This window comes from Lactuca sativa, chromosome 5 (assembly GCF_002870075.4).
Source record: "Lactuca sativa cultivar Salinas chromosome 5, Lsat_Salinas_v11, whole genome shotgun sequence".
NCBI lineage: Eukaryota > Viridiplantae > Streptophyta > Magnoliopsida > Asterales > Asteraceae > Lactuca > Lactuca sativa.
In genome coordinates this window covers 272,476,835-272,548,923 of record NC_056627.2, presented here as the reverse complement: position 1 = coordinate 272,548,923, position 72,089 = coordinate 272,476,835, and the positions used below count along the sequence as shown (strand labels likewise).

The window sequence follows — 72,089 nt, the reverse complement described above, 5'->3', positions numbered from 1 at the left end:
TAATGATCTTAAAATATTTTAAAAAAATTAAATATTACAAAAGTATTTTTGGATAAATATGATATTTTAAAAGATTAAAAAAGACAAATATGATATTTAAATATTAGGTTGGGTAAATATGATATTTTAATGCTTAATAAGGATATATACGAAATTCTTCCTTTTAAATATCAGGATACACCTTTTAGCAAAATAATAACCTTTTTCTCATGGAATTGTGATTAGGTGTGTGATTTGTAAGAATTGATTGTACATCATTATGTCTAATGCATTTTTTTATAGTTTTTTCTTTGGGTTAAGCTGTGAATTTGACGTTTTAATCTCTCATTTGTCGTCTGCTTTTGTTAATATTAGTTTAAACTATTGTTAAGTTGTGAATGTTGAATCTTCTTGCATTAAATTATGAGTTTATTGTAATCTGATAAAATAATATCAGAACTTTATAACATTCTTTATTTTCTCCGATTCTTCGGTGAATAATATTATATATCTTTAAGGTATATGTTTTTTTCTTGGCGTGCGTGGTGTGTACACAAATACTCAAAATAAAGAGATTATAATTAAAAAGTCGATACCTATTTGTCTTGTCTGGAAAATAGATGTACTATATCACTACTTTTACATAGTAAAGTGTAATTCATCAACTAGCTTTGGCTATAGAAATCAAAAATAAAAATTATTTTTGACTTTTTATTCTCTTCTCCTTCAATAGTTTCCAAACATAATTTCATTTAGGTGGTAATTTATTTAGTTGATAAGTATATTTGTAATCAAAGAATTTTAAATTGTCTCAATTATTTATTTGTTATTTAATTTAGTTCAATAACAATGCATTTAAAGATGTTTTCAAAATATAAAAACCTTCATAGATAATTACAAAAAATTTACTAATTTATTTTAATTATGTTTGATCTTTCGTTGTGAAACTAATATTATATTTTTCTTGTATTATATTATCGACTACCCGACATGATATTATAGCTGTGAATGCATATTTTTTATGTATTAAAATTTAAATTTTATGTATTAAGTTATTATTTTTGGGTTTTAAATTGTGAATTGACTGCATTAATATGTGAATTTTCTGTTTAAACTATGAATTTTTTATATTAAGTTGTGAATTTTTTTTTTGTATTAAACTATGAATTGATTTAATTAAGATGTGAATTAACTACATTAAGATGTGAATTTTCTGTTTAAACTATGAATTGCTTATATTAAGTTGTAAAGTTTTTGTTTTAAACTGTGAGTTAACTATATTAAGTTGTGAATTGGTTGATATTAACCTGTACTTTATATATATATATATATATATATATATATATATATATATATATATATATATATATATATATATATATATATATATATATATATATATATATTTTACTATATCAAGATGTGAATTTTTTGTTTAAACTGTGAATTGCGTATATTAAGTTATGATTTTTTTGTATTACACTATGAATTAAGTATATTAAGTTATGAATTGATTGGTATTAAGCTGTGATTTTTTTTTTTATAAATTTTTTGTTTGCTTCTAGAATATAAGATTAAAGAAATATTATACACAAATATGATTTTGTCTAATTTTAAATAAAGTATGTAAAATTTAAATGGTGAATATTTATGTAAATACATTTGAAAAAACACTACCATATATATATCTGAAAAATATAAATGTAAGTTTCAAGTTGAGAATATGGCTGTGAACATATAATTTTTGTGCATTAAATTGTGAATTTGTAATATTAACCTGTGAATTTTGTATACCGAATTATGAATTGAATATTAAGATGTGAATTTTTTTTATGAACTTTGTGTTAAAATATAAATGATTTATGATTAAATTTTGTGAATATATTTATTTTTTGTGTTGTATAAATATATAAGAATGTATTAGTTTTTATAACTATTTTGTATTAAACTCTGAATAAGTGAATTAATTAGTTTATTAAATTATGAATATAGTATTTAAGCTATTAATCAATGATTTTATATACAGATCTGATTCGGAAGAAATGATGGTTGCGACGGTAACATATGTGGTTAGTGGTAGCGTGTGGTAGCAATTGTTGATGGTGGTGGTAGAGTTTGGGTTTGATTTATATAAATATGTGAGTTAGTGTATAATAAATTGTATTAAGTTATATTGTGAATTTTATGTAATAAACTAAAAAATAAATTGCACTAAGTTGTATATTTTATATAAAATTTTTGTTAAAAGTATGAATGAGTGTATAAATGAAAATAATAAATTGTGTATCAGTGAATTAATATTGTAACATCCCAAACTTCAGAAATATGATTTAAGGGCTTAAAGTGTAAATTCAGGAAGCTACTCGACAAGTAGGTGCGATTACTCGTCGAGTCGGACCAGGTTCTGGTCGCGAGTTAAGTGACCAACTCGCCGAGTCAGCGGCTGGACTCGACGAGTTGGTGCTGGGAAGAGAAAATCCTAATCTTAGGGTTTGCACCCTATTTAAAGGACCTTAAGTCCTCACCTCAGCCTCTTTGTTACCCCTTTAGATTCAGAATACCCTAAAATCGTATGTGAGCCTTTGGAGTGAGCTTGGAATCTTTGGAAGGAGATTCTAGCAAAGGAGGCTTGTAGATCAAGTGTATAACATCAAGGGACTCGTATATATCCAGAATCTACTTCAGTTTGGGCACATTATTGAGGTAACAAGTTGTTACCTTGATCCTTTCCTTTCTAGATCAACTTATGGATGGATTTGGGGCCACTTTAGTATGTTTAAGATCCATTTCGGGTCATGGGTCTAGATCTGAGGTTGCAACTTCAGATCTAGACTTGCCTTGGTTCAGGAAATCATAAAGCATCAGCCCTTAGTTTGGTTGTGAAGCATTCTTTCCTTAAACCCTAGCCCTAGCTTGTTTTGGGCCAATAGCACCTTGTACTCACGTAAAGTAGACAGCTTAACGTGAAAGTCATGCCCTAGGAGGATGGATCTGTATTATGGAGCCTCTGCATAGCTCAAAAAGTGACTGTATGGATGAAGGACTGAAGAGACTCGGCGAGTCTCATGGGTTTACTTAGCGAGTCATATGATGATGGGCTTGGACTCGACGAGTTGATTTACAACTCGGCAAGTCTGATGAAGATTGTCGTGGACTCGGCGAGTCTGTTCTTGGACTCGGTGAGTCAAGCGCAGAAACCCCCTCCCCCAACCTATTCTGGTTAAGATTCAGATTAGTGAGTTGAGTGGTGACTCAATGAGTTGGATAGGATAAGACTCAGAGATTGGTGGACTCAACGAGTCATGGGGTGACTCGGCGAGTCGAGTCGTGATATGAGAGTTTTCTGAGTTTAAGAGCTCGGCGAGTCAATGGGCTGACTTGACGAGTAGAGTCAATCAGGAAGGTTGACTTTGAATTTGACCCTTTTCACCTTCAAGGGTATTATGGTAATTTGGATATTTATGTCAATGGATCATTGATGGCTATAGGTGTTGGAGTCTAGGGCAGTGCTTCAGGATTGTACTTTCGTCGTTCAGTTCGGCAGTTTCAAGGTGAGTTATCCTCACTATACCCAAGGGTCTAAGTGTAACGCCTGTGTTTCCGGGCTTGCCATTTTTAGCAATGTAATAGTCTAGGTTAACCTTTGTAACCCGTTTTGAAATAATAAGAGTGTATTATTTGAGTATTATGTGTTTTGTGCTTAATTGCTTAATTATGTGATTTGATTAATTAAGAATAAAAATAAGCGTCAAAATTTAAGTGTAAAATAAACTTAGTATCTTTGGATAATGTTGTAGTAGTTGAAACGAGGTTTCCGAATATATATAGAACGCCCAAATCTGACTTCGTATGAGGAAGTTATGATTTATCGAAGTTTCGACTTTGCGGTATGCAACCTGAAATACTTGATTTGAGATCGAGCGGTTTTTAGCCGAAGCATTCTAAACGAGGATCGAAGGTCTCGTTGTTGGTATCGAAGCGATAAAAAGTTAGGCGAGAACGGACGTCAAACGAAGAAGTTATGAATTTATAACGAAGTTTTTCTGTCGCGGCCTATTAAAAATAAATAATAAAAATAAAGTCAAAATTAGCCGACGAAGTCTAAACGAAAGTTGTAGAGCGTAGTCTCACCTTCGCGTGGATATAAAGAACGTCAAAAATGGAGTTCGTATGAAGAAGATATGAATTTTCGAAGTTTATTAATTAATTTGTATTTATTTTTAATTGAAAGATCCGGCATTATCCGAAGGGGAGTCAGCAATCCGATCCGAGGTACGCCCCGCGTACTCCAAAGATGTCGACACTCGCAGCTAGTGCCTTCGGATGACGAACGCAGTGACGATTTCGGACCTGTACGCCCCGCGTACAGGCGTACGCCCCGCGTACTCCGAGGCTCCAGCCTTCTATAAATAGGATGCGAGGGCAGCCGGTTCTATTGTTCATTTTCTCTCTTCTCTCTCCCGTTTTGCATCGATTTGCGTGCCAGAAATACCCCGAAGCCCCGGTATCATTCTCGAGCCCCGAGGCAAGTCCCGAGATCCCGAAGATCCCGAGAAGTGCGGTTCCCGAGTCGAAGCTCTGCCCGCGAGAAGTTCGATTTTTGTGAAGATCTTCCAGATCTGCTGAGGATTACTACTTCTGCAAGTCGTAGTGCTGTCCGATCGTCTTCTGATCAAGTGAGTGTATACTACCTTTCATAAACACGATAATAATACAAGTGTGGTTCGAGTGTATTAAGTATATTGTTGTTTATATGTGTGAGTGTGTAGTTACTTTCTTCTAACGCATGATTAAGGAGTATTTTATACGAAATACGTGTTATGTGTAGAATTTGTTGTTATGTGTGTGAATGTATGTTCACCCTCTTCCATCTCATAGATCTGAATTGCTTTCTGTGAAATACATGTTACATGGGTATGCCTCATCTGTTATGTGGAATATATATTGAATGAAAATGCTATACAGGTTTTAAACTATGTATGAAAAATATATATTTTATCTACTAATATGTTGGGTAGAACATGGGTAGATAGTTGGTGTGTAATAAACAGATGAGAGGCCTCGATGTTGTTGTTGTTGTTGATCTAGTTATTCAGCGGAGTATGGATAACGACCACGGACTCTTTCTAGAGAGTCCAGTGGAACGCTAGCAGGTTCATAACCTGTAGGTGTTGTGAACAATGTGTTCACCGATGTACTCTATCCCCCTCATGGTTGCCTTTAGGATATCTATTGTTGAGGAAACCCCTTAGCAGTGATGTCTGTCCCGATGAAAATCCTAGATTAGGTCCCTTGAGATAGATGTTATTTTAGGGACGTAAAGTGAGGATAACGGGAATGGGTAATCGGGATAGTGATTTGGTTGGTGAAATTAAATATAATTTATTTATTGTGGGTTGAAAACCCTATATGCTCACCAGGCTCCCAAGCCTGACCCACTCAGTTTTATTTGTATTACAGGTAGTGGCGCGAGGGCATAAGATAGTTGAATCATCAAGTTGTTTTGTTTACAAGTCTGTATATGTATATATTTGTTGAATGACTTGTAATGTTATCGTTTATGCTTTATGGTCTGTATCGGAACATGACATCCTGAGTTTTGATTATATAATGAAAATGCATCTCTTGATGAAATGCTTTGGTAAATATTATTTTATCGTGTTTTGTTTTGGGAACAAATTCCGCAACTCTTTCAAATCAAAAGGATTTACTCTGAAATTATTTAAAAGCATAAATGAAAATCGGTCTTTTCTAGCCGTGATTTTGGGGATGTCACACTAAGGCACCAAGGCCGGCCCTTTGATTGTTATTTGAGATAGTTACTTATGTGATATTCTTGTTGGTATTTTGGTAGAAAGGATAATTATGTGTTAGTATTGATTGTTTAGATCGGAATCCTGGCAGATTGGATGTGGCTATGCTTAGCGACCTATAGTAGGTCTGACTGTATAAATGCTGGTAGGAGATTACCTGTTATATGTGCACATGTTTGAGCAGTAGTAGAGGGTATTCCATCTCTGTAGGATAATAGGGCCCTAGTATGTTGTTTTTGTAGACTGTGATGTGATTATCTGATAGGTGCACATGTTTGTTTGTGTGTGGCCATTCCAACCCGATGGTTGTGGTCCAAGAGTATTCCATCCCAGTAGGATGATTGGACTCATAGTAGGTAGGCCATTCCAACCTGATGATTATGGGCCAGGAGTATTCCATCCTAGTAGGATGATTGGACTCATAGTAGATTGGCATTTCAACCCGATGGTTGAGGGCCTAGGGTATTCCATCCTGAGGGATGATTGGACCCATAGTAGTTGTTGTTGTATGTGTAGGTGCCCGGGCATTCCAACCCTATGGTTGTGGGCCAAGAGTATTCCATCCTGGTAGGATGATTGGACTCATAGAATGTTGGCATTCCATCTCGAAGGTTGAGGGCCAGGGGTATTCCAACCGGATGGTTGATTGGGGCTATAGTATGTTGTTCATTGTTGTATGTGTACAATTATGTGTGTATTGGTATTTTGATGGAACCCACTAAGCTTTCGAGCTTGCAGCTTCAGTTTACTGTTTCAGGTACATTAGGAGATCGTGGCAAGGCAAAGGCGTGATCGTACCGCTCCTCATAATTCATGATTTTGTGATTTGGTTCTAGGGATACTCTGATTTTTAAACTATTTTGAAAAGAAGTTGTAATAACTTAATGGTTTTTGACCGGATTAAAATGTTTTAAATTGGCGAAAATTTTATGGGTGTTACAAGTTGGTATCTGTAACGCCCGTGTTTCGAGGTTAAGCATTGATGCGTTTATGTAATAGTCTAGGTCAACCACTTAACCTATTTTAAAGTAATAAAGATGAATTATTTGAATATTATGTGAATTATGTGCTTTTATGTGATTATATACTTATTTATAAAGATATAATAAAATAAGAGTCAAAAATAAAATGTTAGATAAGCCCGATATCGATGAAGAAAGTTGTAGTGGTCGAAACAAGGATTGTGGGGATATAAAGAACGCCGAAATCCGAGTTAGAACGAAGAAGTTATGACCCGTCGAAGTTTCGCGACGGAACCGACACGGCGCCGGGAAGCGTAAATAGTGAATTCACGATAGAGAGACTTTTAGCCTTAGCGATCTAAATGAAAGTCGTAGAATATGTTAAACCGAGAGCGTCCACAAAAAGAACGCCCAAATCTGACTTCGTATGAGGAAGTTATGATTTTTCGAAATTTCGACTTAGCGGTGTACAGCCCGAAGTTCGAATTTTAGATCAATCGATTTTCTGCCAACACAACCTAAATGAGAATTAAATATCTCATTAATAGGAGCAAAACGATAAAAAGATAGATGAAAACGGATTATGTATGTAGAAGTTGTGAAGTCTACACGGTCGTTTAACAGTGTAATCTTCTCATACTGTTAAATTTAAAATCGGTCGAGAATTAGCCGATGGAGTCAAAAGGAAAGTTGTAGAGATTATCCTTACCTACGCGTGGATATAAAGAACGTCAAAAACGGAGCTCGTATGCGAAATTTATGGGTTTAGAAGTCAGTAGGGTGCTGCAGCGAAGTGGGTGACGTGGCACAATCTGATGATGAAACATGGCACCAACTCGACGAGTTGGACCAGCAACTTGACGAGTTGGGGGTCAGAAACTCAACGAGTTGGGCCAGAAACTCGACGAGTTCACCCCTTTTTCAGCCTATAAATACCCCCCGAGAGTTCCTTCATTTTTCATACCAAAACCCACTTATTCTTCTCTCTACTCAATCTCTAAACCTCCCAAAACACCCCAAGAAGCCTAGGAAACCTTTCTATCTCTAGAAGGAAGGCTCGTAGGGCCCGGAGTCTCCGAGAAAAAGAGTTTTTCGGTTCGAACTCTGCCCGTGTAGAGCCCGGTTTTCAAGCAAACCTCCCGGTTTCGTCAATGGAGATTATTTTAAGAAGCGAAGTGTTGTCCGAATCACTCCTTATCAGGTGAGTGCATAGTCACTTTCATCTTACCCAAAGATATAAAGTATCCAATATAAATTATGTGCTATGTGTCTAAATATATGTTGTCTGGTTACCTGAGATGTTTGTTGGATGAAAGATCTGAACCTCTTTCTTTTTAGATCTGAACTTCTTCCTTTAGATCTAAACATTTTCTTCCGGATCTGAACTTTCTCCTTCAGATCTAGATTTTCCTTCGGATCTAAACTTTTTTTCCTTTTAGATCTAAGACTTTTCTTCAGGTTTGAATGGTATATGTATTTTTGTCAGATCTAACCCTTTTCTTTCAGATATGAACTTTTTCCTTTAGATCTGGACTTTCTCACTGTAGATCTAAACTTTTCATATCTAAACCTGATAAATCGGTCTTTTCTGGCCATAAAAATGGGGATGTCACAGTTGGTATCAGAGAATTAGTCTAAGCGAACTAGGAATTTGTAGGATTTCTAGACTTAAACTTAGAATGCTAAGTGATGATTGTGAGATGAGTGTCTACCATATTTTAGACACAAGCGCTAGATTATTTTAGGAAAGATGCCTAAATTGCTTTATGTGCTAAATGAATTATGCTGCTTTATGATGCTATCGGATCTATGGTCTGTTGCCGGTTGGATATGGAAATTTTATGTGTACAGGTTTCTTAACGTTTGATTACGAAATTAGAACTGGAATGTAACTTTTCGGAGTGATAATGAGATTTATACGTCTATCATAAATAAATCTTTTCTATCTGAATTCTTGTCACTGCACACCGAACGTCTGATTTTGGTGTATCGATCGACATGGTGAGCACTCGAAGCGGACTCAGAAATGGTAACCCGCAACCTGAGCCACAAGTGACTGAGAAAGCACCAGAAGTAGCAGTTGCACCTGAACCAATCACGATGGTAGGAGTACAAGCAATGGTGCGGATGATGTTGGATCAACAGATGGAAGAAACAAGGCGTTTACTTCAACAAAGTAAGGACGAACTTATTGTGCTGGTACGCCAGGCACCAACTCTTGAGGCAACCATCTGGGTTGCTAAGTCGGTCGAAGAAATGATCAACGATAGGACTGCCAACAAGGTTGAAGTTGGAAAGAAGAGGAAATTTGAGGGGACTTCAAGGTCCAACAAGAGCAATGTGTTCTCAAAGTATGGAAAAGGGGGAGGTAAAGGCAAACGGTGCGAGAAGTGCAAAAATAAACACTCTGGAAGGGAGGTGACTTGCTTCAAATGTGGAAGGACTGAGCATTACGCCATTGAGTGTACATTTAGTAAGAGGGTGTGCTACGATTGTAGGGAAGAAGGACATATTTCTATGGACTGCTCGAGGAAAAAATGAATTCGTAAGAGCAAATGCGCCTCCAAAGCCGAAGGCAAGAGCATCTTATACAATCCCCGACGAAGAAGGTGACAACGCAAGGAATCACGAGTGAGGATTTTCCATCCGAAGATCAAGATATGTAGTAGCCATGAGGGTAGTATCATATGATGTAACCTATTAGAGGCATAGTCTAGGGTGAACTTGAACACCAATGTAATCGTTTCTAGGAATAATATAATACCTTCGTTTTGCTATCTGAGGTGTTAAGCTGTTGTGTGAATTTTCTTGTATGGTGACTTGGAAAACTGCGAGGCAATACTTGGTACAAGTATGAGTAGGTGTGAATGCTAGTAGGAGCCTATGCTACCGGAAGCACAAGACTCGCACTTGGATCAGGGAAGGTCACAAGGTTACCAAGAAGCTAGTAATTGACTCTGTTTTGTTCATATCTTTCGTTACCATCGTTTCGGTAATGACTAAGAAGATCATTGTTAATCCGACCCTAGTGGCCATATCAAATCGAGTTCGAATAAGATCAGTATGTTACATTGTTCAAAGAAACAAGATCAATGTAGCATCCGACTTAAGCCAGAAGATTGAAGTGAAAGATAATCGAAGCGATCAATAGAAGTATTGTAAAAATTGTTAAGCTAAGAAGCTTGTAGCTAGAAGCGCTACATGCTAGAATGTGATTATATCACATTAAAACATGAAGGAATGTATATTCTGTAATGGAATTTGACTCTAAATGACCGGAGTCTACGTGTTGCATCATATGATAAGAGGTCATTAGAACATGACCCATCAGTCTACTATGGTAATCAAAGGAAAGAACTTATCCTAAGTTTGTTAAAAATAAGGAGGAGTCTCCAATAAGGATCGAGATTGTGACTTGAAGGTCACAATTGAAAGTTCAGCATGGGATAGGGAGTGGGTGCAAGATCGAGCACCGCCTGCAGACAAGAATTCCAAAAGTTAGATACTCATTCAAAGGAAGCATAATAGTTACGACTGTTACGTAGGATGAAGAGATAACATATGGAGTCATTATACAAGTCATGTCTTGTTGGTGTTTCCGAGAACGGAATTGAAGACTTTGTAGTTTGTAGCGACGCATCTGGAGCTAGTTTGTGTTCTGACCCAAAGGGATAAGGTGATAGCGTATGCATCGAGACAATTGAAAGAATACGAAAAGAAATACCCCACTCATGATCTGGAGTTGGTGGCGGTAGTATTTGCACTAAAGATATGGAGGCATTATCTTTACTACACGAAGTGCAAGCTTTTCACTGATCATAAGAGTCTTCAGTATCTCTTTGATCAAAAAAAGTTGAATATGAGGCAATGACGCTGGCTAGAGTTGCTAAAGGATTACGATTGCGAGATACTTTACCACCCTGGTAAAGCAAATATTGTAGCTGATGTTGTAGGCCGAAAAGTGAGCCTTGAAAGGAAAAGGCCAAGGGCATTAAGGATTGAAGTTGTCTCAACGATTATGGAGAGCATCAAGAAAGCTCAGGAAGAAGATTCAGAGAAAAATGTCGAAAAGCAGGAACGTTTGGGCAAAACGTTAGTGTTCGATACAAACAGTCAAGGATTAAAGGTATTCCAAGATAGGATTTGGGTACCTAAAACGGGAGGAGTAAGAGATCTTCAGATGGAAGAAGCCAACAAGACCATGTACTCGACTCATCATGGAAACACTAAAATGCATAGGGGTCTGAAACCCTACTACTGGTAGCCGACGATGAAGCTCGATGTTGCAAAGTATGTGGCAGATAGTGTAACATGTGCGAGAGTTAAGGCACAACATCAGAAACCATATGGGATTTTAGAACCTTTACCTGTACCCATGGGTAAATGGGAAGACATCACCATGGATGTTGTGACTAAGCTACGCAGAACGAAGGATGGTCACGACATGGTTTGGGTGGTCGTTGATCGATTCACTAAGAGTGCACACTTCATAGCAGCTAACGAAAGATGGTCGATGGATAAGCTCGCCAATGCTTACGTGAAGGAGGTGGTAAGACTTCACGGTGTTCCTTAATGATTGTATCAGATCGTGATAGTCGATTCATGTCAAGATTCTGGAGGAGTCTACAAGAGGAATTGGGTATGAAATTGTGTTTAAGTACAGCTTATCATCCACAGACTGATGGTCAGAGCGAAAGAATGATTCAAATGTTGAAGGATATGCTAAGTGTGTGTACCCTAGAGTTCCAAGGTAACTGTGATGAGCACTTACCTCTGGTAGAGTTTTCCTACAACAATAGTTACCATTCGAGCATCAAGATGGTACCTTATCAAGCCTTATATGGACAAAAGTGGTGTACGCCATCTTGTTGGGTTGAAGCCGGAGAAAAGTAGTTTATGGGCCTCGAGATAGTCCATCAGACAGTTGAGAAGTTAAAGGTGATCAGGGAAAAGGATGTTAGCAGCTCAGGATCGTCAGAAGAGCTATGTTGATAAGAAGAGACGACCGATGACGTTCGAAGTTGGGGATTCAGTTTTGCTCAAAGTCTCATCTTGGAAGGAACTTATAAGATTTGGGAAACGAGGAAAGTTAAGTCCAAGGTTTATTGGACCGTTCAAAGTTCTTCAAAGGATTAGGAACCAAGCTTACAAGCTCGAATTACCCGAAGAACTAGATGGTATTCCTAACACATTCCATGTGTGTTATTTGAGGAAGTTCACGGGAGAAGTTCCCAACATAATTCCAATTTCAGAGTTAAGGATGGATGAGATTAAAAGGATAATCGAAGAGCCTGAGGCGATTGTTGAGGTAAGATGAGGAAGTTGCGACGCAAGATGGTCAACTTAGTGCTTGTGCGATGGAAACATTCGAATGGGCCAAATCTCACTTGGGAAACGGAGAGTGATATGATGAGTCGCTATCCGTATCTGTTTGCTGATGCATGATTCCGGGACGGAATCATCCTAAGGGGGAGAGAATTGTAACGCCCGTGTTTCGAGGCTAAGCATTGATGCGTTGATGTAATAGTCTAGGTCAACCACTGTAACCTATTTTAAAGTAATAAAGATGAATTATTTGAATATTATGTGAATTATGTGCTTTTATGTGATTATATACTAAGTTATAAAGATATAATAAAATAAGCATCAAAAATAAAATGTTAGATAAGCCTGATATCGATGAAGAAAGTTGTAGTGATCGAAACAAGGATTGTGGGGATATAAAGAACACCGAAATCCGAGTTATAACGAAGAAGTTATGACCTATCGAAGTTTCGCGACGGAACCGACACGGCGTCGGGAAGCGTAAATAGTGAATTTACAATAGAGAGACTTTTAGCCTTAGCAATATAAACGAAAGTCGTAGAATATGTTAAACCAAGAGCGTCCATAAAAAGAACGCCCAAATCTGACTTCGTATGAGGAAGTTATGATTTTTCGAAGTTTCGACTTAGCGGTGTACAGCCCGAAGTTCGAATTTTAGATCAATCGATTTTTGACCAACACAAACTAAATGAGAATTAAATATCTCATTAATAGTAGCTCAACGATAAAAAGACAGATGAAAACGGATTCTGTATGTAGAAGTTGTGAAGTCTACACGGTCGTTTAACAGTGTAATCTTCTCATACTGTTAAATTTAAAACCGGTCAAGAATTAGCCGATTGGGTCAAAAGAAAAGTTGTAGATCTTGTCCTTACCTACGCGTGGATATAAAGAACGTCGAAAACGGAGCTCGTATGCGAAAGTTATGGGTTTAGAAGTCGGCAGGGTGCTGCAGCGAAGTGGGTGACGTGACACAATCTAATGACAAAACATGGCACCAACTTGACGAGTTGGACCAGCAACTCGACGAGTTGGGGGTCAGAAACTCGACGAGTTCAGCCCTTTTTCAGCCTATAAATAGCCCCCGAGAGTTCCTTCATTTTTCATACCAAAACCCACTTATTCTTCTCTCTACTCATTCTCTAAACCTCCCAAAATACCCCAAGAAGCCTAGGAAACCTTTCTAATCTAGAAGGAAGGCTCGGAGAGCCCGGAGTCTCCGAGAAAAAGAGTTTTTCGGTTCGAACTCTGCCCGTGTAGAGCCCGGTTTTCAAGCAAACTTCCATGTTTCGTCAATGGAGATTATTTTAAGAAGCGAAGTGTTGTCCGAATCACTCCTTATCAGGTGAGTGCATAATCACTTTCATCTTACACAAAGATATGAAGTATCCAATATAAATTATGTGCTATGTGTCTAAATATATGCTGTCTGGTTACCTGAGATGTTTGTTGGATGAAAGATCTGAACCTCTTTCTTTTTTAGATCTGAACTTCTTCCTTTAGATCTAAACATTTTCTTCCAGATCTGAACTTTCTCCTTCAGATCTAGATTTTCCTTCGGATCTAAACTTTTTTTCCTTTTAGATCTAAGAGTTTTCTATAGGCCTGAATGGTATATGTATTTTTGTCAGATCTAACCCTTTTCTTTCAGATCTGAACTTTTTCCTTCAGATCTGGACTTTCTCATTGCAGATCTAAACTTTTCATATCTAAACCTGATATATGGATGATTTATACTTGAGATCTGTGGATGATTTATACTTGAGATCTGTGCTGGATGAAAGATCTAAACTTCTGTCTTTCCAGATCTGACCTTTTCTTTAGATCTAGACTGTATATGTATTTTATGCTTTGAAAGTATGATGAAAGATTTAGACTTTGTTTTTCAGATCTAGACCTTTTTCTTTAGATCTAAACCGTATATGTATTTTCTTTACAGATCTAAACTATTTCTTCAGATTTGAACTGTATATGTATTTTATATCTACAAATATGTTGGGTAAAACATGGGTAGATGAAATAGTTGGTGTGTGATGAAAGATGAGTCAGAGGATAAGATAAAAGGTAATATAGATTATGAGATGAGGGTGAGAGGTGAAAAATGAGAGAAACCTTTATCCAAACGATGGCCCCGTCATCTAGCAGAGTACGGATGACAACCATGGACTATTCTAGACAGTCTGTGGAACACTAGCAGGCTCGCTACCTGTAGGTGTTGTGAACAATACGTTCACCCGGTGTACTCTAAAAAACCCATTGACATGTATTGCAGGTGGACTCCCGCAAATAATACTGTCGATAAATGAGAGCTATGGACTTAGCACCCGTTGGATGAACCCTGGCAGCTATGGATTTAGTGTCTGTTGTATAAACCTTGGCGACGATGGACTTTGTGCCTATTCCTTAGGAAAACCCTTTGGAATGAGTGATAGATGATTCTTAGGGTAGATCCCTAAAGAAGATAATGGGGATGGTTAATTGGGTTAATTGTTTGATGATAAAACATAAATAAATTTACTCTTGTGGGTTGAAAACCCTATGTACTCACCAGGTTTCCCAACCTGACCCACTCAGTTTATTTGCATCGCAGGTGTCGATATAAAGCTACACTTCACTGAGGGATTAAAGAGATGTAGATCACTAGTGTAAATGAATGTAAGTTCTGTTTATGCTTATGTTTCTGTATTGACGTTGACATCCCAAGGTTTTAAAAGGAATAAAACACATTTCTTTGGAAATGCTTTGATAACATATTTATCATGTTTTTCTGGGAACAAAATTCCGCAACACTTTTCTTAAGAAGTGACTCTGATTTTTATTAAAATGCATAAACTAAATCGGTCTTTTCTGGCCGTAAAAATGGGGATGTCACAGTATCAGAGCCTTGGTTTGAGTGAATTGGAGGAACATTCGTGTGAATCCAGTATCAAATCAAGGAAAGATTTTCAAATGGTTTTCAAATGCACTTCAAAATAAGTAAAGGAGGATGAAGAGGGTACGATCAGCCAGAGCCAGTAAGTTGACCCCAAAATACCATACAAGTTATTTGAATATGTGATATGTTAGAACAACATACTAGTACTAGGCTAGGGATCTTCAAGAATTGCATGATAGAATTCCCCGATTACATGATGCCTGCTAGCCTAGGGCTTCCTTTGTATGAAATTGACATCATTACTATAGATATTTAGTGTATGCATCGTGGTTGTGCATAATTAAGATCTTATAGCTTAAGAATGTTTGATTTGACCTTAGGGTAGGATTTAATATTCGAAAGTCTATAGGGTCCCGTATTATGTATGGCTAGCATATGTTAAGTGTTGTAGGGTTGGTGGAAGTTTCATGGTTGGGTGAGTTGTGTGAGGCTGGGAGACCGGTCGCGTGCTATGTAGCATTCCTCTAGGAGTGAGGATTGAGCGCTCGTTATGTTTGTATGTGTTGTTAGGGTGTTGTGATGATACTTGAGACAAATATGGGTAGGTGTGGAAGGTAGTATGGGCCCGTACTATTGAAAGCACATGACCCATACGCGTATCAAGGAAGTCACAACCTCTAGGGTTTTGGTTGGGGAGATAGTTTCCAGGCTTTTATGAGGAATGTATGATGTCCTTCTTGATGAATTTCAATATGGTGGTTACGAGGCGCATTGGAGTAGGATTCGGTTCAGGATCAGAAGCAGGAGAGGGTGGTTAGGATGGATCAACACCACCCGAGGTCATTGGTCAGATGAGGACAAATGAGTTGGATGCTAGGATTCGTGAGATCATGCATGATGAGGTTGTTGCTATGTTCTGGGCTTAGTTACCAGAAATGTTTGGGTCCATCAAGACTGCCATGGTTGTGTAATTCGATGAGCGCTATGCAGCTCTTGTAGAGACAGTTGCCGCAGCAGCCGTAGTGTCTGTAGCAGCGGCAGGGGGAGGAGCCGGTCGGGGCTTTCTGTAACGTCCTAAAATTCATGACTAAAAATTTCTTTTCATAAAACATTACTTAAAGCAAAGTCATCAATACAAAACTTAATCAGAGTATTAATTTCCAAAACACATGTTCGTTATCAGAGTAAACATTCCCAGGCTGTCTAATCTATGGTGTGTGCCATACGATCACCCCGAGCTCTTCCCTCCGCTACCGGATGTACCTGAAACCAAAATTGAAAACCATAAGCACGAAGCTTAGTGAGTTCCCCACCCTACCACATACCATGCATAACCACATACTGCACATACTGGGCCACGCCCGCTATCCTAGGCCTCGCCCCCTGCCTCGGGCCTCGCCCGCTACAACGGCCCCGCCGCTCCAGGCCCCGCCTGGCTTCGAGCCCCGCTCGGATACAGATCTGTTTCACTTAGGCCTCGCCTGTCACAGGGCCTCTCCCGCTAACATATACTAGCACATAAACATATCACATCACATAAGCTAAACACATACTAACGAATCTTGTCCTAAGGCCTCGCCTGCCTTTGGGCCTCGCCCTTGTCCTGCTACTGATGAGTCATGGAACCCCGTCCATACTCCTGCTGATAGTGAGGTACGGGCCCAGCCCACCCTCACTCCTTCCCTAACTTGGGCCTCGCCCCTGATCTGCTGCTAATGAGATATGGAACACCATCCACACTCTGCTATTAGTGAGTTACGGGACCTCGCCCACACCCACCTCCCTACCAGGCACATACAAGTATCACACAGACAACAAGTATAAACTATCACATAAACCATTCCTTGGGCACCCGCTCGCTATCATTGGACCTCGTCCTGAATATCATACTAGCATACTGTGCCTAGGGCTAACCCCCAGGTCTTCTACTCATAACTACATGGGTCGGCATTGTGGCCGTAGACCCATTCACACAAAAGGGAAACTCACCTGCACTTGCTGATAACCCATCTAGCTGCTGCCCGACAACTCACCGAACTCCTGCTCCCCTAGCTCCTCGAGCTACCAATATCAATGCAACACTTAGTCTAACTATCCCCCCGGAAGTCAACTAAGTTAACTCTGGTCAATGATAAAGTCCTGGTCAAAGTCAACCTTCCTAGTCAACCCTACTCGCCGAGTCTGCCTACTGACTCACTGAGTTCGTATGCTCAGAGTCCTTCCATTCGCGACTCGACTCGCCGAGTCTACCGATTTCCGAGTCCTGACCTGTCCCACTCACCGAGTCTCCACTCGACTCACTGATTCGAGTCTCAAATCGAAAGGTTTGGGGTTTCGCATCCTGACTCGCCGAGTCCAAGAACAGACTCGCCGAGTACAAGGTAATCTTCATCTGACTCGACGACCTGTTCATCCCACTCGTCGAGTTGCTCCTAATCTTCATGCTACTCATCTAGTCCACTCAAAGGACTCGCCGAGTCCATTTAGATCCTCAAACATGCAGAGGGCTTTTGAGTCATGCATGGACTCCAAACTGTAGATCTACCCTTCCCAAGCCTATTCCTCACGTAAAGTTGCAAACTTTACGTGTAAAGAAGGAGATTTAGGCTAAACACGCCATAAACTAGGGTTTAAGGCAAGGAGGCTCTACAATCAACTCAAGGACAATTACTTTATGCTTCACAAGGCCAAAATATGCTTAGATCCGAAGTAGCAACTTCAGATCTGGCTTCCAACTCAAATGGATAACTAATCATGGCTAAAAAGCCCCAAAACTCCCAACTAGAATAGATCTACATGAAGGAAACGACTTAGTACCTTCAATAACTCAGAAAGGTTCCATAAACTCCATATCTAAGGCCAATCCTTGAAGCTTCAATGATTCCCCTCTTCCTTCTTCCTTCAAATCACCCAAAAATGGCTTAGAAACTTGAATGAGCAACAATGGGGCTTAGGGTTCGGTGTTCTGGGTGAAAGAGGCAGTAAAGGAACCCTAGGGGAGAGAATGAGACGTTTAAATAGGCTCCAAGTCCCGAATTTAGGGTTTTCCTCGTTCAGACCAGAATCGCCGAGTCTCCTTGGCCGACTCGCCGAGTCGGTCACTTACTCCTTGACCCGGATCCCGCTCGGACTCGCCGAGTTCCTCCTTGGACTCGACGAGTCGTCTTTAAAACTTAGGGTTTCCTTTCCTTTCTTTGCCTTCCTGACTTTGGGTGTTACACTTTCAGTATCGAGACTTCGATAACACGAAGCCCCCTACCTTTGACGGAGTTTAGGATCCGATTGTTGCGATGAGATAGTTGTCGGACGTGGAGGGATGTTTCTTCACGTGTTCATGCCCTGCTGATCAAAGGGTGAGGTGTGCTTTGAAACTGCTAAGGCTCAAGGCAAAGGATTGGTGGAGGTTGACTACAGGATCATATTCTGACGTGCAGAGGGATACGGTTACTTGGGATCAGTTCCGAGACATGTTCAGTACCCGTTATGTTTTGCGGGTTGAGAGGGAGAGGTTGGCTCAGGAGTTTTTGGAGCTGAAACAGGATTCAGAGTCGGTGACGAATATCACCAAGATGTTTGCAGAGAGGGCGATGTTTTGCCCTGAGTTTGCTTCGGAGCAGGCTCAGATGACCCGGTACCTGAGATGCTCAAGACGGATATCAGGCAATTTGTATCCACGCAGAGTTGTAATAACTTAATGGTTTTTGAATGGATTAAAATGTTTTAAATTGGCGTAAATTTTATGGGTGTTAGAAATATGTTTATTAAACTATGAATATGATATTTTAAACTATGAATATATCTTATACACAATATCTGTTTTTTAAAAATCAAATTTTCTATTAAAATTGTGTATATTTTGCTGCAAAAATAAAATGGAATGTATTAAAAAATATTTCCAAAGAAATTAAAAACTATAATGTTTGTTCAATTAAATTGTGAATATGATCAGAAAATGCCATTGAATTTGATTTTAGCCTAACGGCGGTCCAATGACGGCTCGGCTGCGCTCTAACGATGATCTCACGGCTGTCCAATAACAAGTGGCAACTAGTTGTAAAATAGAGAATGAAAACGTTTGTTTATTATAATATTAATGTTTGAGTTGTCTAAAATGTTATTAATGAAAACATTTTAAAAAATGGTTCTCATGGTTCTTAATTTTTTTCGGTTCTCATTCAAACCACTCGCTATATATATATATATATATATATATATATATATATATATATATATATATATATATATATATATATATATATATATATATATATATATATATATATATACACACACAACCTTTATTTTTTGGCCATTGGCCTACCAACGACAAAGGTGAGTTTTCTGGTCACTGTTACTGTTGGAAATTTAACAAAAATTATGATTTTTTTAAAACTTCGGACATATATATATATATATATATATATATATATATATATATATATATATATATATATATATATATATATATATATATATATATATATATATATATATATTATTAGTGGGTTATGTTTTTCTCCGTGGGAGCTTCGAGACGGTTTATAATGTATCCAAAATATGGGTGAATGAGGTATCGATACTAAAAATTGGGTATTTGAAATAAAATTTGGCAAAAAAAATGGATGCATTTTTGCGTCTAGAGCAGTGGCGGTGGAAGAAATTTTGATATCAGGTACAAACATTATCAATATATATTCTATGTAGTTATCATATCACGAACATTAAAAAACATGTTACAATATCTTAAGTTGGGAGTACAATAACATAGAACATGTTTACAAATAATTTTTTTTATATACATAAAATAATTTTTTGTGGATGTTGTAGTAGTTTCAACGCCCCATCTAGCTCCGCCACTAGTCCACAGGAGATTAGGGTATTTAATATAACAGTGGGTGCCAAAGAGGGGATTTTTAGTAAAACTTAGATTTTTGAAGGGTTATTTAGCGGTAAAATTTGTGGGGTCACCTTCTAGTGGCGTTCATGCACCCCACTTAGACCATTCCAACTCATTTTTATTTTTTTCCCCATAAATAGAGTAAAAAATAGAATAGATAGTGTTTAATCTCCAACCTACTCTATTTTCAACTCATTTTTTACCCCAACCAGTATATTCCTAAAGTATTTTATTTTTATAACTTATATATATTATCAAATACACCCCTCTACTAATTAGATTTTAACAAATACTCTATATATTATATTTTTTCATTACAGAAATATTATAAATCATATTATCATAAATAAAATGTTTATATATAATAAATTTAAATTAAATATTAGTTTATTATAAATAATTATTAAATAAATAATATTAAATTTATAATAAATATATCAAGATCACAATCATATTTGATTACTATATTTTATAAACTATGTTACCGTATTTCAAGTCTTTAGTATATTTTTAATTTTCTTATATGAATTCGATAAATAAATATTAAACTCTATATTTATGATTAGTTAATATAAATTTGTATATAATATGATATTGCAAATATTAAATATTACATTTAAATTATAATTAATAGACAAAAATAAACTAAAAATGTATAAAATAAAAATGAGTCTGACTAAAATTAGCAACCGAAACTTCAACTCCATTTTTGGAGATATGAATAGTATAACCCCAAATATGGGGTTATACTATTCATATCTCCAAAAATAGAGATGAAATGTGGTAGGGTTGGAGGAGAATGGGAAAAAAATAGAATTTGGGGGTGGGTTGGAGATGCCCTTAAAAGTGGCTAGATCCGCTACCGGATGTGAAAATATGGAGGTGGAAGTTCAAATCGGGTGGCTTTGGATGTGGCCGAGGAAGAGGTTGTGGATCTCGAAAAAGTCGAGATAGTAATAAACATGTCCAACGAGATGTCATTTTACATATTACGGGTGTTAAGAACAATAAAAAATGGTTGAGAGAAAACTTTGGATGTGACTGTGGTGGAGGTCAAGATGGTTTGAAAAAAAAGGTGATGAAACGTTGTTGTGAGTGAGGAGTGTAAATAAACGATTAAGAGGTGATTGTTTGGTTCATTGTTTATTTAGCAGGCCAATTTATCACGGGTTGATCTTTTTTAGTTTGTTTCATTTAGCGTTTGGTTAAAGAATTACAAGTCAAGGGTTTTAGGGGACGTTTGTTTCGCATGGTTCCAAAGGAATTAAAGGGAATTGGAAACTAAATTCAAAGGGAAAGCGTGTTCGGCTTATGGAATGAATGGAATTCGATTTCCATAATACCAATTTCATTCCTTATTTGAAAGATTTCCAATTCTTCCGTCTTTATTCAAGATTCTAAATTCAATTCCTTATTTGTCTTCCTATTATCTATGCGATGCGAGAAATAAAAAAAAATCATCTCTTTCGTTTTCATATCTTTTCCAGTATTACGTTCTCCCTGATTATATATTTCCTCATTGGCAATTTCCAAACAATTTACATATTTCGATTGCTGCTGTTGTGACATCGTATTTTCTGTGGTTCAACTGTTCTTCGTAGTTGTTGTATCATCTCCATTTACAGGTAAGCCTCATAAATCCTTTTATTTTTCTGCAACCAACTATGTTATACTATTGATTTATACAAATTCCGTATCTTCTTTCATCTTTGCTTGATCACTGCTGTTTTACTTCATCTATAGTTTATTTGGTTAAAGTATCGAGTATTATCTATACATACATATAGACTTGTAAATTTTTTTGGATTAGATTTACTGTTGGGATGTGAAATCATTTTTTTATAAGTATGCACACCAAGTGTTTGTGCTTTTGCCTTTGTGAAATAAATAACTACTTTGTCTTTACAAAGTGTATGTGCAACATGCATATCCTTCTGATTTGCCCATTCAGTCCACTCCTGTAAATGGTTCTGAAGCTATATAATTGTTTCATCTTTTTTTAGCATGTGAGATGCATTTGTCATATGGGTTGGCTGAAAACTAGGATGGGAAGAAACAGTAGCATCATTTTCTTTTGGTGGGATTGAAAGAGATTAGTCATGTACAAATCTCAACATATAATCTTTTGGTAGTAGCAATCTTCCTACATTACCAAAAACTAATAATACCCATAATAACCCTCTTACGTTGTTAGCACCATCTGAAATTGAGTGATCTCTTTCAAACCCACCAAAAGAGAATGATGTTCATATTTCTTTCAATCCTAGTTTTTCAGGTACCTTATGTGACTAATGAATCTCACATGTTAAAAAGATGAAAAACTATGAAACTGGTTCAATTTGTACAAGAGCTTTAGAACTAATGTAAATTCACAAAATGGTGTTGATAGATTTGTTAGTTTTTTACTTTCATGTATTTTTAATTAGATAAACTGTTGGTTGACTCATTTCTTTAACCTATGACCAAATAACAAAAAGAAAAAAGTTGTTGTACACGACAACAGAAAAAGCAAATAGATGATGAAAATATGAGAGACTTTTGTTTGTATTCAAAACTACTACCCTATATTTTATTCATATCACTTAAAGGCTATATGTAGCCTTCCATACATAATCACACGTGGGAAGAAAAATAAATGAATAAAATACTACTGATAAAACTATGATAAATTGCATCATATGTCTTACTAAATATGTTAAATACAAATTTACTCCCTTCAAAATATTTTACCCATGAAATCTTCTATGGAATTATTTTTCTAGTCGTATGATCATGTGTGGTATTAATGGACAACATCTTTTTTTGTATAATGTGACAATTTATTAACGATTAAAGTAATAATATTATGTCTTTCAAGTGAATTATATATATATATATATATATATATATATATATATATATATATATATATATATATATATATATATATATATATATATTTTGGGAGATGAACAGGAAATGGCACGACTTAGTCTAACTAGAATCAAACATAGAAAAATATAAGCAAAATAGTCGTTACATTTTGGAATGAAGTTATGACAATTGTTACATGGTTTTTATCACGGTGTGCAAGTTACTACAAATATATAGAAGTGGTAAACCACGTATCAAAAACATATCGTCGAATGTGGATCGGCAAGCAATATTGCATAAATACGCTTACAAAAGCGACACTACATGCATATCACACGTTAGGATGACTTGCAGATGTTTCACAAAGTTGTGTGAAATGCTTCACACATTAGGTGGGTTAAGAACAACTAGACATATGGATATTGATGAGCAAGTGGCCATATTTCTTCACATTATTGCACATAATGTGAAGAATCGGGTCATGATAGGTCGTTTCCAGCGTTCTGGAGAAACAATTAGCAAAATTGTTACTCGAGTTTGCAATGCGGTGATAAGGTTGCATCCACATTTGCTTAAGAAACTCGAACCTATTACAGAAAACTCTACGGATCAAAGATGGAAGTGGTTCAAGGTATAAGTACTACATATAAAATTTTCAATTAGTCCATGTATTTCTTGATATGACATATAACCATTTTTTGTATTTCGTGTAGAACTGTCTGGGAGCTTTAGATGGAACACACATAAAGTGCTTAGTGCCACTTAAAGACAAGGCTAAATATAGGACAAGAAAAAATGATATTGCCACAAATGTCTTAGGGGTGTGTTCACAAGATATGCATTTTATCTATGTTTTATCGGGATGGGAGGGCTCGGCTGCGGATGGTAGAGTGCTTCGAGATGCCCTACTTAGGACACATGGATTGAAGGTCCCGAGACCGGGTATGTATAATAATTTGTATTACAGATATGTATTATTTATTAATTATTAGTCATACTAACTATACTACATATATAGGTTATTATTTGGTAGATGCTGGTTATACAAATGGTGAAGGTTTCTTATCCCTGTATAGAGGTCAAAGATATCATTTGAATGATTAGCGTGTTGGACACCAACCAACTACACCTAAAGAATGATTTAACATGAGACATTCATCTGCGAGAAATTTTATAGAAAGATGTTTTGGTATTTTGAAGGCAAGATGGGGAATTTTAAGGGACAACTCACATTATCCAATTGATCTAACAAATAAGATTATAATGGCATGTTGTCTTCTTCATAATTATATAAGGCAGGAAATGACAATTGATCCATTTGAGAACCGATTTGAACTAGATGAGGGAACCGGAGATGTCGGTGGTGGAGACGATGATCATATCACTACTGTTGGTGTATCAACCGAGTGGACTACATTTAGAAACAATTTAGCGCAAAGTATGTTTGATTTTTGGAATACTACCCATTGATCCTTTCTCCTTTTGTTATGTTTATCAATTACTATGATCGAATTTATGCCACATTTTTTATTTTCAATAAAGAACTTTAATTTGTTTTGTCCAATTATCTTTGTTATATACATGGTTGGGTATTTTTTTTTATTGCATGCATTGTTTCGTCTAATTTTTATGTTTATAACAGTAAGTGTGATGGAAAAAAGCATAAACTATTGCAACTGGACAATAACTGAAGATGCCAAGCTCGTGGAAGCATTGGTATATATGGTGAACATGGGAGGATTTAAAGCGGATAATGGTTTTAAATCTGGATACTTACAACATCTAGAAACGGCATTGAAGGAAAAAATTCCTAACTCTGGCATATTGGGTAAACCCCACATTGAGTCAAGGATCAAAACCATGAAAAAAGATTGGCAAGTCGTTTATGATATGGTGAATGGTACGAACACAAGCGGTTTTGGTTATGATAGCTCCACTCATTCTGTAACAGCTGAACCAACGGTTTGGGATTCTTACATACAGGTACAACACTAAAAATTTTATATATTTTTTTACTTCCTAATTATTTGTATTATAATTTTATGTTCTAACCTTTTTATGATACAAAATAGGTTCATAAAGAGGCAGGAAAATGGAGAAATAAGATATTTCCTCATTGCGAGGATTTATGTATCATCTTTGAGAAGGATAGAGCTCAAGGGGATAAAGCCAAGGATTTTGCCCAAATGGAAGAAGATGCAAACAATGAAGAACAATTTGAACAAATAGAAGATGGCTTTGAAGATCAAACCACAGAAAATGAAGAATCTTCAAACATAGGCTCAAAGAAGAGAAAAAGAGTTGATGTTGTTATTAAGGGAATAACCATTGCAGCTAACCTCCTTGGAGAAAATCTTGAAAAAGCAGCTAATAGCATGAATCAAGCAATACTAGGAGAAACAGAAGTACAAAAAAAAAGCTTCGATGGTGATTCCTGAAATTTCAAAAATGCAGTCATTGAGTGCCTTGGATAGGTTCAAAGCAAGTAGGAAAATAATGCGTTATCCGGAAACCGTATTAAGTTTTTGAAATTTGGATGGAGAAGATCGGGAGGATTTTGTGAGGTTCATGTTGGAAGAGTAATATGATTACGAACTAGGTATCTAGATATTATTTTAAATAGTGCTTGGTTAACTTATTTTTGTTTTTTCCTTTTTTTAATTTTAGATTGGAAATAATGAATGACATTTGTTGCTTTATGTTATTATATATAATCGTTTTATTTCTATTTAAAAATACTTTTATAATTTTTATGTGTTTGATGAAATACAAGTCAGGTATTTTTTAATTTATAATTTATAGAAGAGCTCAATAAAAAAATATTGTAATTATATAAAACTTTGCTATGTTTATTAAAAATACGAATAAGGAAAAAAAATCACTACAAAGGGTATTTTTGTCAAATTACAAAAATCATTTTCCAATTCCTCTGGAAAATCAACAAACCAAACAGAAAACAGATTTCATTCCATGTCAACCAAACACATTTAAGTTTCTATTACATTCCGATTCCAATTCCTTCAGATTCCGATTCCTTTTACAGATTCCATTCCTTTCAAAAACATTCTGCAACACAAAGGCAACCTAAGTGTTTAATGGATTCATTTTGTCAAAAGACAACGTGGCCAATGAGGAGATTAACTAGAACTTGCTAGACAAGTAGCAATCCGAGAAGAAAGAAATGTAAAGTTTGAAGAGATAACAGGGTTGCTAGTGTTGGAATAATCCAGAAGTTTAGAAGAATTTATCTAGTTTATTTTTTTGAATTATTAGTCATTATCTTTTCTTCCTGCATTTTAGAGATAAACCCATCTAGTTAGTTTGATTTGTTTCTTTCAAGTATAAGTAGGAACGTTATTATGATGTTACAGAGAGTTTTTTAAGTTCAATAAAAACCCAGCAGAAAGTTGGACGAAAATACCCTTCAATTGCTTCTTCTTGTTCTCTGTTCCCCTGTTCTTATTTCTTGCAGTTAGAGTTAAGCACGTTCTATTTTGTGTCAAGCAGGTCCTGATTTCATTTGGTATCAGAGCTAACCAAGTTAGTTGCAAGAAACACACCCACAATAATGGACGGTCAGAAGAAAGATGGCCCGTTTTCGCTCCATTACCCACTGTTGACCAGAAGCAATTATGTTGCCTGGGCTATCAAGATGAAGGTATTCATGCAAGCTCAAGAAGTATGGGAAGATATTGAGCCTAAGAACCCTCAGAATCCTGTCAGTGGCAAGAAAGATAAGATAGCAATGGCTGTCATCTACCAAGCCAATCCTGAAGATATTTTGTTGTCTTTGGCGGAGAAGCAGACAGCAAAGGAAGCTTGGGAAACGCTCAAAACCATGTACATGGGTGTCGATCGTGTACGAACGGCAAAGGTACAAACTCTAAAAGCAGAGTTCGAGGTTTTGAATACGAAGGAGTCGGAGAATGTGGATGAATTTGCAGCAAAGGTGAGCAATATTGTAAGCAATATTCGAGCTTTAGGAGACAAGATTGAGGAAGCGTATGTGGCTAAGAAACTACTACGGGCAGTGTCATCAAAATTCTTGCAAATTGCATCAACCATCGAGCAGTTTGCAGACCTCGACCAAATGACAGTGGAGGAGGTGGTTGGAAGATTAAAAGCTCATGAAGAGAGAATTAAAGGCCATAGTGAAATAGATGAGAAAAAGGTCCTGTTAACTCAACAAGGATGGCTTGAAAAATCCAAGAAGCAAGGAGAAGATGAGTCAAGATCTTCGAAGTGTTCAAACCGGTCCAGCTCAAGCAATAATCAAGGTCGAGGAAGAGGACGTGGAAGAAGTTATAATAACTACAGAGGAGGTCGTCGAGGAGGCAACTCCTTCCAACATCGTGACGGTAGTCGTGGATCATCTGGTGTCCGGGATAAAAGTAAGGTAAAGTGTTACAATTGTCAAGACCTTGGTCACTATGCCTTTGATTGTAAGAATCCACAAAAAGAAAGGATCTTGGAAGCAAATTTAACCCAAGGAAATCTTGATGATGAACCGGCCTTATTATTAACTGCATGTAAAGAAGCCTATGATGTTCAAGAAGTTTTCTTGAATGAAGAAAAAGTGAACCCAAAGTTAAGATCAGCAGGAGATGAATCCAGTAACACAAACATTTGGTACTTGGATAATGGTGCTAGTAACCATATGAGAGGTCAAAAAGAGAAGTTCCGTGAATTAAACCAATCCATTCAAGGCTTTGTGAAATTTGGTGATGGCTCAAAAGTACGTATAGAAGGAAAAGGATCGATTATGTTCAAGTGCAAGAATGGGGAATATCGTGTACTAAAGGAGGTTTATTATATCCCGAGTTTATGTAGTAATATAATCAGCCTAGGTCAATTGGCTGAAGGTGGTGACCGGATTTTGATGCTTGGCTCGTTTCTGTGGATACATGATGTGCAAGGAAGACTCCTTATGAAGGTAAAAAGATCACCCAACCGTTTGTATAAAATTGTTTTGGAAGATGTCGGATCAAAATGTTTACTTGGGAAAATTAGTGAACCGGCTAAATTGTGGCATGCCCGGATGGGACATGTGAGTTTTTCATCGCTTAAACTCATGTCGGACACAGAAATGGTTCAAGGACTGCCAAGATTGACTAATCCTACAGGTTTGTGTGAAGGCTGTTTAGTGGGTAAACAAACTCGAACGCCTTACCCCTCACACACGAACTTCAGGGCCAGTAGGAGACTAGAGTTGGTTCATGGGGACCTTTGTGGCCCAATTTCGCCACCCACGCCATCCGGGAACAGGTATTTCTTTTTATTAGTTGATGATTTCAGCAGAGTTATGTGGATATACCTGATAAAGACAAAAGACCAAGTATTTGGGGTGTTCAAGAAATTCAGAGCATTAGTAGAAACCGAAACAAGTGAAAAGTTGAAAGTTTTCCGTACAGATCGTGGGGGGGAATTTCTTTCAAAAGAATTCACCTCCTACTGTGAAGAGACCGATTTAATACGACACTACACGGCTCCGTACTCTCCTTAACAGAACGGAGTCATGGAAAGACGGAATCGTACAATTGTAGAAATGGCGAGATGTACACTTAAAAACATGCAAGTACCTGAAACGCTATGGGGTGAAGCAGTACGTAATGCGGTATATATTCTAAATAGGGTGACAACAAAGGCACTCGATGAGGTAACTCCATATCAGATGTGGACCGGTAGAAAACCTAACATTGAGCATCTAAGGGTGTTTGGTTGTGTAGCACACATGCGAGTGACTGGCGGTCATCTTAAGAAACTTGACAACTGGAGCAAGGCAATGGTTCACCTAGGAACAGAAACAGGGACAAAAGCCTATAGATTGCTTGATCCAGAGACAGGGGACATTCGGGTGAGTAGAGATGTCCGTTTTGAAGAAGAGAAAATGTGGTCATGGGGTAAATCGGAGAAATTCAAAGCTACTCCAGGAATGACTTTTACAATTGAAGATTTTATTCCACTGAATGAAGGAAATGAAGTAGAAATAGAACTTTACATGCCTGAACTTGATGATAGTGGGTATGCACATGAAAATGAAAATACTACAGAGGACATTCCATCAGAAACCCCTGTACCATCTAGTCCAAAAACTGCCACTCCAACACCCCTAACTCCAGTGAGCTCAACCGGATCCGCTAGCACCACCTCAAGTTCCACAGGTGGAGGAGCTCCTAAAAGATTTCGCACTTTGACAGACCTGTATGAAGATAGTGAATAACTTTTACTCCTGAATGATAGTGAAGAACCAACCACTTACACTTTAGCTTCTAAACACAAGGATTGGAATGATGCAATGAAGTGTGAACTCGATGCAATTGAAAAAAACAGGACCTGGTCACTTGTAGACCTACCACCGGGACGCAAACCAATTGGACTCAAGTGGGTCTATAAGGTAAAGAAGGACCCAAACGGAAAAGTGATAAAACACAAAGCACGGTTGGTGGCAAAGGGCTATCTTCAGAAGGCATGGATAGATTTTGACGAGGTTTATGCTCCAGTGGCACGAATTGAAACGGTACGTATTTTACTTGGACTTTCGGGTAAAAATGGGTGGAATGTACACCACCTAGATGTCAAATCTGCGTTTCTATACGGAGAACTAGAACAAGAAGTATATGTGAGGGCTTTGTAAACCATGATCAGCCAAATAAGGTATATAAACTATCCAAAGCACTTTACGGGCTCCGACAAGCTCCTAGAGCTTGGAATGTAAAATTGGATAGGTGTCTCAAACAACTTGGATTCAAAAGATGCTTGCAAGAGTATGCTGTTTACACAAGGAATAAAGATGGGAAACTTTTGATTATAGGCGTATATGTTGACGATCTTATTGTCACAGGAAATTATGATACAGAGATAAAGAAGTTTAAGAATCAGATGAATAAGGAATTTGAAATGAGTGATCTGGGAAAGTTGTCGTATTATCTTGGAATTGAAGTACATCAACATGAAGGCGGAATCTCATTGAAACAAGAAGCCAACGCTAAGACAATACTTAAGAAAACTGGAATGATAGATTGTAATGCATGTAAGTACCCCATGGAGCCCAAGCTAGAACTAACCAAGGATGAGGATGGAAGTCAGGTAGATGCTACTGAATACAGGAGTGTAGTTGGTGCATTGAGGTATTTAACCCATACCCGACCCGACATCTCCTATGATGTCGGGTTGGTAAGCAGGTTCATGGAAAAACCCACAATTCAACACTTGAAGGCTGTGAAACATATCTTAAGATATGTGAAAGGGACTATGGATTATGGCCTGGTTTATGCAAGAGGTAGTGGTGAAGACATTGTTACAGGTTACACCGATAGTGACTATGCGAGAGATGTAAACGATAGAAGAAGCACGGGTGGAATGGAATTCTATCTAAATGAAAACTTAGTCACCTGGGCATCACAGAAGCAGCGATGTGTTGCTCTTTCTACCTGTGAAGCTGAGTTCATGGCAGCAACCACAGCAACCTGTCAAGGAATCTGGATCAGAAGGCTACTTAGTGAGATAACTAAGTGCAACATCAAACCACCGGTATTGTATCTCGACAATAAACCTGCTCTTGACCTGGCAAAGAACCCCGTTTTTCACGGGAGGAGTAAACATATCGATACAAGATTCCATTTTATAAGAGAATGTGTTGAGAATGGAGAAGTCATAGTTGAACATGTGAGCACCAATAAGCAACGAGGCAGATATTCTCACCAAGTCGATGACAAGAACCAAGTTTGAAGAGATGAGAGACTTGCTAGGCGTGAAGCAAGTTACCACTTCTGGATCAGGGGGAAATTGTTGGAATAATCCAGAAGTTTAGAAGAATTTATCTAGTTTATTTTTTGAATTTTTAGTCATTATCTTTTCTTCCTGCATTATTATGATGTTACAGAGAGTTTTTTAAGTTCAATAAAAACCCAGCAGAAAGTTGGACGAAAATACCCTTCAATTGCTTCTTCTTGTTCTCTGTTCCCCTGTTCTTATTTCTTGCAGTTAGGCCATCTCCAATGCCATTTAATGGGGAGTTTAATGGGAAAAAAAAATCTAGGTGGCAGTTGAATGAACATAGAAACCATTGTGGAGGGGGTTGATTGAATGAGGGGTTTAATCCCCATTCAACCGTGGTATGGCTTTTGTTATGTTTTTTTTTTTTTTTTTTTTCAATTTATTATATAAGCTTATTTTTTCTTTCTTTTTTTTTTTTCTCATTTTATTGTAAACACTTTTTTTTTGTTTTTCTTTCTCAATAAAAAGTAATATTTAATATTTTTTTTACAATAAACTATATATATATATATATATATATATATATATATATATATATATATATATATATATATATATATATATATATCATACTTTATTTTATTTTATATTCAATAATTTAATTTATTAAGTTACTTCATATTTTTTATTCTAAACAATAAAAAAAATATATAAATCTTAAAAACATTTTAAAAAAATAACATCTTATTTATTATAATACAACATAGTGATATTACATATTAATAAAACATTCCCAAATATGCTCCATTAAATCATGTCGAAGAGCATGATGTACGGCATTATCGCGTAGTTCAGAGTTTCTTTGAATTTGATATTTAACTTCTTCGACAGGTCCTCGATTCACACGTATAGGAGGATCAACATCATCTGACCAATTACTAATTGCATTTCCTTCATTTTCTACGATCATATTATGTAATATAATGCATGTATACATTATATCCTTTATGTTTTTAAGTTGCCACGATCTTGCTGGACCTCGTACAATTGCCCAACGAGATTGCAGAACACCAAATGCTCTCTCCACATCCTTTCTTGCAGCCTCTTGCATTTCTTTAAACTTGATCCTTTTTGGGTCGGCCGGATGTGGAAAATTTTTAACCATTGTAGCCCATTCAGGATATATACCATCTGCAAGATAATATCCTTTTGTGTATGTTCTTCCATTAACAGTAAAATTGCATTCAGGAGCATAACCTTGTAATACATCATTGAATAACGGTGACTGGTTAAGTACATTATTGTCATTGTTAGACCCGGCAACCTCGAAATATGCATGCCATATCCAAAGGTCTTGTGATGCAACTGCTTCCAACATAATTGTTGGACAACCTTGATCACCTCGAGTATATTGACCTTGCCATGCAACCGGGCAATTTTTCCAAGGCCAATGCATGCAATCAATACTTCCAAGCAAACCAGGAAACCCGTGCTTTTCTGAATGTTTTTGTAGTAAATTTTGGATGTCATTAGCATTTGGTTTTCTCAAATAATGGCTTGAATAAGCCTCAATCACGCATCGACAAAAGTTTTGTAGACATTCGATTGAAGTTGATTCACCAATTCGTATGTATTCATCAAAGAGGTCACCAGTTGTGCCATATGCCAACTGGCGTATGGCAGCAGTGCATTTTTGCAAAGGGGAAAGACCATTGTTTCCTAAGGCATCTTTTCTTTGTTGAAAATAAATAGAATGGTTAGAGATACCGTTAACTATTTGAACAAATAGTTCTCGCCTCATTCGAAATCTTCGTCTAAACGTTTGAGGTGGGAAAACAGGATGCTCATCGAAATAGTCTTTCTAAAGACGTTTATGCCCTTCTTCACGATTTCTATCTATATATCTTCGACTTTGCCCAGGACGTCTTGAACTTTCAGCATCTGACTGTTCTGCTTCCAAGCATTTTAGCTCCTTATATAGTTGAAATGTAGAATTACTTGTGAGATGGTTGATTATGAATTCAAAAGCAGAATCGTCTGAGGATGATGATGACATCGTATAAGAAAGATATAAGAAATAGTTTGAATTGGTAGGTATGAAATAATAAAAACGTTGTATTCTTTTATAGCAAAAATATAGAGTCAAATGAAATTCAAATTAAAGTAAAATGAAATCCAAATTACATTCGAATGAAATTGAAATTAAAGTAAAATGAAATTGAAATTAAGGTGAAATGAAATCCAAATTAAAGTTAAATGAAATTGAAATTGGAGTCAAATGAAATTGAAATTAAAGTGAAATGAAATCCAAATTAAAGTTAAATGAAATTGAAATTGGTGTCAAATGAAATTGAAATTAAAGTGGAATGAAATCCAAATTAAAGTTAAATAAAATTGAAATTTGAGTCAAATGAAATTGAAATTAAAGTGGAATGAAATCCAAATTAAAGGCAAATGCACACAAGATGTTCAACTCTATAAATAAAGACGAACATATTATATTCTCATTCACACCTACCAACCATCTGATACACCAATCATGAATCCGAATTACTATACACACTTGTTATCTTCTTATGATCCCGAAAATCCAAACAATCATCCACAACATCCATACCCAAATCCAAACAATCATCTACAATATCCATATCCAAGTCCAAACAATTTTCCGCAATATCCATACCCAAATCCAAATAATCATTCACAACATTCATACCAAAATGCATACCCAGATTCTACCAGCCCGGATCCTCCCCATATTCCAGAAAATGAGCCAACACCAACAGAAACTCCTACCAGCAAACGACAAAAAAATAAAAAAACCTACTGGAGCAAAGAAGAAGAAATGCTGTTGGCAAAAGCTTGGCTACAAATTTCAGAAGATAGCATTACTGGAAGTCAACAACGTGATAAAGAGTTCTGGAGACGAATTATTGCATACTATGAAAAAAGCAACACGTCAAACGTTGCAAGAACTCAAGCCAACCTCAAAACGCATTGGCATTACATGAACCCATTTGCAGTTGCATTTAATCAAATGTATATAGTGTTGAAAAGTCAACACCTCAGTGGATGGTCTGAGGATGATCTCAAACGTGCAACTTTTGAGCATTATCATGCTAGATATGGTGCCGATTTTAGGCACGAACATATTTGGAATATCGTTAAAAATGAACAGAAATGGAAAGGTTCAAGCACTGCATCTGGGGTATCTATGTCTTCATCAAATACAGAATCTTTCATTAACCTGGATAATGATGAAATTACCACTCGTCCAATTGGTAGGAATGCAGCAAAAAAAGCAGCAAAAGGGAAATCTACCAATTCCACTTCGTCATCTGGTAATAGGCTTGATGAAATACTTGAAAAACATATAGAAGAAAATAAAAAGACTTTTGAACGCTATCAAAACTCTTTGGATATGAAAAATGCATTGAAAGAAAGAAAGATGAAGATTAAAGAAGAAAAGGTAAAGAATGATGAAATTTCAATCATTTTCATGGATCCCACTACCATGTCAGAAGATGGACGTGAAATTTGGAGAAATCGTTGTGACGAAATTAAGATAAAATACAATATGAAGTAAAATTTGTATTTTAGATATCGTACTTTTTATTTAGTATATTATTTGTAACTTTTAATTTCTAAATTGTAATCTTTAATTAATATTTAGTAATTGTAACTTTGAATTTCTAATTAATGTAATATTCTAGTTTTATTTATTAATATTATTTATAAAAAATATTAAAATGATGATGTGGAAATCCATTGAACTCTTAAGAGTTTAATGGAGTGTAGAATTTAATAGGTTAAATGGTATAGTTAGTGGAATGCTGATGTGGCAATCCATTGAACTCTTAAGAGTTCAATGCATTGGAGATGACCTTAGAGTTAAGCACGTTCAGTTTTGTGTCAAGCAGGTCCTGATTTCAGCTAGGACTAAAAATGGTGCAAGCTTCTGAATTAGCGGATCGGAATATGTTGGGATAATTCATAATCTAAAACCTTTTAATCTCAGGATATTTTGGGAAACTTTCCTTTTACGTAGGTTTTGTGTTAGATGAGGATATTTAGATGAGGATATTCGTTTTATTATCATAAATAAAGTTAATATTTAAGATGTTTTAATTATGTTTTTCCAAACAAATTAGACCTTGTTCACCAAAGTAATTATAAGTTCGTTTTTCTTCTTTATATTCCCCTGTTATTCTGTTTCTCAGATTGATACCTTGAAAAACCTACGTCTCTCTTGAGTCTGTTATCGCTCTGCTCCCGCCATCCATAAACATACGCGCTCCTTCATTCCTTAAAAACCATTGCGCAGACACAATAACCGTTCCTGGTGATGGCAACCCTTTTGTTGAACCACCCGATGATGACTGCACAGATATCAAAAGCCCCCATGACAATGGCAAACCTTTTGTTGAACGCTGCGCAGACGCCAAAACCCTCCATGGCGACGACGGGAAACCTTTTGTTGACCCCTCCGCTTTTGTTGATCCCTCCGCTGATGATGTTTGCCCTAAAATCCACTCAACAGCCTCCTCTCTTTAAAAATAGTTTCTTGAATACTTCTCGCTCTAAAAAAAGTTTCTCATATACTCCGCCAACATCCTCCTCGACGCGCCCTCTGTCTCTTCGTCTTTCTTGGAACAATGCTGCCGTACCCATCTCTCCTGTCCATAAAAAGGTCTGTTTATTTTTCTTTTTCATATGTTGCATCCCGTAATCTTATGCAGTCATATAAAACATGTTCTTATTCTTAGTTTTCGTTTTCCTTTACACGATTTTCGTCAGGACCACAAGGGTTTTGGTGGCAACATGAGCTGCGCTGATTTTTGGGGCCCTTTGTCGGGTTGGGATGATGTGGTGCAAATGGAGAAAAAGGTTCGTGGACTGCATTTGTTAAACTAATTTCTTCTTCATGAAATTCCGGTTTATTTGCATAGTTGTGGCCAATATTTATATGGGTATTTTTTATGTGCGACTACTGTAATATTACTGACTTTCTGCATCATCTGTGAAGTTCGTGTGTGGATGGGCGGCCAAAGAGGACAGTACTGTTGCAGGGACCGAAGATGGTATGTAACATTTTTTTTTAAATGTGGGTATTACATTGACAACAGAAATTCATTGTATATTTTTTTTTGAGTTACATTACAGACATACAGGAGGCAAAAAGAAAAATTCATAAAACAATAACGAGGTCTGATGGTAAACTGAGACGAAAGATATGCATGATTATTGTCGGAGCTTCTTTTTGTGTACTTGTAGCATTTGTCCTACCAAAACAACCGGCATCGAGTTGGGTAGTTGACCCTGAGCATTTATCCAGTGCAATGAAGGATATATTTTTTGGTGCCTTCTTCCTAGGCAGCTTTCATTCAAATCAATAAAAAAATTAATAAAAAGATTCTGGCTTCTAATGTCAGATTTTGCCCCCACCTTGTTGCGTATGTGGCACTCATGGTATTACCTTCAAAGTTGGAAAAATTTTGGAAAAAGAAAAGATAGAAACCCGAGTAAAAAACAATGCGTAACTTTCAATGATGTGGAAGGTGTTGATGCTGCCAAGGCTGAACTTCTTGAGGTAATTTACTAATTTGTCCCCCTTTGCTTATTATGACTTGGGATATATGATGAAAGAAAGATTATAAATCCTGCATGCATGTTGTTGAACTTTTGTAGATCGTCTCATGCATTAAAGGAGATAGTAAATATATGAAACTTGGGGCGAAATTACCACGAGGGGTTCTGCTTGCGGGTCCCCCGGGAACCGGAAAAACATTGTTGGCCCGTGCAGTGGCCGGAGAAGCTAATGTGGCGTTTTTCTCGATGTCTGCTAGTGAATTTGTCGAGATTTTTGCTGGTAACGGGGCTGCCCGTGTTCGAAATCTTTTCAGCGATGCCAGAAAACGTTCACCGTCTATTATTTTCATTGATGAGATAGATGCTGTTGGAGGGCAACGTGGAATATCTTTCAATAGTGAACGTGATCAAACTTTAAACCAGGTAAATATTATTTTAATTTAATGCTCATGGTCAAAGTTAAACAAGGAAATAGTTGACATAAAATGTGGTGTTTGATGTGTTAGCTTTTGACTGAGATGGATGGATTTGAGAAGGGTGCAACTGTGGTGGTTATAGCGGCTACTAACAGACCGGAGTTGCTGGATTCTGCTTTGATGAGACCGGGTCGGTTTTCCAGGAAAGTGGTTGTGGGTAAACCAGATGAAGATGGAAGAAGAAAGATTTTTTCCTTATATTTAGAAAAGGTGCCCATGGACAAGGAGGACAAACAAGTCATTTGTGACATTGTTGCTTCACGTACACCAGGGTTAGTTGGGGCTGATCTTGAAAATATAGCTAATGAGGCTGTAATGCTTGCTGCTCGTACAGGTTTGTGCTAAACTTAACATTTACTTAAGTGTTTAGACATGACAATGTCTTGAGTATGTTTGGGTATGTTGTTAATTAGGTGGTGATTATGTGACCAAGGAGGATGTTCTTCAAGCTCTTGAGAGGTCCACAACCAAGATTTGTAATGATGATGCTACCAGTGAAGCTAAGTCACCGTATTTGTTTGGACAAATGGCACTAGAAAGTGTGCAAGCCGGGGGATATTGATTTCGAACTAATCATCTATAGGATTCGTTCAAGATGGAGAATTCAATTTTGGTTTTATTAGATTTCGTATTTCTAGCTTGTAAGTATATAGATCTTTTGGCTCATTGGAATAGGTTGTTAAAAGTGTTAGTTAGGCTAAATTTAACCAAAGTGACATAAAGTGACTAAAATTTTTGCATATGTTTATTTGTTTGGGATGAGAACATATTAATAAAAACTTTGAAGGTTTAACACTAATCTTGTCAATGTCGGGATCCTATTTACGATTATTTTCATGTACTTTGCAAAATCATGATTGTGAGATCCTACCAAAACTGACATATTTATATTTTTACAACATTCGGTCACATACTTAATGTGTAGTGATCGAAGCGCAATGGTACATATGGTCACATTAGCATTAATAAACACTATAGCACCTAAGGACACCAAAAGTAAACAAAATTTGAAGCATGTTAACAATAAGTGCCACCATTTTACTCGCATCTTAAGCAAACTCTGTTGTTGATCATTTACTTATAAAATGAAATTTTTAGGTTTTCACTAACCTTCAACCATTTTAAACATTAATATATCAAACTAAAATGAACTCAACCATCAACTATTTCATGACATTGATTTTTAGGAAGAATTGTGTCTATATGTCCTTCTAAACTTTCATAATTATATGTATATCATTATAAATCTTCAAAATTACATGTATATACTTACATACGTATATAACCAATTACTTAATTTAATCATAACTAATTGACAAATTTTCATAATTAGTCCCTGTGGTTTACAGAATATCGCACTTTGAGGACTTCTTAGCTAAAAGTCATGTGAATGGTCCTTAAGGTTTCAGTTCATTGCATGATTGGTCCTTGACCCTAACCCCGTCACTTTTGTACCGTTAGTGCAGGTTTTATCTTTTCATCTTATTGTGCATCAGAGTATATAATGTAAGCCCCACCTTTGTGTCCTTCTACTTCTCATTCCTTACCTCTGTTCTTCCCTCCCCACTCACATTCTATTCCAAAAAAGAAGAAGATGGTGATATGCCACTGTGTAAGGCCGATGATTTTGGTGACATCGTGGACCGATTTGAACCTAGGTCGTCAATTCTGGTCATGCTCAAGGTTAGGAGGAACATGCAACTTTTTTTGGATGGTTCGACCCTCCCATGTGCCCTAGGTCAAATGTTGTGATTCTGGGGTTGTTGTGTGGAAGAAACAATCTTGAAGCAAGATTGATGATGGTGAAATGGTTACTTTGTCTGAGTTGGTTGTTTTTCTTGGTGTATTACTTTTTCAAGTAAAAAATCAAGAAGGTTTTGGGGGGAAATCTGTGATTTGGAATCTGTGTTTTGATCCCATTTTTGTTATAGCTTTTGAAGGATTTTCCCTGTGATTGTATGTAATGTTGGGACAAGAAAATATAATGGATATTATATGTAATGTAAGTTTGATATTTAGTTATAATGTGAACTGGTATTAGCAAGGAAGCAAATTTTCAATTTGATTGCATATAAGTGTAATGTTGATTATTAATGTGCAATAACATAACCAAAAAACTAGTTACCAAACTGGCATTACCAAAATTGAAAATGTACTAGTTCAAACATAGCAGAGCAAAATACCATTAACCATAATGCATGTAAGTGAAATATCATGTTACAAACATACAATACCCAAAATAACTATCAAAAGTAATTGTTTCTACAAATATACCATAACCAAACTTAGTAAACATGTTCTAACTTTACTTAGACATAATAGCAAAAGCATACTTAAAACTACAAAGTAAACTACAACATATTTCCCCTTCTTCTGTCCACTCCCCTTTCCATCTTTACCAGGACCTCCCTGCCCCTTGCATGTCCTGGCATTGTGACCTTTGTTGTGGCACTTGCTGCAAGTGACTGTCAAGTATTTCCTACTTAAAATGGTACTTTGAGTTGACTCATTGGTTACCCCTCTTCCTTTTTTTCTTTGGCCTGCCAACATATAAACAAATTTATATGGTTACATATCAACAAGTTTAGTAAATAGTTTCAAACTAAATTATGCAAAACATGTATAACAACAAACATGTTTATGATGTTTGGGTGGGAGAAGGGTTGTTGGACAATCAGATTTAGGCCACATGCTCCTTCCATTTATTGGGTCAATTGTGTGTTGGTACATAACATTCCATGTACTAAGCCAGTAACATTTGCCCACCCAAGCCTCAGGATCTCCACATTCTGACCCATTCTGCATCTTATCATACATTGCAGCAATAGCATGCTGGCATGGAATACCTGTAATGTCCCATTTCCTGCAACTGCAACTCCTTTCTTTCAAGTTCACAACATACTGCTCCATCCATAGACCAGTCACTTGATATTTACCAGCTCCATTGAATATAACCCTCATCTTATTTTCCTCTGTCTTATTGTTTTCTAATATTGTTGTTGCAGTTTGTACTTAGAGAACCTTTGCATTTGTCTAGCACTTTATGAACATTTACTATTCTATTTGTGAGGTATTCTCTAATAAATTCTAAACAAGTGATTATAGGTTTGTCCCTAGCATCATCTAACTTGGATTTAAATGCCTTACACAAGTTATTTGTCAAACTATCACTCAATGCCCTTCCTATGTATAAAACTAAACAATTAATTAGTGAAATTAGTTATGAAATATGTTAGTGAAAAGAGTATGATACATACCAGAGAAATGGGATCTTGCCCAGTGTTTTGTAGGAATTTTACTTAACCACTCATGTGCTTTTGGGTTAAGCTTTTTTAGTTTCTCCATAGCCCTATTAAATTTTGGTATGTTGTATACTTTTCCACAAAACCATACTGCTTCCCTCAATTCATCTCCTTTGTGTTTCAATTTCATGTTGTCATACACATGTCTTAAACAGAACCTTTTCTCAGCTGATGGAAATAGCTTCTCTATTGCAGCCAAGATTCCCTGTGGGTACAATTAAAATAAGTTAGTAAATGAAATTTTAAAAAAAAAGTAAATTTTTTTGAAGTTAGACGGTACCTTTTTCCGATCTGAAATGAAAGTGAAGTTAGATGAAGAATTCAAATCTAAGTCATCACCTAAGTGTTCCAAAAACCATGTCCAAGAGTTAATATTTTCAATTTCTACAATGGCATATGCAACTAGGTAAATGTCATTGTTCGAATCAAGCCCAACTGCAATGAGGATCTATCCAGGAAATGGACCCTTCAAAAACGTACCATCAAATCCAAGAAAATCCCTGAAGTTCAAATCTACTTCTGGAATAAGAAAATGATAATGCAAAATTTTCCTTTCTATGTACCCTATTCTCAAACCATTGTATCCAACTCATGCACAGAGAAAATGTCAATATCTACGAATTCAACATAGTCTATTGTTCCATCTACGTACCTTCTCCCAAGGCTTTTTGTGAATATCACACCATGATGAATTTTCAGTGTGATGTAGTTGCTTATTCCCTCTGAAATAAAGAATAACAAAAAAAACCAACTATTTGGGTGTAATTTCATATCGACAAAATCTATGATCACTTTAGTAAGTCACTTACGGTATATCCTTTCCAAATCATAGTTTTATGCTTTCGTGTGTTTGGAACGAACTGACCATAACGTTAACACCATTATTGTTTTCAATCGAACTAGACGATGATCATCGCCTTGTGTTGTGTTGTAGAAGAGGAAGATGAATGTGAAAGGGTAATGGGTAGCTGGGGAAGATGCAGATCTTTGTACTTAATTGCAGAGATCATGCGTATATTATATGCATAATGAAATATTATGTCACAACTAGCATTTTAGCTAGGAGATTCTATTCTCATGTAAACATTCATCCAGTGTAATAACTTGTACCTTAAGCGAATATCATACTCTATGCTCATTCAAATACATCTCATATGTTCAACTAAGGGTTGAAAACCCTAGAAATCCCGGTTCCAGTTTAATATGAACTAGGATTTTCTTATTGGGCCTAATAGGCCAATAAACCCCCAATTTGACTACTTTAGGCCTAGGAACCCTAATTGGGCTCTAACTAGACCCAATTCTTGAAACTATAACATTTTGGGCCATTTGGGCCTAGAATGATTCATTATATCTCTAATGGGCCTTGATGGGCCATAAATGACTTAATTAGACCTAATGGGCCATAAACCAATTCCTTTTACCATATTGGGCCGTGAACCCTCATAAGGGCCCAATGGGCCGAAAAATACTATTGGGCTTCATAAAATTCGAACAAAGCCAAGAAAGGGCCAAAACCATTTCATCTTCATTCTTCTTAGCCCATTCTCGGCCCAATATGTTTATTAGACATAAAAAAAAGAGAAAAATGAGGAATTATCTACTAGTGACACCTCACTAATGTATGGTGGTTATCTATTTCATTAGTATCATTTATATATATATATATATATATATATATATATATATATATATATATATATACCCTAATCCATCATTTAATGGCCAACAACCCTTTTCTCTTCTCTCTTTCATTACCTTCGGCCGAGACTCCCACCACCCCACCTCCATTCTCATTTCAAACTACTTCAAACTCTCTCTAAGAACTCCTCCCTCTCTGTAACGCCCCGATTCTTAGGTATTGATTTAATGTGTGAATTCTTAGTTTCAAGGGCTACTCGACGAGTTGATTGCCCTACTCGCCGAGTAGCAGCGGGTTGGTCCAGGCATTTTAATGACCTACTCGCCGAGTCCAAGAAGGGACTCGACGAGTAGGAGCTGGGAGATGAAACCCTAAATCTCAGGGTTTTGCACCCTATTTAAAGGATCATTGGCCTCCCCCAGCCTCCCCTCTACTGCCCTTTGTCCCTCTCAAACCCTAAATCGTGTGTGTGTTCTTTTGGTGTGTTTAATCTTGGAGGAGGAACTTTGAAGAAGGAAACACTTGGGGAAGCAAGGAAATCAAGGCTAGGAACTCGTAGGGAGCTAAGAGCACTACTAGAAAAAAGACCTTTAATGACGCGCTTTTTACGACACACACTGATTAATGATACGCATGAGGGCGTGCCGTAAAAATAATGTCAGATCTTTAGAAATTTGGAGAGTTTGGGACGCGCATTTTTGCGTGCCTTAAAATTAGTGTCTAAAAAAACACGGAGGGTGCTTATTGTAAAATGCATGTCATCTAAACATGTCGTTTTATAATTTTTTAATGAAACGCACGTTTTTTAGTCGAGGGGAAATGGCATCCCAAAAATTAAACCCCCCACCTATTTGCTCCTCTCTCAGTCTCCCTTGTTCTCTCTACTGATGCTCCACCTTCTTCCATCGATGCTAATCTTTGAATTAGCTAGAAAGAAACCCTAGGGTCTTCATCTTCACCTACATCAAGCACCTTTAACCCTTCTTTGTTCGTCCAATACAACTCGGGTTTTAATCTGCAAGAAAACCTCCAACTACATCCTCTATATGAAAAAAAAAAACCATAATTGGCAGCCACATGTTAACGTCGGGTACCCTTGAGACGAAATCCTTATTTTGATGTAGAGATCCCCTTGGGCTCTTATGTTAGGGCCGATTTCTCATACATTTATTTCTTACATCCCCTCTAACCAAACCCTTAACATCCCAAAATAACCCTAATCTTCCATTCATTCGTCTTAGTGGCTAGAGAGGGAGTTGTTCAACTTTTTGTGTAGGGCTGTCAGATTTTTGATTCACCGTCGAGGGAGAAGACGGAAGAGGACCTCAAGACAAACTTTTCTCCAGCCTAAGGTATCGATTCTTGTTCTTTTCTTCTCCTTCTTCTTTGTTTTTTACATCAAGCACCACCTACCGTCGTGGCCGGAAACCTAGGCTACCGACGAGTTTCTCTACCACCACCCACAACCATTAGGTGGTTGTCGTTGTATGTGTGGGTGTTGTAACATCGCGATTCTGGGTTTAATTTCTGAAATTTGTATGCCGATTTCTGATTTTGGAATGCCGATTTTGGAATGACGGGAAATTGCCGACTCTTCCACAGCGAATCTTAGAGACACTTAATTCTTCTGATTCATTGAACTATCTTACACACTAATGTTCAATTTCTTGTTCTGACTACTATAAATTTGTATATAATACTCAACTTTTAAATCATCTTCTACAATAATTGTTTGTGTATTCTGTACTACTTTTCCAACTTTCGATTTCTACTACTTATTTTCCCATATCTACAGAGTCTTATGACTTCAAAGAACACAATAACTGAGTGGATTAGTAGCATAAGAGCATTGAATATTGATGTGACCACCATGCAATTTGAAGGGAGTAGAAAGAGGGGCAGAATAGTCTTTTCAAATTATGCTTGGAGTAGTGGAGATCAAGTTGATGTTTGGGTACAAGATAGGTAACCATTTAACTCAACTCATTACATTTTCATTCGTTAAAACTTATTAATCATCACAAATTGTATTTTTTTTACTGTTTTTTTGTAGCTGGCATGAAGCAATTGTTATGGACACAAATAAGACTGATTTAACTTCTTTAACTGTCTAGTTTCCTGGTAGGTATTGATATCTGACTTTTCCTTCAAAATTTGTGCTGAATTTTTACCTTTTTGCCCTTTTCTAGCTCAAGGAAAGACATCAATTGTTAGGTCATGGCATGTGAGGCCAACTCTTGTCTGGAAGGATGACAAGTGGATTAAGTGGTCTAGTTTGAAAGGACTCCATTCTTCTGAGGTTAGTTACTTTCTCTTTTCCCCATTTATTTGGTTTCTCAATTTTTTTTATATAAAATATATATATATTCCTACAGGCTAAATCCAAACCTCTCTAATCTACTAGAAAACTACCAATTCCAACGATTGTCAGAACTTTAGCTCAAAAGGACAAATCAAAACCCTCTCTTAGTGATAAAAATGTCAAGGATTCTTATGTTAGTGCTGAGGAAAACATGCCAGGTCAGCAGCAAAAGGATATGGGGTTTGGTTCTTCTTTTCCCCATTTATTTGGTTTCAATTTATGTTCACAAGTTTAATAAATTCTCTAGATTTAAAAAGAAGTATTGCTACTTACTGTGCCCTTTAACTGACATGTTACTGTTGTAGATTGAGGAAATAAGTCATTTACTGATTCCAAAGTTGGAAATGGTTCAGCATTCTGTTTGCAACCATAGATAAAATTAGGCAACAGGGGTACTTTCATAATTTTAAATATGAAATGTTGAATAAAATTTACCAACCTCTTCTTGTGGTTTTTCAAATGAAGATTGCCAATTATCATTGATATTTCCAGAAACTTGGTTGACATCAAAAGGTTGTTGTTCTTCTTCTTCAGTTCTTGTTATAATCTCATTATTTGCAGTAGCAGCAGCCTCAAAAGGTAAATATTTACTCAAATCTAAAAAAAAAAGTATTAAACTTTTTTTATATTTCAATATCCTACTTTGATAAAATACAAGTATTTGTGCATAAGTTGAGTTATGGAAATGAGACTTTCCCTCACTAAGTCTTGATTTTTTTTAAAATTTGCCCTCACTTGTTAAATATAATGTTTGTAATAAGGAGTCCTAGACCTGGATAAGGTGATTTCTCCAAAGTGTGGACTTCTTTTTCCTTGTTGGTCTGTAATAGTACAGGTAAATGATAAATAATTAATAAGTATTTAAAATATTTTCTTTTTGTGGTTTTTTATTTTGATTTTATGGGATCTGATTATAAAACTGTTACAGGGTGGATACGAAGTTTTGTAGTAGATTATGGGGTCTCACTCATGGTTGTGGTGTGGACTGTAATATCTTATGCTAAGCCTGCAGGACTTCCTCATGAAGTTCCAAAGAGACTCTTTTGTCCTCTTCCTTGGGAGGCTGCATCATTATCCCATTGGACTGTTATCAAGGTATAAAAAAATCATTGAAATATAGACATGTTTTCCAAATTTTGAATGAGATGCTAATAAAAAAAATGGCTTAATGCAAGGAGTTTTTTGGTGAAGATTCCAGCTGTTCATGTTTTTACTGCTATAGTTCTAGCTATGATGATAGCAGCATTGTACTTTTTTTTTTTATCATAGTGTAGCTGCACAAATGGCTCAATAAAAGGAATTCAATCTTCAAAATCCATCTGCTTATCATTATGATGTCTTCTTGCTTGGAATCATGGTATATATAAATTGATTTTTTTTATTATAAAGTTGTGGTAATTTCATTTTTATAAAGTTATACTAATTTTGTATGGTTTGTTACTTTAGACTTTGATGTGTGGTTTGATTGGTGTACCACATTCAAATGGCATTCTCTCACAATCACCCATGCACACAAGGAATCTTTCAGTTCTCAAGAGACAGGTTAGAAATACACAAAAAAAAAAAAAAAAAAAAAAAAAAAAAAAAAAAAAACCATATATATTTTATAAATAATTGTTCATTGATATAACTGAATAAAAGTTCTTATATGTTGTAATAGATGATGTGAAAGAAGATGGTTAAATGTGCCAAGGAAGGCATAAAGCTGGAAGCAAGTTTTTGCTATTCCCGCTATCCGAATGATTCCCACTTCAGTTCTTTGGGGTTACTTTGCCTACATGTCAATTGATAGTCTTCCTGAAAATCAATTTTGGGAACGATTTTTGCTCTTTTTCATCCCTTCTGGTCAACGTTTCAAGTAATCCCCTTTTTCTTTTTTCTTTTTTAAATGATTAAACTACGTAAATGCCCATTTTACCCTTCTGAAGTTATTGTGGTTTTTATTTCGACAGAGTGTTGGAGTTGCTTCATGCATCATATGTGGAATATGTTCCATTCAAATACATAACAATGTTTACAATATTCTTTAAACTTGTTTATTTCTTATATATATTGAATTGAATTGTTGGGTTATGTAGAGAAGTAGTTCAGAGGCAATTGACATGTTGTCAAAGATTTATGATGCTGATCGACTAGAAGATGAGCTTCAAAAGTTTTCTGCTGCATTAGATGAAGAACCCAGAAACAGGAATTCTGTGAGATATCACGATGTGTTTAAAATTAAAGAAATCAGGCTTGCATTTGTGGCTGGAGCTGGTTTACAGGTGAAAACACCCCTTATATTTATTAGCCTTTTACATATTTTACCCCTAAGTCTTTTTATTACAGTAACTATGTAAAATATAGAGTGAGTTTATTTTTGGTCCTATAGTTTTGTCTTTTACAGTTTTGGTGCCTATTTTTAGTTGTTGTAATGATTTTGAGAAGAAACTATTGAAAATACAAATGTTGAATGAACTCAAGAAACAGAATAGTTACACAATTGAAAATGGGCACCAAAAATGTAATTTTCTGTGGATTGTATTCGTAGACAAATTCAAACAAAAATAAATTATTTGTTTATATTTAATTATCATATTATTAAAACAACAATTGCATTAATATTTTAAATGGCCAAAATAAAGTAGTAAATTATAAGAATAACCACTATATGACGTGGATCTAACAAATTCACGAGTTTTTTTTACCCATACCTGAAAATGTATACCAATTTCCCAATTGGTCTGCTATGAATTGCGAAATTGTTTTGTAAATGATATTCACCATAAAAATACCTTAAAAATAATAAAAAGTTTCAGAAAAAAAAAGTTGTATTTTGCAGTTATCTGCGAAAGTGCTCATATTTTGCGGGATGATGTCATTTCGCAAAAAAAAAAAAAAAAAAAAATCTAGCCTTTTGTCCGTTTGGAATTACTAAATTTTATATATATTATAAAGTAATATCAATTTAGTTTATAAAGTAATATAAAAAAAGAAAAAACTCAGTTAGCTATTTTGAACAAATTCTTTGCATGGACGGAAGCCGAATGCAAAAAGAGTTGGCAAATATGTGAGTTACTTAATCATTATCCTAAACAATATGTTTGATAATATATAGAATATTTCTACTTCGTACTAAATCCAAAAAAAATTTGTTTTTGTTTCTCCTATGTGTAGAATGTTGAGAAGGTATCGAAGTCATCCAACAACAACAAAACTTATATCCAAACGTTTCTACTGTGAGCATGTTTTCGGTGATTCAACATCGGACATGCCAAAATCAAGCTGGCGTTTTTGTAATAAATTTGTTGAAAGTCCACCCTATCCCCAATCCAATACCCGTGAATCCTATGGCCACGATGACAACATTGTTCCGGAACACAAACCGGTTCCTGTAAGTATCTGTTTCATGTTTGATTCTTCTAATAATTATATTAGCAAATTAATTTTTTGACTATTATTTGATAAGGTCACAAGAATTATCGGAGCAAGGGTTCATTAGTCTTAAAGAATTATGAAAGGCAAGATACAACTCTACTTAGTTGGAATTTGATTTTTATCATCTTTGTGTATATCTTTTTAGTTTGTATAGCATTACATTGTAGAAGGTGTCCCTTAATAGCAATGTAGTATTAGGTTATATAGTTAGGAAAACCCTCTTAATAACAATGTACAATTAGATCCTCTTAATATCAATGTATTACAATTTTTTGACATGATGTTATTGGATAAAATTGATTGTTTTGATATATATTTGTTTACATATTTTTGTATTATGCGTAAATGAGTATCGTAAAGACACGTCGTAAATGCATATCGAAAATGGTTACTGAAGTTTATGACACGCAAATGCGTGTCATCTTCATTTATGACATGGGATTCCTTGATACGCATTGCGTGTCATAAACACGCGCATCATAAGGTTACGACACACCAATGCATGTCGTCTTCCTTTATGGCAGGGCCTTCCTTGATACGCGTTGTGTGTCATTACAGTGCATGGTAAATGCGTGTCATAAATGCGCATCGTCTCTCTTTATGACAAGGCCTTCCTTGACGTGCATTTACGCATCGTCTGAGCGTTTTACGACGTGCAATGAGCGTCGTAAAAGGCTGTTTTTCTAGTAGTGGAGGTTCATCAGTTGTCACTCCCTAGAAGGTATTAAGTTGTTCCTTTAGCTCATCTCTCTTTTGACCTCTTTTGGATGGGTTGAATGAAAGGCTCCCCATGTTTAAGCTAAGATTTGAAGTTGTAACTTCAAATATGGACTCCATTTGACCTCTAGATCCATAAAGTCATCAGCCTTGCCTAGTAGGAGCCTTCCCTCAAGTGTGAGACTTCATTGCAAGCTTAGTTTTGCCATTTAAGGGTCTTAAAGCCTTGCATGCACGTAACGTTTGCGACTATAACTGATAAACATGCCCTAGAAGCTTGGATCTGTAATTTGGAACCTTGCCATGGCTTAAAAAGCGTCTGCATGGATGAAGGTCTGCAAGGACTCGGCGAGTTGGATGAACAACTCGGCGAGACTGTTGAAGATAGCCATGAACTCGACGAGTTGGATGAACAACTCGGCGAGTCCGTTGAAGATTGCCTTAGACTCGGCGAGTCGTTCGAAGACTCGGCGAGTCGGCTAGGGTTTCTCCCAATTCTTGGACGTATGAACTCGGCGAGTTAAAAGGGAACTCGACGAGCCAATAAAGGATTTCACGACTTCTCGAGTTCAGGAAGGACTCGACGAGTCGGTGAACCGCACTCGACGAGTCGAGTCAACATGGACTGTTGACTTTGACTGTGAGTGTTGACTTTAACCAAGAGTTGACCATATGACTTCTGAGGGTGTTCTGATAATTTGGAAACTTATGAAAAAGGATTGTATGGTAATCATAGGTAGTGAAGTTCGTGTTAATGATCCAGGAGCTGAAGCTTTCTAGTTTTCTGACGTCAATTGTGAGGTGAGTTATCCTCACTATACTAAGGGGTCTAAGGCACCAAGGTTGGCCCATTGGATTTGATATCCTAGTAGTTATTAATATGTTGAGTTGAGTTAGTAATATATGTCATTTGATATGCTAGTAGGGTAGGTAGGTAGGACTGCCTGTGATACTGATTGATTTCCTGTATGTGCATTTATCTATTACATGTCAACATGTTATGTGGGGTGGGTTGAGGTTGTACTACTCCGTGCGGTAGCCAACAAACCCGAGAGTATTCCAGATAAGAGCTGAGGGTCTGGAAGGCATTCCAGACTCATATTGAGGACTCGGGAGCATTCCAGATACGAGCTGAGGGCCCGGTAGGCATTCTAGACTCGCACTGAGGGCTCGATGGCATTCCAGATACGAGCTGAGGGCTCAATAGGCATTCCAGACTCGTACTGAGGGCCCAGGGGTAGTCCAGCTTGTAAATTTGTGGTCCCAATGCATTCTGTTCTGTTTTGATTGATATGATATGTTAATGTTGATATGGCTGTGGGGACTGTATGTGTATCAGTATTTTGGGGGTAACTCACTAAGCTTTTAGGCTTACAGTTTCAGTTTATTGTTTTAGGTACATCAGGGGATCGAGGAAAGGCCAAGGCCTGACCGTACAGCTCCTCCTATTGTATTTATGTTTCTGGGAAAACCTCTGGTAATCAATATTTTGAAAACAAAGTTGTAATGTTTGATGAACTTGATATGTTTTACAAAGTTTAAATTGCTTTGAAATTTTGGGTGTTACAAGTTGGTATCAGAGCCTTAGTTTGGTGAATTGTAGGAACATTCGTGTGAATCCAGTCTCAAATCAAGGAAAGGTTTTCAAAAATGTTTTAAGAAATTGGTTTTCAAAATAAATTAAGGAGGATGCAAGGTGTACGATCAGCCGGAGCCAGTAAGCAGAACCCAAAATACCATACCGTTATTTGATTTTGTGATATGTCAGAACAACATGCTAGTGCTAGGATAGGGATCTTCAGGATTGCATGATCGAATTGCCTGATACATGATGACTGCTAGCCTAGGGTCTTCCTTATATGAAATTGACATCATTACTGTAGTTATCTAGTGTAGGCATCACGGTTGTACATAATTAAGATCTTATAGTCTGAGAATGTTTGATTTAGCCTTATGTTCTGTTCTTGTTTGATTGGGAGCTTAGGGTAGAATTGAATATTCGAAAGTCTATAGGGTCCAGCGTTATGTATGGCTAGCGTACGCTAGTGTTGCAGGGTTGGTGGAAGTTTTGTGGGGAGATAGGTTATTGGGAGGAGTCCACCGACTTCGAGGCATTTAGCCTTCCTTTAGCATTGTGGCTTGAGTGCTCAATATGATTATGTGTATTGCTAGATACTTATGATGACACTTAGGACAAATATGGGTATTTGTGGAAGGTAGTATGGGCCCGTACTACTGAAAGCACATGACCCATACGCGTAACAAGGAAGTCACAACCCCAAGGTTTTTGTCGGGGGTTGGTCCCCAATTATTCGTATGAGTTATCAAATACCTTGTGTTGGGTTTCAGAATGGTGATGACCAGGCGCTTTGTGACCGGATCCGGTTTGGGATCAGGATCAGGATTAGGAGGAGGCGGACAGGGGGAGCTACAGCACCCGAGACTATCAGCCAGATGAGGCCAGATGAGATGGATGACAGGATCCGAGCGATCATGCATGATAAGGTTACTGCGTTGTTCCGGACCGAGTTGCGGGAGATGTTCGGGTCGATTAAGACCGCCATGGTAGAGTATTTTTATGAGCGTTACGCAGCCCTTGCAGAGACAGCCGCCACAGCAGCTGCATCAGCTGTATCTATGGCTGGGTAGGAGTTGGTAGGGGTTTTCAGTATAGGGACTTCGATAACATGAAGCCCCTTAATTTTGATGGGACGCAAGATCCCATCAAGGCTATGAGATGGATTTCAGATGTGGACGGGTGTTTCTTCACCTGCTCATGTCCTGCTGACCAAAAGGTCAGGTGTGCTCTGAACCTGCTTTTGTCTGGGGCCAAGGACTGGTGGAGACTTGCGACTGGGGCTTACACTGATGATCAGAAAGCTGATGTTACTTGGGAGCAGTTCAGGGATATGTTCGGCGCCTGTTACATTTCGAGGGTTGAGCGGGAACGTTTGGCACATGAGTTTCTGAGTTTAACATGGGATGGAGAGTCGCTGACAGAGATCACCCGTATGTTCACCGAGTGGGCGATGTTCTGCCCATAGTTTGCTTCCGAGCAGTCTCAGATGACCTGTTATCTGAGTATGCTCAAGACTGATATCCGACAGTTTGTATCTACCCAGCGATGTGATACTATTCTGGAGTTGCAGGAGGCCACCAGAAGGCGGGAGTTAGATATTGAGCTGCAGCTAAGGGAGCAGCGGCCGGCCCCGACACTATCACAGTCGGCACCAAAGCGGTCTAAGACCGTTGATACTAGGACCGGGGGATAGCAAGGCCGCACTTGTGGGAAGTGCGGCAAGGGTCATTCTGGCGTATGTCGGGCTGGGACTGGGTGCCACAAGTATGGCAAGGAGGGGCATTACACGAAGGATTGTCACCAGGCCGCCCCAGGTCAGGTTATGAGGTTATGTTATCACTGCAACCAGGTTGGTCACATGAGGGCCAACTGTCCACTACTTGCCGCCCAGCCGGTGCAGGCTGCAGCGCCGACTACTTTGAGGATCACGGATAGGAGACCAGTTAGGACAGAGCCTCCGCAAGGCTCAGGGTCGTGCTTTCCAGCTTACGAAGGAGGAGGCCAGAGCAGCACCAGATGTGGTTGTTGGTACGTTTCTATCCTCATCTCGTTTTATTTATCTATTGTATGCTTATCTGTTGTACCTGTAATTAGGTACGTTTTTGGTGAACTCTTTGTCTACTTTGGTCTTATTTCACTCGGAGGAGAGTCGGTCCTTCGTGTCTCAGTCTTTTAGTAGAGAGTTCAGTGCGCCAGTGGGCGAGTTAGAGTGTCTGTTGTGATTGTCTATCGCCAACGAACACGGGGTTTCTGCTTCTTTAGTTTATCGAGGATTTGACTTGGAGATTTTCGGGGTGTCTTTTCCGATAGATCTGATTCCGATCCCCATGGGGGAGGTGTGCGTGATTGTGGGCATGGATTGGCTCAGTCGATTCGGTGCTATGATTGATTGCAAGGGCCAGCAAGTGGTAATTCGGACCCCAAGTGGGGGAGAACTGGTTATATATGGTGAGGGCACCAGAGTAGGATCAAGATTTTGTTCAGCTGCCAGGGCTCGACAGTACATTCAACATGGGTGATGTGTGTGAAACGAACCAGTTTTAATCCTACTAACTTAGACACAAAATAAACACACGAAAGGCAATGTACCTATCGATTAGTAATATAGTTCAAGCAAGTAGGGTATCGAACACAAGGAACGGTAAACAATTAAAATAAATGCTAATATTATCTAAATAAAACAAGTAAAAAAAGGGTTTTCTCTAGTTTTTCAAGACTAGAAACTTAAATACTTTACTAACACGCAAACTAAGCAACTAACAGCTAAGAAAACAAAGATCAACTAAATTCAATGATTAAAAGGCCTTCTGTTTAGGTTCGAATCATTTGTTCCCATGGATGATTTTATGGTAAATATATCGGATTAATTCTTCATTGGTTACCGACTAAAGTGATTAGATTCACATTCGCTATAACTAATCCTTAGAAAACAGATTAATTCAAGCAATGGCCAATTGTCTAAATTAATGAATTTCCAAGTTTGTTGATTCGGGTTTAGAAAGACTTGTAATTAGCTAATCAAATTGGTGATTCAATTAACCTCTCTTTGATGGTGTATCACACAAGCTCACACATTAACTTACCTATATTCTAGTTAATTCTAGTTTCACATTCGTTATTCCTAGACATACAACTATGTGGTCACAATAAATCATATGAAATTAATAACTAAGAGATGTTCATGCAGCTTAATTATCTTCCTATTAACAGAAAAATAGTTATCATTCACACATAAGGTTCTTTAACAAGCTAAAATCAGCAAAATCACCAATATTAAATCAATCCTACCATAAAATCAAACCATAATCACAAAATTATCTATCCTAAACAGAAGTTATAAGTTTTTAGCTCATATCTACAACAAATAACAAACTAAAAACATAATCTAATGATTGAAACATGCTTTATGCAAAAGATTAAGATAAAAGTAGTGTGCTATTGCCTTTGATCTTCTTCCAAGTTGAAATCTAGGTTGAAATCTCGAAAACCACAGCTTCCAAGAACCCTTCTGGCCTCCAAAAATCGTCCTAAACTTCCCCAATTAGTTAGGGTTCGAATAAAAAGCGTTTATATATATATATATATATATATATATATATATATATATATATATATATATATATATATATATATATATATATATATATATATTCTGAAAACAGGGGCTACTCGGCGAGTTCAGTGACCTACTCGCCGAGTCCATCACTTAAAATCCCGTGTACGGCAAGGCAAAGTCAAGAATTGCGAAACTTCTGACCAACTCGTCGAGTTGATGGCCTACTCGCCGAGTCCGTTTGAAATCAACATTTTCTCAAAACACGAAAGTCGTTCGAAATTGTTTTTAGTTTTCAGAACATTTTGAATCTCGTCAATCGGAGTTACGGTTCATGAGATATGGCCAAAACACTAACAAGGGTTCAAGCTGTCCGGCAACATCCTTCTTTCTTCAAAATCCAAGATCCAAGCGTCCAATCACCAATTCCGCTTCATTTTCCTTTCGAGCATGTCTTTGTCGCTGAAAATGAAATATTTAAGCTAATTAAGCACCTTCGGTTCATTATTTGAGATAAAATCAACATAAAGTATTAAGATCATGCATGATTTTTATGACTAAATAAGCCTATATCAATGGGTGTATGGGTTATCTGGCGTATCTGGTAGATACGCGAGTCAGGGACTAGACCTCGGTTTCCAATGTACCAGTGGTCAGGGAGTTTGCAGATGTGTTTCCGGAGGAATTGCCAGGGATACCTCCGGAGAGGCAGGTCGAGTTCAGGATCGACCTAGTGCCAAGTGCGGCCCCTATAGCTAAGGCACCGTACCGATTGGCGCCCCCAGAGATGCAGGAGTTGTCGTCGCAGCTGCAGGAACTGCTGGGCAAGCAGTTCATTCGACCTAGCAGTTCTCCATGGGGAGCGCCGATTCTTTTTGTCCGGAAGAAGGATGGTTCGCATCGGATGTGTATTGATTACCGGGAGTTGAACAAGCTAACAGTGAAGAACTGTTACCCACTCCCGAGGATAGACGATCTCTTCGATCAGTTGCAGGGCACATCATGGTTTTCCAAGATAGATTTGAGGTCTGGGTATCATCAGGTCAGGGTCAGGGAGGAGGACGTGTAGAAGACCGCATTCCAAACTCGTTATGGACATTACGAGTTCGTGGTGATGCCGTTTGGGCTCACCAACACGCCAGAAGTGTTCATGGACCTGATGAATCGGGTCTGCAGACTGATGCTTGATCGATCCGTCATAGTGTTTATAGATGATATCTTAGTGTACTCCAAGACCCAAGAGCAGCATGAGGAGCATCTGCGAGAGCTGTTGGGAGTTCTGAGACGAGAACGGTTGTACGCCAAGTTCTCGAAGTGTGAGTTTTGGTTAAGAGAGGTCCAGTTCCTCGGACATCTCGTTAACCAGGAAGGGATTTTGGTCGATCCGGCCAAAATCGAGGCGGTTATGCAGTGGGAAATTCCAAAATCTCCCTCAGATATTAGGAGTTTTCTAGGATTGGCAGGGTACTACCGGAGGTTCATACGGGATTTTTCCAAGATTTCAGTACCCCTCACTCGTCTGACGAGGAAGGGGGTGGATTTCCGGTGGGGCCCTGAGTAGCAGAGGGCGTTTGAGACCCTCCTTCAGCGTTTGTGTGAGGCACCACTCTTGACACTCCCGGAAAGGAGTTGAGGACTTTGTGGTGTTCTGTGATGCATCCATCATGGGTTTAGGGGCGGTCCTCATGTAGAAAGGACAGTGACAGCCTACGCATCGCGACAGCTGAAGTTGCATGAGACGAGATACCCTACGCATGACTTGGAGTTAGGGGCGGTGGTGTTCGCCCTCAAGATATGGAGACATTACCTCTATGGGGTCTGATGTACCATTTACACGGATCACAAGAGCTTGAGACATATCATGGATCAGCCGAACTTGAACATGAGGCAGCGCAGGTGGTTGGATGTAGTCAAGGACTACGATTGCGAGATCCTTTACCATCCTGGTAAAGCGAATGTGGTTGCGGATGCCTTAAGCCGCAAGTCAGCTGGGTCTTCCACCCCCGCGGTATATATGAGGATAACGGTGGATTCTCCACTTGTGAGTTTGATCAGAGATGCCCAGGTAGAGGGCATGCGACCGGAGAATTGGAAGCTAGAAAGGATCAAGGGTGATAATACCCGGTTCATGCAGGATAGTCGGGGACTACTGACCCGATGTGGTCAGGTTTGGGTTCCGATGTCTGGTGGGGTTAGACATATGGTTATGGAGGAGGCTCATAAGTCTCACTTCTCCATTCACCCGGGGGCCACCAAGATGTACCGGGATTTGAGTTTGAGCTACTGTTGGCCATGTATGAAGCGCGAGATTTCCTGGTGTCACACCCCAAAACCGATAACGGCGGAATACGTTTCGGGGTGGAGGACGTCATGTACAATATCATCACAATTGCATAATAGTAAAAACAAGAAACATACAACCATTTCATTAACATAGTGAGTATAATTACAAGTGTGTTCTGTAAAGTTTCAATAGACACCAAAAGTATAACAAAAATAAGAGATGGATCTTGTATGCTCCATCTTCTCCAAAATGTTGCACCTGTACCTGTCTATCTTTGACCTGAGGATACAAGTTATTTGAAAATGAGTATCAGCATAAAGCTGGTGAGTTCATAAGAGTTTAGTGTGGATTTTGTATAAAATGTATTAGAACATATAGTGTGAAAAGCTGCAATTTACATTATAAGTAATAGGAAAATCCTATATTTTCCAGAAAGTACATCGTAAGTGAAAACCTTTAAGTTGCATGTAAGATTCATCATTGAAAACTATTTGTTGTAAAAATATATTAGTAAATCTCCAGTACGTGGTGTAAATAAGAAAAGTTATGCCTATTGTCAGTAATAGTGGTGCAAACTCCCATTAGTAATAGATACTTATTTACTTCGGGATATTAACTTAGACCTTAGTCTTAGTATTTTAGTGTGGATACTGTGTATTCTTTTTATGTGACCAATAGTGTGAACATTAGAGGATCCCATGACCTTCCCGGTCATACATAGTGTAGTGAAGAAATGCCATCCCTGGGCCTGCTCGGCTCGGACTGAGGTTAACAGTCGGGATATAATAGTGTCTGCTCCATATAGATCTATACATGTAGCGTCGCCTTCCTTCCGGAAAGCTCTGGTCACAATATGTAGCGCATAGAGTATCTTGTAGATAGTTAGTGTGTTATCTTCCGGATTAGTGCTTTCTCTTGTATTATAGTGTAGTAGTCTTTTATGTAGTTCATAGTGTGTTCTCTTGTTCGTGTATCGTTTTGTAATAGTATGAATTATAGTATGTATAGTAGTAGCGGTAACGAGTAGTATTGGCCTTAACTATACCTATTATAGTTAACTTAGTGTCTATGGTTCTTGGCAATTAAGTAATATAGGCATCGAATGAGATGAAAATGCTCGTACCTAACACCAATATACATGATATATAACTAAGAAATCAACGACAGTCGGACGGATAACAAATACCCTAAGCCCACAATCAAACAAGAACAGGAAATAAGGCGAGCTATCGGTCCTAAGTCCTTCAAGTCTTACTTATATAAATATATTAGTGTAGATACATTTATAAGAAAAATAATTTAATAAAAATCTTGACCAAAGAAAGCATTTAGAAAATAGTTTATTTATCCAAAGTAGTTTTGAAAACGTAAAGTTCTTTTATAAGCATAGTGATAAATCATATGTGATTTGAACTATGGGTAGTAAATCACATGTGATTGACTTTCATAAAAATGTATATTTGACTTGTATCCCCCCCTAAAACATATGAAAACATTAGAAAGGTTCATTATGGGGTATGAACTCACCTGTAAACGAGTAAATCGGGTAAATCGGTTGAAAGTGTCGGTTGAGCGTTTGGTGTCAATTAAGGGACTTGTACACCTTTTAAGACCCTATTAACATATGAGATATTTGTTTTACAAGAAATTAGTCATTATTACTTTTATTAAAACATTTACATATCCTAAAATTGATTCGGGGTCTTATGGATTAGAAGTGGTTCTCGGGGATTGTACAAGACCAAAAGGGGGTACTAGGGAGCCCAAGAGTTTACTCCATTGGAGTTTACGGCCCAAAGGCCACTCCTTGGGAGTTTATGGCTGTAAGCCTCATGGCTTGGCCGTGAACTCTTGTTCACTCCCCAAATTTGATGCAAAGGCCCTTAAATCAATCCCTTTAATTTTCTAGTGAAGGTCTAGGGCTAATTAAGGGGTTTAAACCCTCATTTGGTGAGGTTTGGGGGAGTTTACAGTCCTAGATTATGCTTGGGCCGTAAACTCTAAATTACCCCTCAAAATGTGATATTTAATGGTCCCAAACTCAAAATGGAATTTCCTAAAATCATATCTCAAGCCTAAACATGCATTGGAAGGGTTTTTGGGGCATTTTACATGGAAAAAGGGTGTTTACGGCCTAAGCATGTGCTTGGGCCGTAAACCCTCCTTAATGCCCTAAAACTTATGGTTTTGATGCTCAAACACTCCTAGGTAAAACCCCTAACTAGTATCCAAGCTTAAAAGAAGGAAATTTGGGACTTTTTGGCACATTTTGGGTGTTTACGGCCTAAGGAGCTTCTTAGGCCGTAAACTCCTTGTTTATGTCCCATTCATACGATTTTTGAGCTATAACCACTATGATGCATGTTTAGAACAAGTTAGGGAGGAAGATCTTACGTTTGGAAGCCGGAATTCGCGGTTTTGGAGTCGAAAACGAGTCTAGAGAGAGAAAGTAGTGAGAGAGAGAGAGAGTGTTTGAGTGGTAAAAGAGTTCAAAGAGGTGTTCACTTTCCTTATATATGCCTCAGGTATTGCACCCGGTACACGATTACCCGATGCTAAAGTTTAACGTGGTTTAAACTTTTTACCCGGGTTAAGTGGTTGAAAAATAATATAACTTTATTTCGCTAAATGAGAATAACATTAACGGGCTATATTTAATTTACCAAAACAAATATTCACATGAAATATAAATAAATACTTAGATATTTATTCATTATACGACTCCAAATTTCGGAACTTTTTATAAATGACAGAACCCGTTAGTGGAAACGGAATTATATAACGGAATAAATGTTGGGTTGTCACACCTGGTACGTCAAGAGGTGATTGACCAGTAGGATGGTCAAGGCCGAGCATCAGAGGCCGCATGGCAAGCTGCATCCCCTAGAGATTCCCATGTGGAAATGGGAACAGATCACGATGGATTTTTATCACAAAGTTACCAAGGACGGCGAAGGGGTTTGACGTCATTTGGGTCATCATGCATCGATTGACTAAGAGCGCCCATTTCTTGGCTATACGGGAGAGTTTGTCGGCCGAGAAGTTCGTCGTGGTGTACGTTTGCGAGATCGTGTCTCTCCATGGGATTCCCGTTTCCATTGTCTCTGATCGGGATGTCAGTTTTACCTCCCACTTCTGGCAAAAGTTTCACGAGGAGCTGGGCACGCGATTGCATTTTAGCACAGCATTCCACCCGCAGACAGACGGCCAGAGCGAGCGGACTATTCAGACCCTCAAGGATATGTTGAGGGCGTGTGTCATCGACTTCGTTGGGAGTTGGGACTCTCACCTACCGCTTGCGGAGTTTGCCTACAACAACAGCTATCATTCTAGTCTTGGCGCCCCGCCATTCTAGCTATTATACAGGCATAGGTGTTGCACCCCGGTTTGTTGGGGCGAGGTGGGTCACAGGGTAATGGGTCAGACGGAAGTGGACTTGCAGACTACCAAGAAGATTCAACATATCAGGAAGCAACTGCAGACAGCTCAGATTCGGGAGAAGAGTTACGCCGAAAGACGCCGATCTGAGTTGGAATTCCAGGTAGGTGACATGGTACTTCTGAAGGTCTCACCCTGGAAGGGCGTGATCTGCTTCAGGAAGAGGGGAAAATTGGGCCCTCGGTATATTAGGCCATTCAGGATCATCGCCAGGTGGGCAAAGTGACCTATAGGCTTGAGCTTCCGGAGGAGCTTAGTTGGACTCACAGCGCGTTCCATGTTTCTCAGTTACGGAAGTTCATCACGGACCAAGAGGCAGTAGTATCACTGGATGACATTCAGGTTCATGAGCACCTGAACTACGTAGAGAGGCCTGTGGTCATACTAGAATAGAAGATGAAGATTCTAAGGAATAAGGAGATACCTTTGGTGAAAGTTCAGTGGGAGCATCGGAGAGGGTCCGAGTGGACGTGGGACTCGGAGGTTGAAATGCGGGAGCATTACCCTGAGTTATTCGTTGCAGCAGACTTCGAGGGCAAAGTCTAGTTCAAGTGGGGGAGAGTTGTAACGCCCCGATTCTCAGGTATTGATTTAATGTGTGAATTCTTAGTTTCAAGGGCTACTCGACGAGTTAATTTCCATACTCGCCAAGTAGTAGCAGGTTGGTCCACGCATTTTAATGACCTACTCACCGAGTCCAAGAAGGGACTCGACGAGTAGGAGCTGACAAATGAAACCCTAAATCTCGGGGTTTTGCACCCTATTTAAAGGATCATTGGCCTCCCCCAACCTCCCCTCTACTGCCCTTTGTCCCTCTTAAACCCTAAATTGTGTGTGTGTGTGTTCTTTTGGTGTGTTCAAGCTTGGAGGAGGAACTTTGAAGAAGGAAACACTTGGGGAAACAAGGAAATGAAGGCTACGAACTCGTGGGGAGATAAGAAGTTCATCAGTTGTCACTCCCTGGAAGGTATTAAGTTGTTCCTTTAACTCATCTCTCTTTTGACCTCTTTTAGATGAGTTTTATGAAAGGCTCCCCATGTTTAAGCTAAGATCTGAAGTTGTAACTTCAGATCTGGACTCCATTTGACCTCTAGATCCATAAAGTCATCAGCCTTGCCTAGTAGGAGCCTTCCCTCAAGTGTGAGACTTCATTGCAAGCTTAGTTTTTCCATTTAAGGGTCTTAAAGCCTTGCATGCACGTAAAGTTTGCGACTTTACGTGATAAACATGCCCTAGAAGCTTGGATCTGTAATTTGGAACCTTGTCATGGCTTAAAAAGCGTCTACATGGATGCAGGTCTGCAAGGACTCGACGAGTTGGATGAACAACTCGGAGAGCCCGTTGAAGATAGGCATAAACTCGACGAGTTGGATGAACAACTCGGCGAGTCCGTTGAAGATTCCCTTGGACTCGGCGAGTCGTTCGAAGACTCGGCGAGTCGGCTAGGGTTTCTCCCAATTCTTGGACGTATGAACTCGGCGAGTTAAAAGGGAACTCGACGAGCCAATCAAGGATTTCACGACTTCTCGAGTTCAGGTAGGACTCGACGAGTCGATGAACTGCACTCGACGAGTCGAGTCAACATGGACTGTTGACTTTGACTGTGAGCGTTGACTTTAACCAAGAGTTGACCAGATGACTTCTGAGGGCGTTCTGATAATTTGGAAACTTATGAAAAAGGATTGTATGGTAATCATAGGTAGTGAAGTTCGTGTTGGTGATCCGGGAGCTGAAGCTTTCTAGTTTTCTAACGTCAGTTGCGAGGTGAGTTATCCTCACTATACTAAGAGGTCTAAGGCACCAAGGTCGGCCCATTAGATTTGATATCCTAGTAGTTATTGATATGTTGAGTTGAGTTAGTAATGTATGCCAGTTGATATTCTAGTCGGGTAGGTCGGTAGGACTGCCTGTGATACTGATTGATTTCCTGTATGTGCATTTATCTAGGGGTGAGCAAAAACCGCACCGCAACTAAAATTAACCGCAAAAACCGCATAAACCGCAACCGATAAACTGCAACTGCAATAAAAACCGATGGTGAGGTTTTCTGTTTTTCAAAAACCGCAAATTTGCGGTGCAGTGTGGTTATTAGTTTTCAAAAACCGCAAAAAAACCGCACCGCACCGCATATATTACATAAATTTTTTTTATTAATTGTTAACATATTAAATATTAAAAATAAGACAAGTTTCATGGATGAAGGATAGATAAAATACTAGAAGACAAAAGTGTTGGTTTTTTGTTATGTTTAACTTTGAAAAATGGTGAAATTAAACAATTTTAAGATATATATTGTTAATTACTATTGATTTAACGTTTTTAAGATATTAATTGTTTGTGATTTAAGTTAATTGTCCAATACCTTATGATTTTTTATCATTAAAAGGAATAAGTTTGATCTCTTAAAACCGTTTGAGCTTTAAACTATGGTTAAAAACTACACAAAATCACCGCACCAAATTCATGTGGTTAATAACCGCAACACAAAAAAAAATAAACTGCACCGCAAAAATAACCGCAACAAGCGGTTTTGAAAATGGATTAACCGCATTTGCGATTAGTGGTGAGGTTTTGGCTACTAACCGCACCGAACCACACCGCGCTCACCCCTACGTTTATCTGTTACATGTCGACATGTTATGTAGGGTGGGTTGAGGTTGTACTGCTCCGTGTGGTAGCCAACAAACCCAAGAGTATTACAGATATAAGCTGAGGGCCCAGAAAGCATTCCAGACTCATACTGAGGACTCAGGAGCATTCCAGATACGAGCTGAGGGCCCGATAGGCATTCTAGACTCGCACTGAGGGCTCGATGGCATTCCAGATACGAGCTGAGGGCTCCGTAGGCATTCCAGACTCGTACTGAGGGCCCAGGGGTAGTCCAGCTTGTAAAGCTGTGGGCCCAGTGCATTCTGTTCTGTTTTGATTGATATGATATGTTAATGTTGATATGGCCATGGGGACTGTATGTGTATCGGTATTTTGGGGGTAACTCACTAAGCTTTCGGGCTTACAGTTTCAGTTTATTGTTTTAGGTACATCAGGGGATCGAGGCAAAGCTAAGGCGTTACCGTACATCTCCTCGTATTGTGTTTATGTTTATGGGAAAAACTCTGATAATCAATATTTTAAAAACAAAGTTGTAATTTTTGATGAACTCGATATGTTTTAAAAAGTTTAAATTGGTTTGAAATTTTGGGTGTTACACTCTCCTCAAAATTTTCGCAAGTTTGTGGGTGTTTTAAGAGGACTTCATCAAAGCTTCACCTATATTGGTAATTTGTCGTCTTCTATAAGTCATTGATTTCTATTTTGAAGCACAGAACACTTCCTTACATGGTTCTTTTCGTGTTCTAGCCTCCTAGACACATCTAAGCTCGAAAACCATCTCAAGAACACATCTAGGGCAGAGATCTCTTCATTCTTCACCAAAAACCGAGAACAACAAAGCAATGTGATTTCATACCCCCTTGTTTTCGGTTTTTACATGTTTTTGGGGGGAGAATACAAGTGGTTATGTGTAGATCTATGTATTTATGCATGTTATGTGTGATTTTTCTTGATTTATGTTGTAATTATGTGATAAAGTATGATGGATCTCAAAAAATCTAACAAAAATAGGTGAGATTCATAAACTAAAACTCTCTAGTCGTCATACTACAAAGATAAAAGTGATATACATGCCTAAGATGTGAAAAACAAAACAAAAATTTTGTATAATGATCATTTATAGCCATGTTTACGGCTGAGTTTACGGCCGTAAACTCATTTACGGCCCATATGTTTCCGGCCCATGTTCCCTTGTATAAATAGAGGTGTTAGGGTGAGGAGTAGAGATTGATGATTGATGATTTGATGAACACGAAGTAGTTTACGGCCAGAGAGAGAAATTGTGTGTGAATCTTTTGTATCTGGATTATAATTCATATTAATACATACATAGATTCATCATATTCTTCTTCTTCTTCTCTTCTATTTTTATCTAACATCATCCGTTTGATTGGGATTCCGCACCATCAAACGGATCTGACTGATACACGGGCAGATTAGGGACTTACAATTGGTATCAGAGCCAAGTTGTATCAGTCAAAAGGTTTATTGTTTCATCAAAAAATCAAATATTCTGTGTTTACGGTCCAAGCTTACGGCCGTAAACACCGAGTTCTTGGGCCGTAAACTCTATTTGGGGCATTATTTGATCTTATTTTCAAAATATTTTTGCGTTTTTGGATAGATCTCGCAAAAATAAGGGGGGTTTGTTCTTTGTGTTTTTCATAAAAAGGGGTTTTTGATTGAGTTTTGGAGCTTCAAAGTCGAATTTTCACGTAATCTGGAAGAGTTTACGGCCGGCGGCGGCTTTTGAGTTTACGGCTAGGGTTTCCGGAAGTATACAGCTCGGAACTTTCGGCTCGGCTCGGAGTTGGCTCGGATCACGGCTAAGCAGCAGCTCGCATTGAAGACGGCTCGGCTCGGTGAAGTCAGCTCGCATCAGCGCCTTAAAAATCGAAAGGGTTTTGGGGGTTGCCGGCGTTCGAACCCGGTACCTCTAGTTCACAAGGCAGCCACTTAACCAAGTCGACCAACTTATTCCTTGTTTCATTCCTTCGAAAATTTAAACTTAAACACTACCTGTTGCTTTCAAGTTTCGCCAATTTGACACTTTCTGCCCAAAAACTAAATTTCTTTTATTTTTTAAATTCCTTTTTCATCCAAATTAAAAAAAATTAAAATAAAATAATAAATTAATTAATTAAATAATAATAATTGTTTTTATTTTTTATTTTTTATTTTTTATTTTTTATTTTTAATTTTGACTTTTTATTTCAAATTTTGATTTTTAAACTTTGACTTTTTCGTTTAATTTTTAAAATTTCAAATTTAACCTTTCGGTTTGATTTTTAAGTTTGACTTTTCAAGTTTAATTTTTTTTAAAATTTGACTTTTAAGGTTGTTTTAAAAAAAAAAAAAAGGGCATTTTAAATTTGACGTTTGCTTCTAGTTGTTCTTTTAATTAATTGATTTTAAGGTATACGAGGGAATTTGAAAACATGAAAGAGAGTCTTCAGGAGACGTTAAGACAAAATTTCAACTTTTTCGATTTTATCCCTGGAGAAACCCTGGAAGCTCAGTTGCAGCGATTTACTACACTTACTACTGAGATGAATATAGCCGGAATCTTCTTGACTAAGTCCGAGATAAACAAAAAGTTGCTAAATTCACTTCCGAAATCGTGGGATATGAACGTGGCTATCATCAAGAAGACAAAAGATCTCAATCGTCTTAGTATTGTTGAAGTAATTGAAGAGCTTGACGCTTTAAAGAGTTCTGAAAACCTTTCGGTCAATGAAGTGTCATGTTCTTATTCATGTGAAGTTTCATCTTCTTAGTCATGTGAAGATACGATTAAATTTCTTCGAGAACAAATTGATGTATTTAAAAGAGAAGTTGAGGACTTGAGATATGAAGGATATCAACTCAGGAAAGGACAGAAACCCCTGAAGGCTGAATTAGAAGCTAAAACCAAGGACTTTAGGAAACTTCAGGAAGACTACAGTAACAAATGTGAAAACTATGATTATGTAGTCAAACAAAATGCTGAGCTAGTGGCTGAAGTTGAATCTTTGAAAGGAAAGTTTGAAACTGCCAAACTTGATGTTAGAAAATATGATTTCTCAAGTGAGGTGGTTGCAAATATGATAGACCAAAGCATGCAGTTTAAAAGGAATCAAAACAAGGGTCTAGGGCATGATAGCGTACCTCCGCCTTACAATCATAACTACACATCCATCCCTATGAAACAAGAAGAAATTGACAGGGAGGCACATCTTAAATACGGGAAACCAGCTGGATTTGTGTCAGGAGGAGTTATTAATGTTGAAAATATTGATGTTTCTGTTACATGTGCAGGTAAAGTAGAAGAGGATGAGAACAAGGAGAGTTCTTCTGAACAAACCAATGACTCCTTGAACTCTAAATTTGTTGCTTCGAACTCGGATGCTTCTAACAAACCTGCCGTTGAGAAATATAGGCCTCCAATTCCAGCGCAACAAAGTGCCTGTCGCAAGTGTGCATGTGGACACAACAAGAAACGAGGCAAGGATACGCCACCAGGGGCAGGAAGAGATAACTTCACAGTGAAGAAAAAGTCTTGCTTTCACTGTGGAACACCTGGACACATTGCCAGAAATTGTCCTAATCACGCATACGTTCCCTACTATGCACAAAGGTGGCAGAACGCACCAAGAGGGAGATACTCCAAAAGAAACCCCTCAAGGTCACGTTCAGACAATACTGATTGGAACGCGCAGAAGGCAAAGAATCAAAATCTCAAGGGCAAGAAGGGAATGGTGACCAACAAGCCCAGTTCAAGAGATACTCCTGTGAAGCCAAGACCGGTTAGGTCAAAGTCATCTCGGCAGTCGACTTCTAGTTCCAAATCAAGTACTGAGCCACCCATAGGATCGAAAAAGAAATGGGTTAAACTCAACTACAAATGGGTTCTGAAGGCTCAATCTCCCAAATCAACTAACGATTCTAATGTTTCTATGTATTCTGTTTGTGATAAACAGGACATGTCATGGGAGAGAGTATTGTGCAAGGATGACAAAGGTCGACCCAGTTTCAAAATGGACTGGGTTCCGAAGACCAACTGATCCCGCTCTGTGTCGGAGCAGCTATGGAGGCATATCATCAGACTTCGGTTTGTTGGTAATGGCTGCTCCTGGCATATGATTGGGGACATCTCTCAACTGTACAACATTCAGACCTTTGTTTGAGAGTATGTGTCCTTTTGCGGGAAAGGAAGAAAAGAAGGGATCACATGGGGTTAGTGCTTACGACATGAAGAATTTTCGGATCTGTTCTGAGATTACGTGTGCTGTTCTCAGACCTTTTGGATGCAAATTCAATCGGTGACTTACGGTTTGCGTTTTCTTCTCTATACTCCTGAGTTTTTCTTAAGCTGATTCACTTTAAAGACTAATTTTTGTTTTAGGATAGTTTAAATTTGCGCATTTATTTTCGTTTCTCTCCTATGCACAAATTCAGGGGGAGAAATAAAAACAAAACAAAAATTAGAAAATTTTAAAAAAATCCAAAAAATCCAAAAACATTAGAAAATCAGAAAAAGAAAATGTTGGTTATGAAATGTGCTTGAGGGAGATGTTCTGGGAAGTGATATTATCAAGTGATAACAGGCAACCTGAGTCTGCGTAACGTACCCGAAGTTGAAGGGTCTATGCTCTGACTTGATGCGTCGGTAGGCACGAAAAATTTTAAATGGACTTGACTAGGGAGATTTGAACTTAGGAAATTTATAGACTTGACAAATCTTGACCTAGTTAGATACGTTCAGCCTAACAATACGACGCTCGGATAGGTTGAGCAGGGAGATATATATGGGAATCTACTCGTCACATTAAATGAACTCGTACTTGGAACCGTGGCTTAACTTTTCCTCGATGTGCGGATTCTGTCCTTAATTCCGGTTGGATGGGGCGACTGGTAAATTCCGATAAATTAGGTTTGTAGAAAATCGTTTTCTTTCTTTCTGTCTGTTAGTCATATGTTGTCTCCTTTGCGTGACCTCCAATCCGACCTGGTACACAACATATGCAACTCTATTTCTCTGCAGGATATATATATATATATATATATATATATATATATATGTGTGTGTGTGTGTGTGTGAAATATATGTGTGAAATACTTCTCATCTGTTAGCCATATGTTGTCTCCTTTGCGTGACTTCTAATCCGACCTGGTACACAGCATATGCAACCTTCTTCTTCTCAACCCCTCTGAAGTAGTTAGCAATAGAATTCTGAATCTCTTCTCTCTCTGAATGGTTGTCGGCTCACCCGGTGTAAGTAGTACTCTGGAAGTTCTTGATGGCTGGGGCATATCAGGAAGCGGGAAACACGTTCCAGTACACTTAAAAATTGAACACATACAGATTGTCTATAGATCTCGCTGCTCAATTTAGGTGGACAACAATATCCCTGGTCGTCGTCAGATGAATGGTCCTTAAGATATAGTATTTAAGGAATTAGGATCAGATATAATTTTTAGGAACTTAAGTTCACCTTGTCTTGTATCAAATAGTATGTCCTAAATAAGTCACAAAATTTTCGTGTTTAAGTGGACAACAATACCGACGATCGACCAGACAAAGATATGAATATGGAAGGTACCGACAAGTGGATAAAGGCTGTCTAAAAACTTTGATCCCAAATCTCTCTTAAAGTTAGATATCATTTTATTTTTTTTAAATTTGTCATAGTTTCTTCTAATGTAAATATTAGAGGAGAATTAAAAATTAAAAAAAAAAAACAAAAAAAATCAAAGAAAAAAAATCAAAAATTAAAATCCAAAAATAGTGTTATTTCTGTTTTATTTCTTGTTCAGAAAAATCAAAAATCCAAAAATATTTTTGTTTCTGTTTTAATTTGTGTGCTAAGTTTTCTTTTAGTTTTGTTTTTGTCTTGAATAGTGATTTCAGGTATAGGTAAAGCTCATGAAGTTTGTGTTGAAGATTTCTGAGCAAAAGCCTCGTCCATGAGCATCGAAGAATTCTCATTCGAAGGAGCAAGAAATGAAGATTATTCTTTCAACATTTAATCCTTCAACCCCAGAAGCAAGGTGAAGCTGCAATTGAAGATTATGTGACGGATTGCATTGAAGCCTCCTCAAACAGTCTGCTGCTATCTATGAACTTGCTGAAGTGATCTAGAAGATTTGTTCTCTCTGAAGATTCTCAAGCTGAAAGCACTATCTTTCAAGAATCAGTACGTAAAACCTCCTCACCCAATGTGCGTTCAATGCCAAATTCTGAAGAAAACCTCAAGTGCTCAAGATGAAGTCATTCTTTGAAGATTCATATGTTCATCCTGATGCTGTGAAGAAATCGAAGGCTAAAGCTGAAGCCAAGCTCCCATTGAAGATTGATAAGAAGAGCCAGCTACTTTTTAGGGGGAGCTTGTTGGTTCATTAAGAAAAGAAAGCTATAAACCAAGGGGGAGATTGTTGGGTCAAAATATGGTTTATACTTTACTTTTCTTGGCAATTATTTTTATGTAATATTTTATTAATTTATGGCCATGTTTACGGCTGAGTTTACGGCCGTAAACACCTTACGGCCGTAAACTCATTTACGGCCCGTATGTTTCCGGCCCATGTTCCCTTGTATAAATGGAGGTGTTAGGGTGAGGAGTAGAGATTGATGATTGATGATTTGATGAACACGAAGTAGTTTACGGCCAGAGAGAGAAATCGTGTGTGAATCTTTTGTATCGGGATTATAATTCATATCAATACATACATAGATTCATCATATTCTTCTTCTTCTTCTCTTCTATTTTTATCTAACATCATCCGTTTGATTGGGATTCTGCACCATCAAACGGATCTGACTGATACACGGGCAGATTAGGGACTTACAATTGGGACAAATGTGATAACTTACGGTTTTATACGGATCAAAAGGGTCACATTTGTATAAAATGAGTTTTTATAACAATCATACTTTCCAAAGGGCCAAAGGTGTAAAATTATGCATTATGGGCCTCAATTTGGGCCTTACGGCTTTTTCGGCCCAAATTGCAAAAATGACAATTTTTTAGGGATTAAAATGTTATTTGATCAAAACTTGAGCCAAAAATGAAAAAAACGAAGTTAGGGGCTGAAAATGACACTTATTTCAAAATTGGGCCAAAAATGTTAATTTTATAAAAATTGGGCCAAAAATGTCATTTTATTCAAATAAGCGCTGAAATGTAATTTTTTGCAAAGATGGGCTGAAAATGTCAATATATGTATTTTTGGGTAAATCTGTCAATTATTAAACATTTGGGGCGAAAATATATTTTTTTATAAATTAATGGGCAAAAATATTATTTTTAATAAAATAGACCAATAATGACATTTTATGATAAATACGCCTTTAAATGTTTCAAATTAGTTCTTAAAAGGCTTAAAGTGTAAGTTTTATTAAAAATAAGTTCAAATTATAGAATTATGACGTAATGAACTAAGAACTAGGGGAACTAAGAACTAGGGGTGTGCAAAAAAACCGCAAAACCGAAAAACCAAACCGATCCCTTCAATCCGAAACCGAAAAAAACCGAAACCGTGAAAAACCAAACCCGAAAAAACCGGATATATACGGGTCGGTTTCGGTTTTGATATTTAGATATCCATGGATACCCGAACCGAACTGTATTACATTATATATATATATATATATATATATATATATATATATATATATATATATATATATATATATATACTTTACACATTATTGAAGCATTAGTTCATTAAATTAAATGTTTTTATTTTAGTCTTGCGTATATATAATTGATAGGTAAGTCTTATGTCATGATTTATTAGTTGTGATTCCTAATGGAACATTGAATAATAATCTGACTATTTGACCAAATTAGAGTCTTAATACATACCATGTACCAGTTAACGGCTTTACACATCTTTTGTTTTTTTTTTCTCAATTATTTTTAGATTTGTTTATATTATTATGCATGATATGTTTTGTGTCAGATATATCAATGTATGGTATCTTGTTAATGTCTATGTATCAGATTTATCATTTTTTTGGTAATGTATAGTGTTAGAACTCCAACAAAATTTGATTTTTTTAGTGGGTAACCGTGAGCCGAACCGTGGTTACCCGCCTTTATACGGTTCGTTTCGGTTTTTTACACAATTCAGTTCGGTTACGAATAGTGCATGTAGGGTATTCGCCCCGTGGTCACAGATCATAATTTTATTATTATCCGAACCGAACCGCCCCGTGAACACCCCTACTAAGAACATCATTATAACAATATACTAGACTTTTTATAACATTATGGGTAAATGTTTCGACCAAAAGAACTATACTATAACAAATAAACGAAATACAACAACGGTACGAATATTGGGCCTAGTACTTCCTATACATACTTATTGGGCCTTCGTGATCCATTAGCATGTTTATTGGGCCCAATATATCCATTTACATGCCTATTGGGCCTAAATTACCCTTTTACTTGTCTATTGGTCCTTAGTGGTCTATTTACATGCTAATTGAGCTTGGACGATACATCACTTATTCTTGGATTTTTCAAAAATTAAAACATACTCGCAAACATTATACATCATAATATAATATTCGTGTAATACATTACTCGAGAACAAGTTGAAGATCTAGTGACACATGTCGGTTGACATCTTTGAGTGTATGATCGTAGCTTGTAGTTATAACCAGAGTCTCCTGGAGGGAGAGTGAGAGTTTGTGTATAGATCTATACGGGGTAACACCCCACACCTGAGCTGTTCGCTACAGCTAGACTACGTCAGTCTAGGGTGACAAAACATTACCTTAATCAAAACCGGCGTCTGAAAGCGCCAAGACAGGCGAATTAGTCATTATCATGCATAGTTGTAACGACTCACTGAGAAACTAACTTCATCAAAGATTTCGGTATACTTATACTAATCTTGATAATACTAATAACATACATACCTCGATACTCGGTTGTGGGATTTTGCGGTTACAAAACTTTTATAAGCAGAAAACATCGGATTTTCTGGGATAAATACCATAAAAGTAGAAAACATCGGATTTTCTGGGATAAATACCATTATACATTACCTTCTATTTATAACAGAAATAACCGGATTTTTATCGAAAAACATTTTTAATATCTATGCATTCCAACATCAGCAAACACGCATGCATTAATACTTGATTTGATACATCATTTTCAAACTTTGTTAAAGAAAATATCGGATTTTCTGGTGTTTTACTAACGATACAAAAATTTCATTCAAACTTGCTTATGAACTCACCAACATTGTTATGTTGACCATTTTCAAAATAACTTGTATTCTCAGGAACTCGTTAAGCGGAAAAGTTAGCAAGAATATGGGATTTTGTTTTGTGTACTGTTAAACATCGTACTTTGAATGTTTGAAGATGTAATTTAAAATATTGTACTTGATGTAAACAATGACAGTTGTATTATATTATGCATGGTGATGATGATGTTATGTTTCATTCATATTCATTTTGAAGATATTTCAAGATGAAGTCACGCACAAGCCCCTGGACGTTTCCGCCGTCTGGTTTGGGGGTGTGACAGATTGATATCCGAGCATTGTTTATAGTGAACTAGCATATCTAATCATACAGGATATGCAACTATAAATACAATGGGACTAAACTACTCTGAACATAATAATTAAAATACATACCTATGTGTGCATTTTAGAGTAATAACACAACAAGAACAGTAAAAGTCTTTGGAGGATTTGAACATCACGATTAAACCTGGGCAGTTATGTAGTCATATTGGGTGTGAATGTAGCCTGATCAACTACATTCATTCAAAATACGACCAAAATGTGTTCGGGAGTAATCATGATGGACAATGAATCAAAAACTTACCATCCAATTATCCAGAGAGCTTATAGAACCAAACCTAAACAAAATTTAAATACTATAGGAGTATTTGGTGTACTATTTGTTTCTAGTATTTATACAACTCCGTGCAGACACTATGGCTGGGTATCACTAGCCAGGAGACCACTATCCCCTAATCAGGGGAATGCAGAGTGACTTAATCTAGAGGAAGACCCAAAAGAAGACAGAGGAAGAACCAAAGGAGGAAAAAGAAGTAGAACTTGCAGATGGACCCGTCGGGCCAGTGGTGAACCTTGAAGAGGAAGAGCTCAAGAACAATGTCGATGATGACTCGGATGCAGAGTCCAAGATCATCAATCCTCCATACAAGGCCAGGGTACCAGCTTATCGTATGAGCCCTGATGGTCCCATGCCCCATGGGCACACGATAATTGAAGCTGGAGTCGCCAGCAGGGGATACGACTACCCTGCGATATGAACTGAGGTTTCTTCGATCTTAGTCATAGAGGACCAGCTGACCGGGCCCTCCCAGTCATGGTCCGACACACCCGAGACATTGGCAACCAAGCTTAGGACCCCCTAATCGAATGGACCAAAAGCGGACTACTGTGGAGAGAGCTGAGAGACAAACATAAGGGGTGATCGGAGACTCCCAAAGCAAGACAGTTAGCTTGGGAGGCACGGCTACGGGACACCGAGCGACAAGTAGCTCGTCTCCGGGGTGCATCCACTTCATCATCACCAGCACCAAAAACTTTCTGCCATGATCAGGCTCAGTTTTTTTCCCCCACAACTATCCATTATGACTCTCTTTCGTGTACTAAGATGATATTTACTAATGAAACAATTATGTGTTTTCCTTATTTCATGTTATTGCATGAATTCACTT

The 72,089-nt window shown here is 37.6% G+C and overlaps 4 protein-coding genes and 1 pseudogene across 4 annotated transcripts; 4 read left to right on the top strand and 1 right to left on the bottom strand.

Moving 5' to 3' along the window:
• The first annotated feature begins 20,714 nt into the window (after window positions 1-20,714).
• LOC111918668 (uncharacterized) lies at window positions 20,715-25,391 on the top strand. The gene is made up of 6 exons (XM_023914298.3): window positions 20,715-21,476; window positions 22,925-23,335; window positions 23,418-23,646; window positions 23,723-24,142; window positions 24,347-24,687; window positions 24,777-25,391. Exons 4-6 carry the CDS (start codon window positions 23,851-23,853, stop codon window positions 25,140-25,142), a joined length of 999 nt encoding a protein of 332 aa, XP_023770066.1. The 5' UTR covers window positions 20,715-21,476; window positions 22,925-23,335; window positions 23,418-23,646; window positions 23,723-23,850; the 3' UTR covers window positions 25,143-25,391.
• A 5,801-nt stretch (window positions 25,392-31,192) lies between these two features.
• LOC128126014 (protein ALP1-like) lies at window positions 31,193-32,493 on the bottom strand (annotated as a pseudogene).
• Window positions 32,494-32,959: 466 nt separating this feature from the next.
• On the top strand, window positions 32,960-34,006 carry LOC122197919 (glutathione S-transferase T3-like). The gene has a single exon (XM_042902108.2). The coding sequence runs from the start codon at window positions 32,960-32,962 to the stop codon at window positions 34,004-34,006; it is 1,047 nt and encodes a 348-aa protein (XP_042758042.2).
• Window positions 34,007-34,765: 759 nt separating this feature from the next.
• LOC111918696 (uncharacterized) lies at window positions 34,766-36,453 on the top strand. The gene is made up of 6 exons (XM_042902107.1): window positions 34,766-35,110; window positions 35,218-35,307; window positions 35,447-35,501; window positions 35,584-35,634; window positions 35,853-36,010; window positions 36,109-36,453. The coding sequence occupies exons 1-6, from the start codon at window positions 34,766-34,768 to the stop codon at window positions 36,451-36,453; spliced, it is 1,044 nt and encodes a 347-aa protein (XP_042758041.1).
• LOC122194418 (probable inactive ATP-dependent zinc metalloprotease FTSHI 3, chloroplastic) lies at window positions 36,113-37,284 on the top strand. The gene is made up of 2 exons (XM_042902297.2): window positions 36,113-36,819; window positions 36,899-37,284. The coding sequence occupies exons 1-2, from the start codon at window positions 36,528-36,530 to the stop codon at window positions 37,045-37,047; spliced, it is 441 nt and encodes a 146-aa protein (XP_042758231.1). The 5' UTR covers window positions 36,113-36,527; the 3' UTR covers window positions 37,048-37,284.
• The last annotated feature ends 34,805 nt before the right edge of the window (window positions 37,285-72,089 follow it).

Coding starts and splice junctions, on each gene's coding strand:
- LOC111918668 (XM_023914298.3), top strand. CDS start 23,851: ATGAGACATTCATCTGCGAGAAATTTTATAGAAAGATGTTTTGGTATT. Junction 24,143..24,346: donor TAGAAACAATTTAGCGCAAA/GTATGTTTGATT, acceptor TGTTTATAACAG/TAAGTGTGATGGAAAAAAGC. Junction 24,688..24,776: donor TTTGGGATTCTTACATACAG/GTACAACACTAA, acceptor GATACAAAATAG/GTTCATAAAGAGGCAGGAAA.
- LOC111918696 (XM_042902107.1), top strand. CDS start 34,766: ATGGCAACCCTTTTGTTGAACCACCCGATGATGACTGCACAGATATCA. Junction 35,111..35,217: donor TCTCTCCTGTCCATAAAAAG/GTCTGTTTATTT, acceptor GATTTTCGTCAG/GACCACAAGGGTTTTGGTGG. Junction 35,502..35,583: donor TGTTGCAGGGACCGAAGATG/GTATGTAACATT, acceptor GTTACATTACAG/ACATACAGGAGGCAAAAAGA.
- LOC122197919 (XM_042902108.2), top strand. CDS start 32,960: ATGAATCCGAATTACTATACACACTTGTTATCTTCTTATGATCCCGAA.
- LOC122194418 (XM_042902297.2), top strand. CDS start 36,528: ATGGATGGATTTGAGAAGGGTGCAACTGTGGTGGTTATAGCGGCTACT. Junction 36,820..36,898: donor AATGCTTGCTGCTCGTACAG/GTTTGTGCTAAA, acceptor GTTGTTAATTAG/GTGGTGATTATGTGACCAAG.